General features: G+C 41.0%; 6 protein-coding genes across 6 annotated transcripts; 2 read left to right on the top strand and 4 right to left on the bottom strand.

Annotated features, from left to right (window-relative positions):
• The first annotated feature begins 2,676 nt into the window (after positions 1-2,676).
• Positions 2,677-9,391, top strand: LOC134077515 (zinc finger protein 850-like). Its single transcript, XM_062533175.1, has 3 exons — positions 2,677-3,994; positions 7,948-8,115; positions 8,364-9,391. The coding sequence occupies exons 1-3, from the start codon at positions 2,677-2,679 to the stop codon at positions 9,347-9,349; spliced, it is 2,472 nt and encodes an 823-aa protein (XP_062389159.1). The 3' UTR covers positions 9,350-9,391.
• Positions 9,392-23,092: 13,701 nt separating this feature from the next.
• On the top strand, positions 23,093-24,812 carry LOC134086664 (zinc finger protein 239-like). Its single transcript, XM_062540046.1, has one exon. It carries the CDS (start codon positions 23,163-23,165, stop codon positions 24,039-24,041), a length of 879 nt encoding a protein of 292 aa, XP_062396030.1. The 5' UTR covers positions 23,093-23,162; the 3' UTR covers positions 24,042-24,812.
• Positions 24,813-28,448: 3,636 nt separating this feature from the next.
• On the bottom strand, positions 28,449-29,540 carry LOC134070946 (stonustoxin subunit beta-like; the record flags this gene model as incomplete). Its single annotated transcript, XM_062527524.1, has 1 exon — positions 28,449-29,540. A coding segment is annotated over one exon (594 nt), but the record flags the coding sequence as incomplete, so codon positions are not given.
• Positions 29,541-32,663: 3,123 nt separating this feature from the next.
• LOC134077521 (ribonuclease inhibitor-like) lies at positions 32,664-44,831 on the bottom strand. The gene is made up of 8 exons (XM_062533188.1): positions 44,780-44,831; positions 43,008-43,178; positions 39,957-40,127; positions 39,415-39,588; positions 35,071-35,244; positions 33,597-33,764; positions 32,851-33,021; positions 32,664-32,754 (listed from the first exon to the last, which is right to left on the bottom strand). The coding sequence occupies exons 2-8, from the start codon at positions 43,121-43,123 to the stop codon at positions 32,664-32,666; spliced, it is 1,065 nt and encodes a 354-aa protein (XP_062389172.1). The 5' UTR covers positions 43,124-43,178; positions 44,780-44,831.
• Positions 44,832-48,624: 3,793 nt separating this feature from the next.
• LOC134077532 (ribonuclease inhibitor-like) lies at positions 48,625-50,004 on the bottom strand. Its single transcript, XM_062533199.1, has 3 exons — positions 49,871-50,004; positions 48,905-49,075; positions 48,625-48,670 (listed from the first exon to the last, which is right to left on the bottom strand). The coding sequence occupies exons 1-3, from the start codon at positions 50,002-50,004 to the stop codon at positions 48,625-48,627; spliced, it is 351 nt and encodes a 116-aa protein (XP_062389183.1).
• A 2,234-nt stretch (positions 50,005-52,238) lies between these two features.
• On the bottom strand, positions 52,239-60,741 carry LOC134077541 (NACHT, LRR and PYD domains-containing protein 12-like). The gene is made up of 5 exons (XM_062533212.1): positions 60,486-60,741; positions 54,520-56,116; positions 53,566-53,742; positions 52,478-52,651; positions 52,239-52,272 (listed from the first exon to the last, which is right to left on the bottom strand). The coding sequence occupies exons 1-5, from the start codon at positions 60,739-60,741 to the stop codon at positions 52,239-52,241; spliced, it is 2,238 nt and encodes a 745-aa protein (XP_062389196.1).
• Between the last annotated feature and the right edge of the window lie 10,981 nt (positions 60,742-71,722).

Consider the following 71,722-nt stretch of genomic DNA (forward strand, 5'->3'; position numbering starts at 1 on the left):
TTGTCTGACATTCTTTTTGACCTTTAATTTGGACATTGAAATATTCAGGTAAAATAAAATATACAGTGGAAAGCATACGCAGCAATAGCACCTACTTTCTCACTACAAATTAGTATTAACCCTCATGTGCCTGACCGCCTTAGCTGCCTCTCTAAACAAAAAAAGTAACTAAGTAACTTTTGCTTAAATTACATTTTTAATTAACTACTTTTTACTTTTACTTGAGTATATTTTCAGATGGGTGTTTTAACTTGTACTTGAGTAATATTTCAGCAAAGTATTGGTACTTTTACTTGAGTACAATATTTTAGTACTTTTTCCACCTCTGCTGACTTGACTACAGGAGTCCCTCAAGGATCAGTATTAGGGCCCCTCCTTTTCTCTATTTACACCACTTCTTTAGGTGGGATTATTCGCTCTCATGGATTTGAATATCATTTCTATGCGGACGACACTCAACTTTTCCTATCCTTCCCACCTGAAGACTCTAGTGTTTCCCATCGGATCTCTGCATGCCTAAAGGGTATTTCAATCTGGATGAAGAATCAGCACCTTCTGCTTAATCTCTCAAAAACTGAGCTCTTGGTGTTTCCAGCAAAAACAGCTATTCCCCAACAGATCAACATCCAGCTTGACTCATCCTCACTGACTCCAACTAGATCGGCACGTAACTTGGGTGTCATAATTGATGACCAACTTAATTTCTCTTAGCATGTTGCCTCAATTGCAAAGTCATGTTGGTATACCCTGTACAACATTAGGAAGATCAGACCTTATCGGACACAAGATTCCACACAACTTCTTGTACAGGCAATGGTTATCTCCAAGCTGGACTACTGCAATTTCCTGTTAGCTGGCCTACCTGCTTGTATATTAAGACCACTACAGTTGATTCAGAATGCTGCGGCGCGACTTCAATCAGCCAAAGAGGACACATGTAACCCCTCTAGTTACTCTCCACTGGCTCCCTATAGTAGGCAGAATTAAATTTAAATCTCTCACTCTGGCCTACAGGACACTGACTGGATCTGCTCCCAGCTACTTCAGCTCTTTGATCAAGATGTACATTCCCAACCGCCCATTGCGATCTTCTGAGGAGCGTCTGTTATGTCGACCAACCATACATGCTAGGTCAAATTGTAGATCCTATTCTTCAGTGGTTCCGTGTTGGTAGAATGAGTTGTGTAACCTGCGTTGTGTGGAACCACCGCGGTCCAGCCCTGCACACGCCTGGACTCGAACCCGCGAGACAGCAGCACCTCGGATCGGGAGTCGAGCGCGCTAACAATCCAGCTAAAAGCCCAGGCTACTAGCTTTCATGCCAGCAGCGCTCTTGAAGCGTCGGGGAGTGAGGTTTACTAACGTTCTACAGCATAGCTAACCAGCTAGCACCCGTTACAGTTGCCCAGTGCTCTCCGCTCCAGCAACAGTTTTGGATCTTTTAAGAGTGGTCTTAAGGCATATTTGTTTAATATGCACTTAGTCTTTTGAGCGTTTGTTATATGTTATGGTTTATATAATAGTATTGTTTTGTTATAATTTGTCCATTGATAGATGCCATAGTTATTGTTATTATATGATTAATTGAGTGACGTATTTTGATAGCTATTCTCATTTTCATTGTTTCTCTCTCATTAGGTTAGTGCTTAAAATGATTGTTTTATACAGTTTTATTGATAATATTGCTATTCTCCCTATTTTGTAATTGTTCACTGTTAATTTAATTTGTATTGTTATTTATGTCGCTTTGGACAAAGGCGTCTGCTAAGTAAGGGATAATCAACGACGCGCCGTGCGTTTCTAAGAAAATAATGCACGAAGTGGTAATAAGGACCCGACGCCGCAGGGGGAGGGGACTTTACACTTCGATAAGTGCATTATTTTCCTAGAAACGCACGGCGCGGAGTTGATTATCCCGCTTATACCACTGCTATCATTTTCGTTTATATTGCCACTGTCTTAGATACAACATTGCTGTTTTTATCGTTACATTCACATTGGCGAATTAATATTCAAGTGTAATAAGCCCAAAAGAAGGGAACTACTTCATAGCCGTGCGGTAAGAAAAATAATGCACGTTCCAAATAGCGCATCACAATAGGAAATTTGACCAAGCAGTGGTATAAATAACCATAACCATGACTTTGTGAACAAATGCTTAAGTGATGATAAATTATGCATGAACAATTAATTACTAATGATGAACAAACCATTAACTAATAGTTAACAAATGCTTAATAGATGATGAATTGTGTGTAGTTATTATAAAGTGTTACCACTAAGAAAATTGGTGACCTTAAGGGTTAGATAGAATGAAGGCATTAAGATCAATTTCCAAAAGATGATTTTATATTCCTCTTTTTAGTCAACTTCTCCCCCCTCTGTACATGCAGAGAAAGGGCAGCGGGTCTTTTGAGAGACAGAGCATGGAGGAGCAAGGAATGTCTGCGAGCATGAAAAGTGTAGCTCAATGAAAATATATTTATCAAAATTAAAATAGAAATAGAGTGATGATTGTGTAATGGTCAATGATGATATTGTGGCGTAACGCCACAGATTAGTCAATGTACAGTATGGGGGAACCCTGGAAGGCATTAACAATGGACTGAACTGTTTCTCACATGCTTTTGTCTTTTTTTCCTTTTGATTGTTTTGTTAGCAGCCAATACTTCAGCGATGAAGGCCAATATCGAGTGTGCTTCATCACACAAGGGAGAACAAGATAGAGAAGAGAACTGCAAACATTCAGGCAGAACAACTTTGGCTGACTCTGAATCCCCTAAAAAACACCGGGATGTGGACAAGAAAAGAGTGCATGAGTGCTCGCAGTGTGGGAAAAGTTTCAACTATCCATCATTACTCGCTAGCCGTGAGAAAATAGATATTGGAGAGCGACCTGACCAGTGCTCAGATTGTAGGAATGCACCTGATGAAGGGAGTAAAATGAAAAAACACACTGGAGAGAAACCATACCACTGCTCAGACTGTGGAAAAGCCTTTGCTTGTTTGAGTAAATTGATATTGCACCAGAGAATCCACTCTGGAGAGAAACCATACCACTGCTCTGACTGTGGAAAAGCATTTGCTGCATTGGGTAAATTGATATCGCACCAGATAATCCACACTGGAGAGAAACCTCATCACTGCTCAGACTGTGGTAAAAGTTTCAACTTTCTGGACAATCTCAGGGTACATCAGAGAATTCATACTGGAGAGAAACCATATCCATGCACTGTCTGTGGGAAGAGATTTGTTAATTCAAGTTCCCTCAAGAGTCATGAAAAAGTGCACAATGGAGACAAGCCTTACAACTGCAAATTCTGTGGAGGTTGGTATGCAAGGCTGTTTGAACTGAAAACCCATGAAAGGCTTCACACCGGCGAGAAGCCGTATGTCTGCACACTGTGCGACAAACGCTTTTCTCAGCATGCTCATCTAAAAGCTCACTTGCGAACACATACTGGAGAGAAGCCGTTCCACTGTTCACATTGTGGGAAAGACTTCTCTCAGAGCAGCCATCTTACGGTGCACCTTAGGACCCATACTGGAGAAAGGCCCTATCGGTGCCCTCAGTGTCCAAAGTCCTTCACTACAGTGAGTCACCTTAAGTGTCACCTGAGAGTCCACACAGGAGAAAAGCCTTACCCCTGCTCTGAATGTGGAAAGTGCTTTTCCCAGTCCAGTGAACTCAAAACACACCAACAGCGAAAGAACTGCAATAAGTCAGGTGATCTTCAAAGTCATCTGGAGCAACATGAGCATCAGCCTTTACGTCGTAAAAAGACCAATTCACAAGGATCACGAAAAAACCTGAGAATCAACAAGCAGAGCAAGCACTCCAGAGCAAGGCCGTGTGGAAAATCCTGTTCCGGTGTGGATGAAATGGAACATCGCCGTAGGAGTCGAGTTCGAGAGAAGTCGTATAACTGTGCCCAGTGTGGAAGCAGCTTTTCAAATGTGAATGAATTGAAGATCCATAAAAGGCTTCACACAGGTGAGTGCACATACTGGCCCTCATTTATCCACCGAGCTTAGAAACCAGCATCGATCTGATCAGCGTATGATTGGGCTCATGTGTAATTCATAAAACGTTCGCATTACTCTAATTTCATCGTAAGAATAAGCGGTCATAATAAATGCTTATATCGCTGAATAAATGTACAAACAACATTTATTTACAATGTAATTATGTCCATGTTGGCTGTTCGACCTTAAAATTTAAATTGAATCGAATCGAGGATTTGGAGAATCACCAGCAAGGGAAATTCAAGATTCAAATTGAAGTTCAGATATTTAAAATTGAGAAACATTGAAATTAGACCTTTGAAGCCATTTGTTTTGAGAATCAACGGCTGGCTGATGAAGTTATTGGCTGGCTAGCTGGCTCAGCCAAATGGTTGCTGCAGCCGCCAAATTTTTCATGGCTGATAATGGCTTGTTGCCACTTCATGTCTACAGATGTCTATGTTGTACTAGATCTCAATACACATGTTATTATATTATTTTGAACAAAGCTCTGCACACTTCAATGTAGACTGAAGCATGCGTTGTGAACTAGTGCAGCAATCTCTAGAAACGGTGGAATGCTGCAGTCGCAGTAATATCGTGTTCAATGCTGTAAATCCGTCCATTCCAGAATATGTTTCATATCGTCAATCTTTGGTTTTTGGTGTTTGTGCAACCGGGCCCTGAAGATTTAACAAAAGTCTGAGTAGAACTACGTAGGAATTAGGAAAGTATATGAAAAGCGAGATCAAAATTAGGCTACCTTGTTTGCTTCTTTCTCCCATTTCATCTCAGCGTGAGAAAAAAACATTGCTGAGAACGTGCACTGGGAGTCACTGTGAGTCCTGTGTATCGTAGCAACGAGCACAAGACTGATGTGGTGAATCCAGTGGGGAAAATCTTGTGTATCGTTTATTTTTTCGTGTGTGTATGTCTCTATGTGATAGAATTATTTTTAGATACAATAACTGGCTCAGCCAAAGTTGATCAGATGGCGGCTCAATTTGTCTCAATTTTGTCTGTTGGCTGGCGACGGCTGAAATTCTAAATGGTGCAAATGGTGGCGTGTTGGGGCGGCTTCGGGGTCTAGTTAAAGGGAACATATTATGCAAAACTCACTTTTTGCGGGCCTTTGTGTTCATATTTAGGCCTCCACTGTTCTTATAAACACTCAAAGCGCGAAAAAAAACCCATCCATCCGTTTTCTGTAGATCAGTAGAAAGACTTTGGTGTCAAGAATAGTATGCTGCTGTGAGCCATTTGGATTGCTCCCTTATTCTGATGTCATACTAAGGGAATTTGCATAGACCTACCCTAGCATCAGGGTCTAACATATGTGGTTGGATGCCGGCTCTGTTTGTTGTCATTTTCACCTGTGAAACGAGCAGCGTAATCAATACATGCAGCCGGAGGCGTGGCCAGCCCAGAAACGGCTCAATTTGGGAGAGACCAATTCTAACTTGTTTTAAAAGAGGTATATGTCCCCATTAAAAAATAGGTAAAAGTATAAGTTCTGATTCAAGTGAAAGTTACCTTTTGGAACTGCACCCTCATTGTTCACACCCTCCAGGACTTTTGATAGACAAATACAAATGTGTTGCCCAGTACACATACTGTCATTCTGCCATTCGCTCTCTTCTTTTATTTTTCTTATTAACTCTTTGAGTGCCAGCAATGCAATATTGTGTTTTTAGCTCCCATGCGTTTTTTTTAATTACAAAAATAGACACTCTAACTCACCTTATGTGTGATTTTTGGAAGTCTGTTATGAAGAGAACTGAAGTAGAATCTCACGATCCGGACATTTTATGTGGACATTATATCATTATATCACAACGCGACATTTGATTGATATTGCCGCATGAATTGTGTTGAATGAATCAGGTACGTCAGGTCAATACCAGGTCATTTCGTCATTTTGTGGGTTCGCCACAAGGTGGCAGTCTCAACAATGGGATAGTCTATCCATAGTTATAGATCAGTGGGACCGAGGATCGAGGAGAGAGTTTGAGAGCCACCCCGGGAGTAGGCTATGGAAGAGGCTAGCATTACCTGCAGCGTGTTAGTGAGATAGAACTGTTTGACATTGACTTAAGGCGCTTTAAAGCAACACCATGTCATTTTTCAACCTTAATAATACATTTCTAAGACCCTTGTGATGGTACATCGATGTTGGATCACACGTCTGCCATAGCCTGACGGTGTCTGTATCGCTTTTACTGGCACTATGGAACTTTGGGTTTCGGGTGGGAACCCGAAAAGAACTACAAAATTCGACTGCTTTACAGCATACACTTCCCTCACCACTTCCTCAAATTCAATGAGAGCCCAAACTAGCGTGTATTTCGAATAGACAGTAAAAGATGTCGATGCCTGAAGCAGTCAACGAAACCGGAAGTGTTATGATTAAGTGTAAACTTTCTACAGCCTGATGTTGAAGTAGCGATTTATGACAAGCGTCTTTTAGGACAAAAAACAGAGAGGTAGCCTAAGCCTCTTTTAGGACAAAAAAACAGAGAGGTAGCCTAAGCCTATGTCTAAACGGTGTGTGCACGTTTGGTTGGGGCTATAGCCTACATTCTTGAAAGTAAATCACAATAATCACGACAGAAATACAATTTTCGGCTAACTAACCTAATGACTGAGTCATGTTTGTTTATTTACTTCTCTGGTGAAAGTGTCTTGCCACAGGCTATAATGCAAATCGACTTTTCTACTTTGCAGATAGCTTCATATTAGGGATACCGATACCGATGCCTGGGCTCTGCGTATCGGTCGATATCCGATACCGATCCGATACCATTGTTAATTAATAAACTGTATACCTCCCCATGTGGAAAAGACTAAAGGCATCAGGCTTGACTTAAACATTCTTTCCCTAACTAAACATTACTTTTCATAAGAAAAAATCTAACAAAATAACACTTAGATATAAAGGTAATGTATTATTATTATTATTATTATTATTATTATTATTATTATTATTATTATTATTATTATCATCATCATCATTGATTATATTACTAGTATTAAAAATAAACCCCTCTATTTACTCATAGTGGTATGGTCCCTCAGTTTCCCCACGATGCACTAATTAGTTCACACGGAGTTTGAATGGTGGTAAACGGTAGAAGTTGTACGTTTTATCTAATAAATGAGAAGTTTTTAACAGCCAATTTGAACATTTGCATGTCTTGATACCAAGAACAGTTTATACAAATGAGATGAAAATGACAATGTGTTTAGTTTGAGTAGCCTATTTTGTGTTGACTGTTACACATTAAACGTGTTGCCTAAATGCAACAAAACACATGAAGATCATAATTAATCTATGACAAATGGTGGTTAGTATAGATATTCTTTTGATCCTATGACATAAAATTGGAAATGTATCCCATCCATGAATTTAGACACTCAGAGCACACAGTGAGGTGAGGTACACTCTAACCCGCAGCAGTGAGTAATAGACAAAATCACTGTTTCCCAACTGTAGGGGGACCCCGAGAGCAAAACTTCCACAAAGGGCCCTTTAAATACGCGTAACACTTCCCTTGATCATCACTGACAAGTGCAGATTTTTTCCGCCATTGCATTCACATAGCAGCTGTGGCGGCAACATTACGGAAACATGACTAGGTCGGCAGCAGGAAAAGTTCCAGTTGTAGATATAGCTTGGGATGTCTCAGGAATGGAGACACGTAGAAATGAACGGTTTTCACCCACTGAGAGCTCAGTCTCACCTTTCAAATGAGTCATAGTATGTGTCCATAACTATAACATAGAATACGCTGTGGCTCTACAAAAATAGTAAAAAAAAAAGTAGATTGCCGGCACTCTCGGACATGTATAATAACTTCCAAAAACAGTGTGGCATTCAAAGAGTTAATTACACATGGACTATTTTCCGTCTATTTCTCTCCCTTCTTTCTCCCTCTCCAGAAGCCTCCGTCCAACCCCCTGTTCACACTGGGGCCTCTGCAGCTCCTCCTGCTCCTCCCAAGGACCGCTCAACAAGGCATGTTCCACTGAAGACGCTGACAATTCAACTGATGGACTGCAGACATTTACTGGGGCAGAATAACACATTGACGCTACTCGGGGGAGGAGAAGGTTAGTATTCATTCACAGTTAAGATATCTCAATTTGTCTTAGGAGGGGAAACATTGTTCTTTTTTTTTATCATTAATCATGTGTTGGAGGGAGCATAAAAATTGGTGATGTCAAATATATTTTATATTTAATCTTCAACCATGTATTTGTCCTGTTTAAAAATGATGCTCAAAAAGAAGCAAACAAAAAGTGTGACTTGTTATGTTGAAATATTAATTAATCTATTTTTCCCTTCTTATGATGCCAAGAACAAAGGCCCCAACCACCGACCACTGATGACAGTCTTGTAGCATCTAGTACTCATCAGAAGACTCTGCGAGAAGAAACCAAGTCTAAGAAGAGAGCTAAACACCACAGTGTGAGTGAAAAGATTCCGAGTGTCTCAAAAGGAGATATGCTGCACCACAGCACAGAGAGTGAGAAGAGTCTGACTGTCTCAAAGGGCCATCATTACATTGGCATCATAGAGGAGAAGGAGCAGTTCCACTGCACCCCGTGCTTGAAAATCTTCAGCAGTGCAAAGTCCCTGAAAACGCACAAAGCGACCCACAAGAAAATGGCCGCTCACACCTGCTCTTACTGTGGACTGAGTTTTAACCAGTCTGCAACCTTAGTGACTCATGTGAGGATACACACTGGAGAGAAGCCATTTGAATGTTCTGAATGCCAGAAGAGGTTTGTCACATCCTCTCAGCTTCATGTGCACCAGAGAATCCACTCAGGGGAGAAGCCATATGAATGCACACTGTGCGGAAAGAGGTTCACTCAGAGGTCAGGCCTGAACTTCCACCAAAAAATCCACACGGGAGAGAAGCCCTTTCAATGCAATGAATGCAATATGTCTTTTGTAAGGCCAAGCGGTCTAAAACAGCACCAACGAGTCCACACCCAGGAGAAACCATACCACTGCTCCTACTGTGGTAAATCTTTTAACCATCGCGCTCGCCTGACCGAGCACCGACGTCTGCACACAGGCGAGAAGCCTTACCGCTGCTCCGACTGTGGGAAGTGTTTTGCAAAATTCAATGTACTCAAAGGCCATCGGCGAACACACACTGGAGAGAGGCCATACTCTTGCACTGAGTGTGAAATGAGCTTCCGACAGTTGAGTCATATCCGTGTACACATGAGAATGCACACTGGAGAGAGACCTTATGTCTGTGACGTCTGTGGTAAGGGCTTTCCACAGCTAGGGAACCTACAGTTTCATCAGAAAAACTGCACTAAGACCTAAAACTTCTTTGCAGTAGGAAGTTTTCAAGAAGGTTGAAACTAGTTCTGCAAGAAATAAAGAAACTCACGCATAAGAGAGAGAGATAAACTGTGATAAATTGACTTTGTAGACAATCATTACATTTTAATCCCAATATTTCCCTCTGCAATTTTTATTTAATTTATTTTTTAATAAAGCTGGCTGGCTGGCTGGCTGGCTGAAATTATGAGATATCCGACTTAGGGTTGCACAATATATCGAATTTTAATCACGATCACGATATTGGTTTCCCACGATCAAATTTGCGTGATCGAGCGATATTTAAAATGCGTTATTCCGTCCATAGAACGCTGCACCGCGCAGTTTAGTTTCTAGATGTAGACACTAGTCACAGAGGATAAAGTGACGTGGTGAACATACCACAACAGGTAGCAGTCGCAGTGTTTCCCACACATAGACTAATTCGTGGCGCCACAGATTCAACGCCGGTCGCCACATATTGCGTTTCGTTATTAATTTATTTTTTAACGCTATTAAACACGCATCGTATTCGCTGCGTATTTCCCTTTCCTCCTTTCTCTATGTCACTCACGCGTCTCTCTCTCTCTCACACGCACACACACCCTCCGTGCTCACCGCCTCTCCATTTAAACGAGATCATCCCTGGAAACGTGGAAGCTTTTGCCTACTCAGGCACAGGCACCATCTTTTAGAGAGTGCGACTGAAAAAAAAATCTATGTCATAATGGTGCACCTGACGCTGCTCGGGTGAAAGCATAGGCATCATTCGCAAGTTTTCATTGTAGACTATGTGTGCAACTTTACCAAACATTAGGCCTATAAAAGTAAACCCCCTCGTCTTGGCCCGCTTTCTCTCGCTCTCCCTCTCGTGCGCACTCAATGGACACCCGCCCCTCGACATGCACATTAATCCAAATAAAACATTCACAATTGTGAAAGCAATGACGCATAGAAGACTAGCTAAATTATTTTCAAAATCCGTTTAGCATAAATAATAAGCATGCTGCACAGATTTGATTAAAACTCTTACATCTCAATACCAATGTTTTCCAACTCAAAAACTCTCCTCCTGTCCCAAGGAGAACAAGTGTTAGTCTACCTTAAAAATTAAAGACACGTGGGGAAACTGAGCAGTCCAACCAGAAGTAGACTAAGCTAGCCAACTATAGCCTATTTTGTTTACAATATTTTGAGGCTTCAGCCAGACAGCTGAATTAAAGAGGTGGAGTTGTATATGAACAGTATAGGCTATAATCTGCATAAAGTGTGCTGTTATGAAAATCAAAAATTAAGGATTTTCTCTTTTTATATATCTTTTTATATATGGTTATGGTTATGGTTATGGTTATTTAGCAGACGCCTTTGTCCAAAGCGACATACAAATAAATAACAATACAAATTAAATAGCAGTGAACAATTACAAAAATAGGGAGAATAGCAATATTATCAATAAAACAATCATTTAAGCACTAACCTAATGAGAAATTAAAAAAATGAAATGAGAATAGCAATCAAATAAGTCACTCAGTTAATTATATAATAACAATAACTATAGCATGGTATGGCTAAATTTAAGGACAATAGTAGCCTGACGAGCCAGACCCACATCAAGATGTAGGGTCTGGACACTCACCGTAGACAGGGCTCAATCGGAGGGGTGGGATAAACAGTTGTCTTTCAAATTCCCTCCACGCAATAGGATAACGCTAAACGAATCATCTTCTTGTTTTCAAGTAGCAGGATGCGTAACCTTCCCTCTCCACGCAATAGGATAACGCTAAACGAATCATCTTCTTGTTTTCAAATAACAGGATGCGCTACCGTCGCAACTTCTGGTCGCATGTCAGTCACCATTATGTTAAGCCCTGTGATTGGCCCGCTGGTGCTGGGGGTTCTCAGCTCCCTAGCTCTAATGGATTGTTGCTAGACTGCCCCGCCAGCCAAATTACATTTGCTGCCGCTAGGGGCGTCTAGATTTCTAGGCTAGGACAATAGTAGAATAAATGTCAAATTCTGACAATGGACAAATTATAACAAAACAATACTATTATACAAACCATAACACATAACAAACGCTCAAAAGACTAAGTGCATATTAAACAAATATGCCTTAAGACCCCTCTTAAAAGATCCAAAACTGTTGCTGGAACGGAGAGCACTGGGCAACTCATTCCACCAACACGGAACCACTGAAGAATAGGATCTACAGTTTGACCTAGCATGTATGGTTTGTCGACATAACAGACGCTCCTCAGAAGATCGCAATGGGCGGTTATATATCTTATTATATTATAATACTCTGGTGTTCCAAGGTAGGCTATTTAAATGTTATTTAATAAAAAAAAATAAAAAAAAGATCCAAACACCGTTATGATAAGCCTATAAAATAAGGCAATAAAATTTGTTTTGGATGAAATCAACAAATAATCGTGATAATTAATCGTGATATCAATATTGCTCAAAATAATCATGATAATCATTTTGGCCATTATCGTGCAGCCCTAATCCGACTGTATGCTATTAGTACACAAAGAATAGAACAAAGCAACAAAAGGCTAATCAAGTAGTCTGGTTTTCACCATACTAAACTCAATCTTTTAAGATTGAACATTAGTCTGGCGAGGCTGCACTTTGTCTCTACTGCACTTCGCGTCGCTTAAGTTTTCGTGTGCCAGGACTAGAGTATGGCCGTTTCTGTTTGGAGCCAAAGGTTCTGGCAGTGAACAGCGAAAATAGATCTGCTGGATTCCAGCCTGAGCTGCCGGGCGAAATTAAAATTCCCCGGAAGTTCAGGCAGGGTTCACCCAGCCTACTAATCAAGGTGACATTTCTAGTAATGTTATGTCCTGATATTGGCTTGCTTCCACTATGGCTCATTCACATCCAGCTGTCTGTATTTATTAACCCTTAAAAGAATGTTGGAAAATGAACGTTCTAAAGAATATCTGGACACATGAATTCCAGAGCCGTATAGAATTCAACGTACATTTTAGAACCTAGAATTATTGTAGAACGGAATCTTATGTTAAAATGTTCAAAAACCCACACTTTTAACACAGGAGCTACACCAGACGCGTAACTGAAGCGTTTCGTTCGCGACACGTATGTTGCAGCCAGTCGCAGCAGTTAATTAACACTGTAGTCAATGGAAGTAGCTACACCAGACGCAACAGTGGCGTGTACATTCGAAAAAAAAACATCTTCTAAAATGGATTTTATGCGTCGCGAACGGAAAGCTTCAGTTACGCGTCTGGCAGGCCCGGGGTGGGTAATCGGGAGAATCGGGAGATTTCCCGGTGGGCCGCTTCACTTTTGGGCCGGAATTTTTTTTTTTGACATTTGTCAGGTTAGTCCACACCGCAGCCTCTGCATGGGCTGTAGCATACTATGCGAGGGAGTTCTCCCCTCCCAAGATAGAGTTGCTTGGGTCCATAGCACGTCTTTTCCAAAATGATTTCTCAGATAGGCTACCGATAGCAGGGCCGGCCCTACCGCAACTACACGAGCCAGGGTCTCCAGCAAGTGTGAAATACATTTTTTAAGCTGTCTCATCACCAGGCTATTTGCTACAATATTTACCTCTGTTACAATAAGTCATGATTTATGCCCATTAAACTTTTAACTTACCGTCAGCATCCGTGTCACCTGAAGCATGCTGATAGAAATATCTATTGCAAAGCACAGTTGAGCTGTGCATGCACCATCTTTTGATTATTTGATTTAGAAAGCAAGTTCATTATTTTGAGCTGCTATTAGAATGGAAGCTTAATATAATAATTTAACCTGAAGTTAGATTACATGTAGATATTTGCTGCAATTTCAAAACCGGATTACTCGGGATCAGCGTATTGTACAGAGGAATGCTTCATATCCTCGGGTCCGATAAGCTCTGCTGTTTATTTTGATATATGGTTAGCTATATGTTGACTGGAATTTGGGAGATATAGGCTACCACCGAGAGTAATGGGTGTGGAGGTGGAGGTGGATGAAGCTCTGTGTGCACAGTGGAAATAGCCTATGATTAAACTGAATGTAAGCCACGTAAATTTTTGTTAGGTTTCGTTAAGTTCACAGCACCTGCTAATATCGTTTGAAAGCTCAAGTCCAGCTCTTCCACGATATCTGTGAATTATGTGTGATCTGTGAGCAATTAGGCTAAACAGAGAGTGTGAATTTGGATACATTTTACGTCCATCGGTCACATGGATGTCCGCTCCTATAGATGCCGCTGCCATTCACAGTGTAACTTTGTACTGTGATTTGAACTGTAAACATTAGTTCAATATGCCTTTATGCTGAAGAGTGGAATACGTTTAAAATGCTTTATTCATTTATTTCTGCTTTTGTTAATTTATCAACCTTGGGATAGTGGAATATGTTAACGTCTCAGTTTATTATTTAACCTACATTATTTGTTGAACCATGGTATTGAAAAGAAAAAATACAGGACAGTAAGAGCTGAACTGTTGCTTAATTGATCCAATTTCCACTACCATGGAAAAAGTGGGCCGGTATTGGGCCTGAAATTCCCGGGCTGAAAAGAGGCCCCACTCCGGCCCTGGTGTCTGGTGTAGCTCCCCTGTAAGGGTTCATTTATTTAGCGATTGGTTTCACATGTTACTAGAAAGATGCTGTATTGCCATGGCAGGGTTACGGAACATATCAAGTAGGTAATTCATGAAAATGTAATCAATGAACAACCCAGCTGAGATGCATAATGCATCCTGTGGAAAATAGTTCTGTGTCTTCATATGTAGGCCTATGTCTGCTCAAGGTTTATTACGGTAATATGTTTTTCCTTGCCACTGTTGCCATATGACGTGCTTGTAGGGGGTTAAGGGTTGCCAGTGTTCCGGTCATTGTGTTCCATAAAGCAACACTAAAGCACTTTTCCTCTGTCACACGCACATTATTTGTTCATCCAGCAAATAAAGATGTCCACAGATAAGGTGGAGTATGTTGCATGATTTTATGAAAGTATTGTGACATCGAAGCAATTCAAATCTGTAGTTTCTTATGTCTCTTTCCATCGAATCTGCTACCCAATCTGGTAAACTTGCATAGTGCGGTTATAGCCAGTAGAGGGCCACGAAGCGAATGCAGAATTGCCGTTCACCCTGTTACGAGTTGATGAACCACTGAAATGATTTTGGAAGCATTATTTTTAAGGTACAAAAAACTCGCTAGCGTTGCTTTACACGTCTGTATATAAATTCATATAATCTTAACAAATATGTAATGTTTATGTACAAGTACAGTACTTCTGATATTGCTTGGTGTGTTAATATGTTGTTGATCTGATCATAAACGGCCACAGCAACAAACTTGTAGGATATTCTTGGTATTTGTTGGGGCCCACAGTGAGAGCTTGTGATTTGTAGGATTAAGTAAACATTTCTTAACAAAGCCTATAGTACCACAACAACAAGCGTCATTCACACCAAGAATGATAATGATAACTATAGCCCCAAGCAGCTGCACCTCGGTGCTCGGGCCCTAACTATAACCATAATGATAAACAATCTCTCCTTGTGCCAACCGCCAAATACTAAAGAAGAAGAAGAAGAAGAAGAAGATCTCTCCTTGTGTTAATGAATGCGATGGCTGAAATTTGTTTGTGATTGGCTATTAGCTTTTTATCATTCTCAAAATTGTTGTGAAGGTGATCCCCCAACTACTGTATATCGTTCTTAATGATGTTATCGTTATAGTTCATGTGTGAACGTATAGTCATTCATATTAACAATACAAGAACAATTTTGCAGTTTATAGTTATTTTTTTTTATCATTATTGGTGTGAATGACCCTTAAGCCTAGGTGCTGTACAAATAAAGAGTTAGCCTATTATTGTTATAATTGTTATTATTATTATAATTATAATTGTTACTATTATTAGTATGCCTGTAGGCCTAAGGGTAAAATTAATGGGACCTTTAAGGCTAGACTTTCTGTTGTGTCCCGAAGTTTGTAGCTGTCCCTTTATTTCTTTGCAAGACTGTTTTGCCTGTGAAAAAGTTCAGCTGTTTTTAATAATAATAAATATAAATATAATAAATAAAGTAACTCTATAGTAACCAAGAAGGGATATGTAAATAGCAAAGTTATATCGCACTGTATGTAAACTACACACTAAATCTATATTATCTGTGCATTTTCTAAGAAATAACAACCATACGAAAAACAACTGAATTGCTTGTAAGTTGTGATTCTGATCTTTGAAATAAAATTATCTTGTAGGCTAATTGTCTATTTTCAACTCTTCATTATTTGTTCATAATTTCATAATAACTGCAGTAGCCTACAGGTTTTATGTTGTAGGCCAACTGTAGGCTACTGTAGTCTATCAAACTTAAAAAAAATGCAGTGTTCCTGTAGTTTTCCCCATAAAACTGCAGTTAGGCTATTTTTGGCAAGGGTTTAATTTTATTCCAATATCTCGTGATTTAGCCTACTTTCCAGCCCAGTCGGTGGCGACAATGCGCCGTTAAGTTTTGCCAATCACCTTAAAATTCAAAACGAGAAGAAGACGAAGACGCGGGATTTAGGCTAGCCTACTTAGATCTCACCCAAAACGAAACGAAAGCACATTTTTGTCCTTGGTGTCAGCAACTCTACGCCTACCACTGTAGCAGAACCGAAAGGTAGTTCAGCTTAACTTCAGTTTTCTCCAGCTCGACGGTGTTGCTTTTTTGGGTTTCTGGTCCAAGAGGGTAAGTTTATTTTAACTATTTAACTATTGACCTTCAGTGCCGCTCCGCCCGGCACATTTTGTCCTGTGTCAATATTTCGTATGTGGAGTGCTTTGCACTCTGCAAATGCGTTACATAGGCTAGATAAAAGTGACTTGACTTGATGAGAAGTAACTAAGTGGGTATTGTTTGATGCAAACTTAAGAATAAACGGTCACGTCCATAACGGTAACTGAATGGCATGGTGTAGACCGCCGTCACGTCATCCGGCATTAAGCTTCCTTGGACGCCGCTATTAAAAGTATTACGGTTCCCCATTGACTCCCATTGATTCCGATTGACCATTTCGAATGAAAACGTCAATTTTGTGCTGAAACAAACGCCGCTGACATATGACAGTAACCATTTCACTTTGATAATGACCTACATTTTTGTCCGACATAATACAGCAAGAATTTCCAAATTTTATCGACGCAACGTGGAGAAACTTAAGGGAGAACAAAAACATTACATTTGTGACCCATGTTCAATGGAATTCCCCATTGACCCTGGGTCCTGGACCACTCATCCACGAACCTATGTCGTGATGTGAGAAGGCAGAATCGTGACACGCACAGTGTCTCCCGCAGCGCTTTACGCATGCTGCACACCTGCACACATTCGTGCTCAATACAACAGCAAGAGCATATGTGTGGTGGGGGTACTGAACACTCAGTCCAACCAGTAGATGATGAGCTAGCCAACTATGCTATTTTGTTTAGGCTATAGTATTTCGAATATTTGCTTCAACCAGACAGCTGAATTAATAGAAATAATAGGTTTAGGAAGGTGTAATATACCTAGGCCTATCTAATCAGCATATGATGTCTGGATGACAACTACCTCAAATGATGCACCTTTCAGTAAATACTGAATGTTGAACATATTTGAGCAGTTTTACTTTACTTTTTTTGTCCTTTCCCCTACATAAGAAATTAACAGCAAAACAGTAAAATGTAAACCAACAACAGTAAACTATGGCTACAAGGCTACTACCACAAAGCTTTTGTATACAATGAAGTAGTCTGGTCAAATCAGTCCCTGGCGCAAGTGACTTTGTAGTTTTTCAGCTGTCTGTATCAGGTCCATTATGGACATTGTCATCCCAATTACCACTGGCACCTCCATTTATGTTGGGCAGAGGGTCGAAGCATGGTAGTCGCTTAGAAAACACTGTTCACTCAAAAGACGCACCTTCACAGACGCACCGTGATCACTGTCAATTAAGATCAATCATAATCTCCAAAAGGCAGACATACTTCACCAAATGTTTTTTCCCAACATTTGGTGTATTTCTGCTTCAGTTTGTGCAAAACTATAGCCTGCATGCATCGCTTCCGCGTCATTACAAACCGCACGTCTCCTGCGTGCAGTTTGTAATGAGGGGGCTAGTTCGTGAAAACGTTGCTTGAATCGAAACACTTGATGTCTAGCAGGTGGAGTAGGCGACAAATGAGATTTGTCACCGTACCTCCCGTCTGTTTTAACCCGTGTCGTTTATCGCATAAAAAATACCCTCAAGGGGCGACTTACATTATTATTTTGACAGAAAGTTGCGGGCTGGAACATGTTGCAAGTAAACAATTGCTAATTCGTGTTGTTGTCACGAACCTGAGCTATGGTAGCCCAGCCCACGATTGTTACAAAATATAAAATGCCTAGATGCATCTGCGCGGGCCGCACTAACATTAAGCTTCGACTTCAGGCAGGGGGCCGCAAAATATCGTCTCGCGGGCTGCGAGTTTGAGACCCCTGTTATAGATTGTCAAAGTGGTCAGTGGTCTTACTGTGAAGCATGGTGGGGACAACATTATGTTGTGGGGATGTTTCTCTTCAGCGGGGACTGGGCAATTTGTCAGGATAGAAGGGAAAATGGATGCTGCCAAGTACACCCTAATTCTTGAGGAAAATCTGCGTCCCTCTGCTAGACAGCTGAAGATGGGCAGGTCGTTCACCTTCCAACATGACAATAATCCTAAATATACTGCCAAAAGAACAAAGCAGTGGCTTAAGGATAGGAAGGTGAATGTCCTTGAGTGGCCAAGTCAGAGCCCTGACTTAAATCCTATAGCAAATCTGTGGATTGATTTTAAGAGAGCAGTCCATGTGTCCAGTGTTTTCAAAAGTGTTTGTTCCAAGGAGAAGTTTGAACCTTTATTTTGATTAACAGCGTACAAAACATGAATTTGCACTCACATATCTTGCACTATGGGAAACTATTTTCCACTTGAAGTCAAGTGGACTACGCACCAGCAATGTAATGACGTCTTATGGGGCTTTTCTACTGCATGGTATCAGCTCGACTTGACAAGACTCGCTTATTTTGGTTGCCCATTAGCAAAAAACTGGTATCTGGTTCTATTTTTAGTATCACCTCCGTTGAGGTTCCAAGCGAGCTGAGCCGGTACCAAAAGGTGACGTTAATGACATTACAGTTGTTTTATTCAGTGTTGCTATGGCAATCCGCTAGCTTATGTGGGTACTTTGTTGCAGTGGAAAACGGAACGCCCGGTACCAAAGTTGAGTCGAGCTGATACAATGCAGTGGAAAAGCCCCATTAGTGACGGGCGCCCAGTTAGACCTATGCACTACCAAGACAATCTTGAAGTGACAGTAACTGCATGTACTGACTTGCGACCATATCTGGGAGAAACACTGCTCCTTGGGCACAGAGAATGGCCGGGTTTCCCAGATTCGTTAAGAAGCTCTTAAGTGCAAAGAACTTCTTAGGAGCGTTCTTAGAATGTTCTTAGAGCGCTCCTAAGAAGTTCTTAGCACTTAAGAGCTTCTTAACAAATCTGGGAAACCCGACCATTGTCTGTTCTGTAGCGAATGAGAAAAGTATCGATGTGTTGCAGTGGATATCTCTGCATCTAAGTGGCTGTGCTAAATTAACACTTGCATAGGCGATTGCCTCGTCTTAATCTGCATTGCCATTTGTACTCCTGAAGACGGACGTGTCCACAAGAAGTCATTAGGGATTTTTTTGTTTTGTTTTTTTGTTTGCTGGGTCATTCCATGCCAAACGTACAAATGTCCCCACTCGACCGTCACAGATTTGGCTGAAAAAAATCAAGGTTGTTCACACACATTTTTGACATGCTATTGCAAAAAAATGACAGCATCTACCAACATGAAACATTTTTTGGGGAAAGATTAGATGTTTCTCATTAACATATCAAAAAATTGTGATGGTGTTCTGCCCCATTTTCTCAAAATGATTTTGTGAAAATGTGGTATTTTTGGACACGCCCAGCATTCAATGGCCTATGGAAGCATATTCATGTGTCATAGATTTTTTTTGCATTTAAATATGCTTCCATAGCATGTCAAAAATGCCACAAAATGGGTTTTCATCCATTTTCAAGCATCAATATCTTCCACACTGTTCACCACATAAGGACAGTTATTTAACACAATATACAGAGCATACGTTGGAAGGTCTGTATTCAATCTCAAGGTTCTAGCTTAAACATTAAACTTTCAACAGGCTTTCAAAGATGCTGCCACAAAGCATACAGTAAAATGTTCAAGCAAATTCAAGCACCACAAATACTATGATATACCCAAGCCACACCCTTGGAAATCCATATTCCTCAAGTCATGGTAGCGTATTTTAAGCATGGGAAGTTTGAATGAGCTAGCTTAAACACTTTTATAGTTTTAGCAATTTGAAAATGGCTCTTCAGAAAACACTGCTTAAAAATGCAGGGGGGGGGAGTAGTTGCTAAAACATGTTTTGTGACAAAACTATTGGAAGTAGAGAGCTAATATTTGGGACTAAACCTATTAAGAAGTGTGTGAACAACCTTGATTTTTTTCAGCCAAATCTGTGACGGTCGAGTGGGGACATTTGTACGTTTGGCATGGAATGACCCTGCTCACTTTTACTCACAACATACTATCTGGCTACAGAAGATAAGCTAAGATGCTAAGCTAAGCTGGCGGGGGTGCTGCCAGACAATGCATGCACAGACAAAAAAATGTTGCTCACTTATGAGGGGAGATGATGAATAGCACATTTTTTTAAACGGTGGCATGTTTCTTGTTTTTCTCATGTGCTTTTGTCATTTTTCTTTTCAGCGATGAAGGCCAGTATTGAGTGTGAAGATGCTTCATCACACGAGAGGACAAGATGAAGGAGAGAAGTGCAAACGTTCAGGTAGAATAAGTTTGGCTGACTCTGGATCCCCTAAAAAACACCGGGAGGTGGACAAGAAAAGAGTGCATGAGTGCTCGCAGTGTGGGAAAAGTTTCAACTATCCATCGTTACTTGCTAGCCGTGAGAAAATGGATACTGGAGAGGAATCTGACCAGTGCTCAGATTGTAGGAATGCACCTGATGAAGGGAGTAAAATAAAAAAACACACCAGAGAGAAACCATTCCACTGCTCAGACTGTGGAAAAGCCTTTACTGTATTGAGGACATTGATATTTCACCAGAGAGGGCACACAGGCGAGAACCCTCATCACTGCTCAGACTGTGGGAAAAGTTTCCCCTTTCTGAGCACTCTCAGGGCACATCAGAGGTTTCATACTGGAGAGAAACCATATCCATGCTCTGTCTGTGGCAAGACATTTGTTAGTTCAACTTCCCTCAAGAGTCATGAAAAAGTGCACAATGGAGACAAGCCTTACAACTGCAAATTCTGTGGAGGTTGGTATGCAAGACTGGTTGAACTGAAAACCCATGAAAGGCTTCACACCGGCGAGAAGCCGTATGTCTGCACACTGTGCGACAAACGCTTTTCTCAGCATCCTCATCTAAAAACTCACTTGCGAACACATACTGGAGAGAAGCCGTTCCACTGTTCACATTGTGGCAAAGACTTCTCTCAGAGCAGCCATCTTACGGTGCACCTCAGGACCCATACTGGAGAAAGGCCCTATCGGTGCCCTCAGTGTCCAAAGTCCTTCATTACATTGAGTAACCTGAAGTCTCACCTGAGAGTCCACACAGGAGAGAAACCTTACCCCTGCTCTAAATGTGGAAAGTGCTTTTCCCAGCCCACTGAATGCAAAAGGCACCGAAAGAACTGCAATAAGTCAGGTGATCTTCAAAGTCATCTGGAACAACGTGAGCATCAGCCTTTATGTCGTAGAAAGAGCAGCTCACAAGGATCTCAAAAAAACCTGAGAATCAGCAAGCAGAGCAAGCACTCCAGAGCAAGGCCGTACTATTGCACAGAGTGTGGAAAAGCCTGTTGCGGTATGGATGAAATGGAACATCACCGGAGGAGTCACGTTCAAGAGAAGTCGTTTAACTGCTTTTCAAATCTGAATGAATTGAAAATCCATAAAAGGCTTCACACGGGTGAGTGCACACACTGTCTGAAACACCTTTTTCAGAGGAGTTATTTGAGAACCCAAATTCTCTAATTGGTGAGGGACCAAAGTGCCGTAAAAGATCATGTTGGTGAATATTGCTCCTAAATCATTATGGAAATCAGCAGGGATGCCACGACTCTCCAAATCCACAATTCGATTTAATTTTCAATTTTAAAGTCATGATTAAATTTGATTTTCGATCTTTTTGTTTAATATTACCATTTATGCATCCTTGTGTTATTTACTTCCTTGGCCTTTTCCTATTCTGCTTCGCGGGGGCTTTTATTTTGAATGCCCTCTTTATTTTGAAACTGTTCCAACCGCGTGGTTGTAAACAATTATCAAAACAACAAATTAATTATCAATGTGTAAGCTTTTAAGTAATTTTGGACCGTAACTAGATAATCTTCTTACTTGCTTGTTGAGCAGGCTAAATTAGTGTTAACTTACATGAATGGTTCCTCACCTGTGATGTCATAGCACGAGGGGCTTTGCTATTGGTTGGTTGATATGTGTTTTTTAACGGGCCGCAGCCTAGTATTAGAGGAGTGCTGACGCCGCAGTTCAACGTGTGTGTGTGTGTGTTGTGTGTTGTGTGTTGTGTGTTGTGTGTGTGTGTGTGTGTGCGCGCATTTCTTGACATACATCCTGGCTGTGACATTGGCGGTGTGACAACATCGATTCTACCTTTTGAGTTTGAGATGTAATGTCGATCAATTTCGAATAAAAATCTAAGTTGTGACACCCTTTGAATTCTACAGTGGTGTATTGCTGTCACACTAGAAAAAAAAAGTATCAAGTAATTACCGTGATATTTTCAAGTAATAATGTGATAAATATCTTGTAAAAACGTGAACATATATTTTGAAATAACATGATATTTTCATGTTATAACATGGAACTTATCTTGTTAAAACGTGAAAAAGATCTTGTCATAACAAGCAACTTTCACGTAATTACTTAATACTGAGCCTTTTTTTTTTTTTTTTTAGTGTGACACCAATACACCACCATAGAATTCGGTGATCTTTTCAGCAAAATGTTTTTAAAAAGCTATATTTTTAAAGCTGTATCCTAAAATCCTTTTTCTCTTCATACACATACTGTCATGCTACCATTCGCTCACTGAACTATTAATTTATTTTTCTAATTAATTGCACATGGACTATTTTCCGTCTATTTCTCTCCCTTCTTTCTCCCTCTCCAGAAGCCTCTGTCCAACCCCCTGTTCACACTGGGGCCTCCGCAGCTCCTCCTGCTCCTCCCAAGGACCGCTCAACACGGCATGTTCCACTGAAGACGCTGACAATTCAACTGATGGACTGCAGACATTTACTGGGGCAGAATAACACATTGACGCTACTCGGGGGAGGAGAAGGTTAGTATTCATTCACAGTCATATATATTTCACAATTTGTCTTAGGAGAGGACACAACGTTGTTTTAGCATTGTGTGTTGGATGGAGCACAACAGTGTGTAATGTCAAATATGTTTTATGTTTAATCTCCACTTTATTTGTCCTGTTTAAAAATGATGCTCAAAAAGAGGCAAAAATATTCATGAATGAAAATATTCATCCATCTATTTTCCCCTTCTTGTGGTACCAAGAACAAAGGCCCGAGGGTTTCATGGTTGATGGGGAACCGACCACCGATGACAGTCTTGTAGAATCCAGTACTCATCAGAAGACTCTGCGAGAAGAAACCAAGTCTAAGAAGAGAGCTAAACTGCACAAGGGAGATGGGCTACACCACAGTATGAGTGAAAAGATTCAGAGTGTCTCAAAAGGAGATATGCTGCACCACAGCACAGAGAATGAGAAGAGTCTGACTGTCTCAAAGGGCCATCATTACATTGGCGTCATAGAGGAGAAGGAGCAGTTCCACTGCACCCTGTGCTTGAAAATCTTCAGCAGTGCAAAGTCCCTGAAAACGCACAAAGCGACCCACAAGAAAATGGCCGCTCACACCTGCTCTTACTGTGGACTGAGTTTTAACCAGTCTGCAACCTTAGTGACTCATGTGAGGATACACACTGGAGAGAAGCCATTTGAATGTTCCGAATGCCAGAAGAGGTTTGTCACGTCCTCTCAGCTTCATGTGCACCAGAGAATCCACTCAGGGGAGAAGCCATATGAATGCACACTGTGCGGAAAGAGGTTCACTCAGAGTTCAGGCCTGAACTTACACCAAAAAATCCACACGGGAGAGAAGCCCTTTCAATGCGATAAATGCAATATGTCTTTTGTAAGGCCAAGGGATCTAAAACAGCACCAACGAGTCCACACCCAGGAGAAACCATACCACTGCTCCTACTGTGGTAAATCTTTTAACCATCGCGGCAGCCTGACCGAGCACCGACGCCTGCACACAGGCGAGAAGCCTCACCGCTGCTCCGACTGTGGGAAGTGTTTTGCAGGATTCAATGCACTAAAAGCCCATCGGAAAACACACAGCGGAGAGAGGCCATACTCTTGCACTGAGTGTGAAATGAGCTTCCGACAGTTGAGTCATATCCGTACACACATGAGAATGCACACCGGAGAGAGACCTTATGTCTGTGACGTTTGTGGTAAAGGCTTTACAGAGCTAAGGAGCCTGAAGAAGCATCAGACAAAAAAACTACACCTGCTCTAGGACTAAAACTTCTTTGCAATAGGAAGTTTTCAAGAAGGTCGACACTGGTCCTGCACTGGTCCTTGTCTCGCACGAGAGAAGTCTTATTTTACGTTGTTTAGGCGGGGATCACATTAGCCAGCGGCAGCGGCAACGCAACGCTCAGACCATAATAATAAATCTAAACATTCTATCTCGTTCCTAAGTTCAATCTTTGTTGCTACGTCCTTAGACGAATCTGATTGGTTAAAATACCTAAACATTCCAAAGCTGATTGTGACGAGCCGAGCGTTGCGCTTCAAAGTTGAACCAAGTTCAACTCACAGTTTGCTCAACGCTAGCGTTACGCCAGCGTTGTCACCGTTCCGCTGCCAAACCATAGAGAACAATAGGAAACCTGCCGCTTGCCGCTGGCTAGTGTGATCCCCGCCTTACTGTGCAGAAAACATTTCAGTCAAGCATCAGGTTTAGAGAGGCACCAGAAAGTCCACCTCTTTACATCATTGTATCCATGCTGCGCTGCCTATGCATTCTCCTCTACAATGGTCAGCGAAGGCCAGTATGTCATCACGGATGTAAACACAGGAAATGTTGTCGCTGAATTGTACCTGCAGTAGAGGTGTGAATAGTCACTGATCTCCCGATTCGATTCGATGATCTTGTCTTCGATTCGATGCATCACGATTTTTCTATTAAAGCCATTTGACGGAAATTTGACATGGAACATCCATTTTCATATCATCAAACAAAGTAAACAGAAATGTTGTTGGGCCTACATCTTTACAATTTTCAAGCAACATCATTGCGTTACTTAAAAAAAAAAGGAGGAAGGAACACTTCTCTGGTGCACTTCAAAAAAGGGCCTAAGATACCTTTATGAAAAAGCAAAAGAATTGAGGCACTCCTGATTATTAAAAAGCCTTTAATCAAAAAATGGCTACATGCCAACGTGCTTCAACACTGAGGTTTTCATCAGGGCATTCATCATTGCGTTATTATCGGTTATGGTCGGCCACTAGCCTGGTAGTAAACCAGACCCTGGAATCTTTCAGATTAAGGCTCTGGCCATGAATAATGAAAATGACTCAACTCGAGGGGCGGCACCAAGCATGCATTTGAAAATCCCCCTGCATGCAATTGGATAACACAACCAATGTTTACTCTGACTGATTCTGGACTTCGACGCAATTAGATAACACTACGACCAAAAATGAAAGTTGTAGCGCTGTCGTCATCAGTTTAGCTCGTCCCTGGCCCGCCTATATCAGATACACCGATTTGATTGGTGACCGCAGATGGTTGCGGTAAACGTAACGTGCATCATTGCTTTTGACCAGAGTATCTTGCGGACACAATTCAAATTTCCAGGGTAGTTGGCCACTGCATCGATGCAGCTTGTCCGTATCGTGATGCATCGACACCTCTAATATAATCAAAAGATACAGTATGTTTGTATTTAATTATTTTCAGAAAATGGTTTGTTACCTGATGTGTCTTGGCAGAGAGAGAGAGAGATCGTTCTGTTTAGCGGAGTTCACTAACCTCTTATTGTAGCCATCAACTATTTGAAAAATTGGCAATTTTAGCCTCTCATTGGTTACATTTTACTCCCAATATGTCCCACTGCAGCGTTTTTATTATGGCACTGAAGAGTGTAGCACTGTAACTGCCTGGCTGTTGACTGTAGCAACATAAGCTAGGTAGAACTGATTGTTGTCACCGACCTTGAGAAACAGATCTATGTGAAAAGACTTGCTCTTATGACTTTCTGTTATGCTCTGTTTTGCCCTTTGAACATTGAATAGCTTATCTCTTAAGATATCTCTAAAAGTTGTGATCTTTTAAATAAAATAATCTTCAATTTTTAATTTGAGATACTCTTCATTATTTTAAGTATTTAAGTACATTCATTATTATCTTCTTTTGTCAAAAAGCTAATATTGACAAATGAAGTTCCACACATGAATTGTCACGCATATTGACCTATCAAAGCAGACTTGTTTGTTTTCCAGTCATGTTTAGCAGCATCCAACATGCCCTTTCAGCTCACTGTTGTGGAGGACTGGCATTACTCATCACCAGGGTATAAAATTAACTTTTTGACTTACCTGCCAATGGCAGGCAAGGTGTGAATACTTACCGGCCAAAATATATTTTTACCGGCCACTAATTTTTTATAATTGTAAAATGGTATGACATTCTGTTAATTGTCCATCAATTAATTAATTGTAAACAGGGTTCTATATTAATGTATGACAACCCAGCAATTGGGTTTGATGGAACTATTCATTTGTTTCTGATTGGCCGAGAGACTGTTCCATGAGTTGAAATACCCCAGCACATCTCAACTCAGACTTTGCATAATAATAAATCACTCTGCAATACAATGTGAAGTTGTGAAGTTTTAAACGAACTGTCACGTTGCATCCAAGCTGAAATACAGACGCTCAAAACATAGTATATGACGGAGGTGGATGTTAGCTAGTTGGATGGCATGTAGGCTAAGTAAAATAGTGATGTTTCAAAGCTAAAAGCATGTCCTAAAGCGGAGCGGATAGTAGGCCTAATGAAGGATCTTTGATAGAACTAACGACTGGCCTTTGGCTAACAACCATCCACTTAGAACTAGTAACGGCAGTTTGTCCTGCACGTAGGCTAGACTAATAGAAATTTGTGGCGGAAAGAAGTAGTTCTACAAACAAGACGGTTTTAGCAATTTAAACGTTTACATTATAATGGCAAATTAAGCTGGCCAATGGCGAGTAAGCCTATTTTTTTATCCGCCAAAACATATTCTTTCCCGTATTTGGCCAGTGGCGGGTGCTAATTTTAAACCCATCACACTTTACTCATTCACTAGCCCGACTAGCGCCTACCACTTCTCAAATGAGACGTGGTCTGGCAACCAAACGTTAATTTTCTCGTATTTGAAAAAAAATGCCCAGATCCGTTCACACTGGTTTTCACCATACTAAACTCAATCTTTTAAGATTGAACATTAGTCTGGCAAGGCTGCGCTTTGTTTCTACTGCACTTTGCGTTGCTCAAGTTTTGTTTTCGGCGCGTCACCGGCCAATAGCGTGCCAGGACTAGAGTATGGCCGTTTCTGATAAGAATTGAGTATGACGACGTCAGGCTAAAAGATTCTGCCACTAAACAGCGGAAATATATCTGCTGGTATCCAGCCTGCATGAGCTGCCGGGCGAAATTCTAATTCCCTGGAAGTTCAGGCAGGGTTCACCCAGCCTACAGTCCTGCACATTCTCTCTGCAAAAGAAATACACCACGCTTATCAATTTGTATCCATCTCTTACTCCATCCCCTACGTTCCCAACTCATGTGTAGCCTACTGTCTGTATGTGAACGAGTACAATTTTTGTTTGTTTTTATGTCATTTTCGTAATTTTATGTTTTGTTCTGTTCGTTTTTGTAGTTATTTGTCTAGTTAAATGTTTTCACTCTTAGTTAACGTTATTTTCGATAGTCTTGTGCTTTTTGTTAAAAACGGTGTATGTGAACTAGTAAAATAGTAGAAACTGCTTAATTAGGTACCAACTGTGTAACTTGCAATGACAACAAAATTATGCACATAATTCATATGGATGCTAATAATCGTTTTCTATAGCCATGTTTACATGGAGAGAATGTGTTCACACACACAGACACAGACACACACACACACACGGAGCAGTGGGAAGCTGGATCCAGCTCACCACCCCCGTAGATGTCTAAGATCACTACTCAACCCCTCCACCCCCACCTGGATGCCCACAGGTTTAGGTCAAGGTCAAGTGGGTCAAGTATCTGCTCACTGAGAATGCGAATGTGCCATACCAGTGAACATGATGCTACACACACACACACACACACTTTTACTTCATTGCTTTATTTGTATTTCGTTTTCCTATGAATTACATTCTGTTCCATCTTATCATATACACATATCAAAACATTTGATCCAACTTTCTTCAAAATGTCCATAACCATTCCCTGGTTAAAACCCTGTATACTGTACAAACAAACTCTTAATACAAAAGAAAAAAAAAAGAATATATTATATTCTTCAAATGGTACATGAGACAATTTCATTTTTAAAACACAAACCTGAAATCGTTTTTTCTTTTTTTTTTTTAAATACATAATACAAACATGAATTCAGAACTAATAATTGAATACTCTGTCAACACATATTAACACTGTAATGTCTTGGTAATGTCCACACGGTCTCTGGAGGCAGTGCTTGTGCCGGTTCGGTGTTGATTCTACATGCCCACTTTCACTAGATATGGCCATCGGCTAACAAAATGAGCAGAGCATCCTGACAACGTTCAGTTTATCCTAAAATTTAGGCGTGAGTTCGCTAGCGAGCGGTTGGCAAATGTAAGAATAATATGCGTGGTGCATACACATAAACTTAAGTTAGCCTACACAATGTTATACCTCGCAAATAAAATGTGAGGTAGTGTTAGGTTGTTCAGGGGTTACTCAAGCTGAGTAACATTAATGAGGCATTTGTATCCCAAAACAACCAGCAGAAATGGAGACATACTGTAGTGGTGAGAAACTTATTGCGATCAACTTTGAGCACAAAAAGACCAAAAACGTTGAGAGTGTTGAACTGCATCACTGTATCCATTTGTGGAGTAAAGAAACTGGACGAGTCCTAATTGTTTTGGTCAGCATATTGCAGTCGCTAGAAGAAACTAGGATGTCAATCAACATTAACTCTTGATTAGAACCCGTTGTTATAATGACTACGAAACCAGAACTGCCTTAGTGGAAAAGGGGTATGACACAATTGCAATTACTAAAGTGTGTTAGCACTCCCAGCCCTTAGAAAACCCATCCACACTCACAGCATTTTCATTTTCAGATACTGTAACATACAATACCATACAACATTCTCTCTCCTGCAGAATTAGGAGGTCATGTGATCTGGCACAGGGACACTGAGGAGTTCAGATAAAGATAAAACCCTGGGTAGAGGGGCTCAGTGAATGTGCAGTGGAACGTGTGCACGTGGGTGAGTGTGTCAGAGGAGACGGTGTAGTAGGACAGAGTGCCTGCCGGCCAGTCCAGGTACACTCCTACTCTGTTGGAGTGGGGGGAAGGGGCAGGTATGTCGGTCCCTTTATTATTGTGCCAGGCAGCGTACTTGTTACTATAGCACCTCAGACTCCAGGACTTGTCATTGTGTCCAACCCCGGTGCTGTCTCCGCTCTCCTGTGTCCTTGGGATGCTTTTGTAGGCCACTGCTACCTCATCCCTATCACCACTGCACTCAACCTCCCAGTAATAGCGTCCAGTCTGACCCTCGCTGACTAGATGCTGACCCAGACTGTCACATCTATCTGAGTGGCGTCCAGACAGACCCTCTCTGCACAGCACCTGGGGGTAGGAGTAGGAAAATCTCTCTGGGTGGTCAGGATACGGCAGCTGCTCACCCCCACATGTCACTTTTCTGTTCCCCTCAGAGAGAGAGAGAAGTTTGTGTGCTGTGTTTGGGTCCAGTGTGAGCTCACAGGCATCTGCACACAAGAGGAGAGGAGAGAGGAGAGAACATCCTCATCAGAACATAGGGTAGGAAAGGACATGTTTACAACACACACACACACACACACACACACACACACACACACACACACACACACACACACACACACACACACACACACACACACACACACACCAACTTAATGTTTCCATGTGCAAAATCATGTGTATGTGGTAACACTTTACTTGAAGGTATCCACATAATAGTGACATGACACTGTCATGACACATGAACCCTAAACCCTAACTTTAACCCTGGTCCTAATCCTAACCCTAACTTGTCATGACTAAAAAAATGAATGACACTTAGTGACAGAAGCGTTACGTCACGTTTATGACTTGTTTATAATGTTCATGACAGTGTCTTGTCAATCGTATATCAAGTAAAGTGTAACTGTATGGGTTTTTAAAAAAAAAAAAAAATTTAAAGTAAAATAACTCACATTTTCTTGGTCCTGTTTTAGTCCTGTACTCTCCTCCATGGTCATACCTTAAGAAAGATGAGAGAAGAACACAGTTTTGACACACAACAACGTTTAGTAGTGTTGCGCGGGTGGGCTTTATTTAAAACCCGCCCCAACCCGATTTTTCAGGAGATCCAAACCGCCCCGCCCAATCCGCAAAAATATGTTCGAAACGTGACCCAAATCCGACCCAACCCGAGGAAAGAAAAAAAACCGCACCTAACGTCTTTCATAGCCTAATTAGCCTACAGTACGTGAAGACAGCAGTGGTTAAAATGATCGGTCATTTTGACAATCTGCGCTCTTCCACATTCATAATTGGAATCTGCAGCCTACACATAGCCAGTGTTAAATCTCATCTTCAACGATTTTCCATTAATATTTCCCTTTGCAACTTCATAGGCTACTTTTGCGTGAAACACTGCCAAGCATAAACAAATTTTGCATGAGCACAGCTGTTTATTTGTGTATATGACAGAAGCAAGGTGTTCTGGCATTGTGCACAACCTTCCATATCCCAGATCATTAGGCTACATGTCCATAAAAGGTCATAGCATGTTGCATGCGATTTAGAAAGTCTGTAATGCAAAATGTTAGCCTAATTCGTTGCACCTAATATCCATAAGTTCCCAAGTGAGAAATGTGCATTTTTACTTTTTTGACCCAACCCACCCGCTGCTCCTGCAGCAGATTATTACGCCGGAATTAGGGTATAGTTCCATGTCAAATCAGCCTGGAAAATCACCACGTGTCATGTTCCATTAGTCTTATTACACTTTCTAACTTGATGAGACACCAATTTTAAATGGGAAAATTACCGGAAATCTTTTAAGCATGATGCTAGCAGGCAAGATGCTAATGGTCTAATCCGATCCTATGATCTATGCTAGGCTGGAGCTAAAAGTGGTATCGCCAGACTCAGAGAACGGCTGGATGGGCTGGACAAAGGTAAAAATCAATTGTTTAACTCATGGTGGAAAACGAGTGTAATTTCCCAAATGGTGGAATATCCCTTTAAATGTGTTTTATTGCTCTCTGTGTTGAGGATGTTATTCAAGTATTCAAGTTATTTATGTGGGCCTATTTCATTTTTTACCTACAAATTGTTCAAAGAAATGTACAGAACTACTTCACCCTTCAATGAGTCATTGTGCAAGCTGTCTTAATGATCTGTTGCCTGGGTAGATGGTGTGTTGTTATTCATTTTAGAACTGAAGAGGTGTAAACTGTTCAGCAGCCTCATGTCTGGGGGACTTTTACCTGCAGTCCATAAATGGCCATGACATGCCCCGTTTAATATGTGGGAGGAGACCATGTGGAGATATGAGAATATCAGAACGGTCTCCAACAAAGGATACAAATGGATGACCAGCTCCACCAGAACCTCATCAAACTCAGATAGACACCCAGCACTCACCTGAAAGTCTCTAGTTTACAGTTGGAATCATCGACTCTCTCCATGAGCTCCCTGACACCTGAGTCTCCTGGGTGATTGTAGCTCAGATCCAGCTGTTTCAGGTAGGAGGGGTTTGATTTGAGGGCAGAGGACAAGCAAGAACAGCCCTCGTGTGTGATGAGACAAAGAGACAATCTGGAACAAAAGATCATCTTTCCTCATTATTAGAGAAGGTTTGCAAAATGCATTGTATCACCTACCATGCCTACTCATAACTACACCGCCTGGTCAACTTATGCTCACAGAATGAAATCATAGCTCAGAATCATTTTAATTTTAAGTCTCATGCTCATTGGGAAATGATCATAAGAATTATGATTTATTCGATCACAATTATTACAATGATTTGCGATCACATTATACTGTGCATAAATCATTATAATGATTTTCATAAAGTGTTATATGCCTAAACACTTTCACTTACACTACAGATTTTCCAATCTTTAATTTTATAAACTTCACATGCTCTTATACAAAGCAGCCCACATCTTTACTTAAACACAACTTGTGCTGTGTTCTCTGTTTTTCCTGTTTTTGTTCCGTCTGTGTTTTATGCTGTTATTCAATTTCACTGTCAATGTCTATATCAGCTATTAAGTCTATCATATCATACAGTATATGGCTCGTAACTGACCTCAGTATCTCCAGCTTGCACTGTGGATCTCTTAGTCCCACACAGAGCAGCTCCACTCCTTCATCCTGCAGGTCATTGTCATTCATGTCCAGTTCTCTCAGATGGGAAGGTGGCCTTTGTAGCATTGATGCTAACAGTTTACCGCTTGCTTTAGTGAGTTGACACTGATTCAGCCTATTTAAAAACAAGTTTACATACATTACATTACATTTAGCAGACACTTTTGTCATCCAAAGTGACTTATACAGTATATGTTAACTACACAGAAACAGATGATGAACTAATGACAATCAGTAAGAGTGCAGTAGAGCGCAGCAGCATTTGCTCTTGGACATCTTTTAGAGAGGTAACAGCAATTCAACCTGTTAAAAAAACCCACACATAAAGATAGCTAACGCAGGTGGCCCTTTCAGTGCAGATGCCATTATTTTACAACTTTCTTCAGAGAGACGACGCTGATTTAGCCTGTTTAAAAATGAAGGTTGATTCTGTCCACCTATCTTACTGGTATACAGTACAATTACTTTCATTTATGTTCATACACACTGTTCTGCCTGGGTGTTTGCTGACTGCAGAGAACAGGCCGAAATCTTACAGCATTTATCACTGAGTTTACAACCAGCTACTCTGTAAAACAACAATAATGGACAAAAAAATACAGATATCGTAATTGTCATACAGCATAGAACAAAGGGTTATTCTATGTCACATCATAATACCAACCTTAATGTCTGCAGTATACAGTGAGGACTAGACAGTCCTTTAGAGAGAAACTGAACTCCAGGATCTCTCAGGTTATTGTCACTCAGGTCCAGTTCTGTCAGGGAGTTTGCTGACTGCAGAACACAGGCCAACATCTCACAGGATGTATCACCGAGTTTCCAACCAGCTAGTCTATTAGACAAACATAATGGTTCATTAAAAATAAATGGTGACATTTTTTATGAATGAATGGTGACATCTTATAGTTTTTATAACTATTGTCTACTGCCAAAACAACCATCCTTTCTACAGTCTCCGAAGTTCCCCCTCCCTGTTTTGATCTTCATGATGTGAGATGGTTTTCTTATTTTTTCTTGAGTAAAGGGCCGTTCACACCAAGAACGATAACGATAACTATAAATAAATATCGCTCTCGTTAATATGAATGACAACGTTCACACATAAACTATAACGATAACAACATGAAGAACGATATCGTTGTTGATCACTTTCAGAGCGATTTTGAGAACGATAAAAAGCTAACAGCCAATCAGAACCCATAATATTCTAGCCATCACATTCATTAACATGAGGAGAGACTTTTCTTATCGTTGGCCAGTGTGGACGCTTTTATCGTTATGGTTATAGTTATCGTTATCGTTCTTGGTGTGAACGGCCCTTAACTCTACTTTCTAGGTTGGTGTGGCCAGGCTAGCAACTAAACCCAGGAATCCAAAAGGAGGTTTTGGTTTATTTTTAGTACATACCGAAGCTCTTTAATCTCACGGTGAGGATCCTTTATAGCAGATAACAGCTCCTGTGCTGATTCCCCAGGTTGATTGTGGCTCACATCCAGGTCTTTCACACAGGGGTTTAACAACAGAATGACAGCCAGACAAAAGAATCCTTTATCTGAGACACCAGCATTAGAGAGTCTGAAAAACACATGCACAGAAAAAGTGGTGAGAATTCACGGCATCCTTAAGATCAGGCCTGCAACATAGGGGGTTTCCAGGCTTGATCATTTAACAATTCATTGATTCATGACAGATGGGGCAGTGTTGGCATAGTGCCCTGAATAGCACACAACGACAACTTCGGGGTCTAAATTCTCCCTGACGAACAGAATTTTGAATCTTGAATTTCCCCTTGGGGATCAATAAAGTATCTATCTATCTATCTCAAAGTTATCATTTTTCGGGGGTGGGAGGCTATTTATGCCTTTCATAGACAAGACAGTACAGAGAGTGACAACAAGTAATCGAGATAGAGAGAGATGGGGCAGGACAGGGAAATGACCTGGGTCAGATTAGAACCCCAGTGTAGATGCAGGCCCAAAATATCCCCATGGGGATATCGTTTGCCGACCCTGCTTCCACTTGTGTCAAATTGGTCAAATATGCCAACAAGGACGAGGCGTGTCCTGGGGAGTTTCTTGTTTGTATACTTGCAATATGGATGATATCAGGTGCATAAAATACAATTTTGGATATTTTGTGTAGCCTAGCCTACTTTTGGAAACGATAGGCTACGACCAAATAGGAGGATCTTTGACAGGAAGTTCCCAACCTAGTGGGTGAGAATTTTCAGATGGAGTTGGCGCCCTATATGGCTCTGGCGGTAGTAACACTCAAATTTCCCTTAATTTGACGTCTCAATAAGGGAGATTTCTGACCAGCTCACACAAGTACATCATTTCTGACAGCACTCTGGATGCAATTATGCTTTTAAATGAAAGTTTGACTCGCACACACATTCACAAAAACTTTTCATTCACAAAAAATGTTGAAAAACAATGCATAGTTAACCTTACAGTAAAGTTATCAATCGCTCGGCTTCGTGTTGTCTCTGCATTTTCGATTGTCCTAATCTCGTCGCTGGACTTTCAGCTTGCTTTGGGATTTATTTCACTTTTGGATTTTTTTTATTGTAGTGCTAAATGCCAACGTTCCTAACCCTGCTCACAAGTACCACCTGATGGTTATTTGGGTCATTGCCGCGTCACCAAATAAAATACGCGTGATTCACATGTGAGGTCCCGTGAGAATCACACGTGCAACCGGACAGTTACAAGTGAGACCCACTGTTCTCTTATACAAAGCAGCACACATCTGTATATAAACACAACTAATGCAGTGTTCTCAGTGCCTCTTTCCTGTGTTTGTTCATCTCTGTTTTATACTGCCATTGAATTTAATCTTTTATCATCTTCTATCGTATACAGTATGGCTCATAACTGACCTCAGCATCTCCAACTTGCACTGTGGATCTCTTAGTCCTTCACAGAGCAGCTCCACTCCTTCATCCTGCAGGTCATTGCCACTCATGTCCAGCTCTCTCAGATGGGAAGGTGTCCTTTGTAGCACCGATGCCATGTTTTTACAGCTTGTTTTAGAGAGGTGGCACTGATTCAGCCTATTTAAAACAGTTGACATACACATTTGATAGTCTTCAGCAGTTCCATTTACACATGTATACACTTTTTCACATAATTCTTCTGTCTCCTCTTGTTTGAACCAGTATGATCATCATGATGTCAGGACTTACATGTACAATCATTCATTCAGCAAAAACTTTTATCCAAAGTGACTTACTAAATTAATTTAAAGGCCTTAGACACAACAGTGGAGGCCGGGAATTGAACCCCAAACTTTTCAGGCTACTGCATGCTAGCCCAGCTCCTTATCCACTCTGCCCTCCATGCAGCTAAAAGCACCTACATTCATGCAAGAGTGTCTGTTTTCTTCTACTACACACTGTTACGCATTTATTAAACATTTGTAAACTAATTTTAAATGTTGAGTTCTTTGTTTGTAAAGCATTATTCTTATGTTAATTCTCATCTGTAAATCATGTGTACAGTACACACAGTTCTGAATGGTTTGCAGTAAACACGTGTATCTATATTATATTACTAAATTGATTGTTGTAATAGCATAGGCAGAGGTAGTGGTTAAGGAGCAGGGCTACCATGCTATAACCCAAAACGATAGGGTTCAATCCCTGTGTTAAGGGTAGATGTGTTGAGACGGGTTTGAGCAAAAGGTGGAATACTCTCAGGAGGACTCAGGAGGATTTGGATGAAGATTGGGTTGTTTTATTTTCCCAAAATAAGGCCCGTGGGCTATAAAATAGTCAATAATAATAACAAAATCAATGATGATAAAGGTAAATAAAAGAAAAGAAAAACTGTTTCAATAAAGAAAATAAATAGACATAATAGTCAAAAAATGTAAGTGCAAATTTGTCTAGACAATAATCTGAAATGACTTCTCACTAGTCAATACAACCGTCATGAGAGCTGCAAGACACACGTCTCTCCATAGACTGCTCTCACGAACCTCTAAACAGGTTGGCTTAAATCAGGCACAAGTGTCCCCCTACAATTGGGTCAAACCATTGTTCACAATAACACAGGGGGTACTCAGGTGTGATAACAATAAGTAAGCTAAAACAGCTAAGAAAACACACTACAACCAGCAGAATACAAGCACAACAATATTTTAACAACGCTACCTTAAGAAGGCATAGCCAACATACACATTCAGCCTATAAATATTAACTTCACAAAACCCGGGTTCATTTCCGGTGAACCCGGAAGTCGCAACACTGAAAAGACGGAATTCAAACCAGGAAATCCCTTTCACAAACAATCTGACGACGAGACGCTGAACGCCGGTGAGACAAACGTTATGCTCTTTCACTTACCCAACTACACGTTTTTGAACTTAAATAAACAACATTGATGTGACAAAACATGTTTGATGAGTGCTTATTGTAACGGAAAAGACAATGAACATAAGTGAGTGATAACGTGATGTTAATGTATTGATGGTGAACGTGATTCTAAACGGTAAAGAGTTGAAATGGTTAATAGTAGGTTAAGCCCGGCCAATTCACCGTTGTGTTTAGACTAGTCAACAAAACAGCAACGGGAATTACAGAGATTGTGTGATGAATGACATGGTAATTAAATAGCAGTAAACAGAGTGACAAACATACAACAAACATAAACGGACGTTAGCGCTCAGTCTTTACGAGTAAGCAGCATTGCTGCGGTGACGGTAGCTATGCGCCCCGTCACACACCCCCCCCCTTAAGAGGGAGCGTCCATATCATGACGCGAGAGAAAGAGCTATGGATAATCACAACATTAATGTAGGCCCCGGCGTAGTCCTCTCCGCCCTTCAGGACCTCATCCAGAAGTCGCTGACAGAATGCTGCGGCGTCATGGAGTCCAAATGGCATAACCTGGAACTGGTAAAGGCCTAGGCGCTCCACCATATCGTCCGTGCGGGGCATGGGATAGGAGTCAACTGCCGAGATGCCGTTCAATCTCGAAAAGACAACACAGAAGTGGAGCCCTCCATCCTTCTTCCGAACAAGGATGACCGGACTGCACCCCTCACTGTGCGAAGGCTCTATTACCCCCATCACCAACAAGGCCTGCACCTCTTGCTTCAGTGTGTTGATCAGGCGCACTGGAGCTCTGGTACTGGTATGTTGGATGGGGCCTGGAGACGTGAGCTGGACGACAAGGGTGATGTTTGCGCGCCCCGGCTGGTCTCGAAACAGGCCTCTGGGGATGACGCTCAGTAGATCCTCCTGCTGTAGACAGGTCAGGTGGGAGACAGACGGGCAGAGGGACTCACCGCCAGCAGTAGGAAGATACTGCTCAGCCAGTTCCTCCTCCTGTTCCACCGTCTGTGCCCACAACTGGTTCTGGACGGAAGGTGGATGGTCCATCCACTGTTTCAGCAGAATAACATGAAAGAGCTGTTTTGGGCGTCGCCTGGCTGGCATGGCAATTTCATAAGTCACTTCACTGGCCTTGTGAAGCACCTCATAAGGGCCTTGCCATTTTGCCATTGTCCTTACGATGCGCACAACGCGATCCATGCGGTCTTCCACTATTGGAGTAGGTAGTCTGGAGCCTGCAGAACCTGCCCTTGCTCCTAGGTCTTTCGACGGGCCTCCTCCAGAAGGCGCTGAATCTCCTCTCCTATCCATACTCACTGAGAGCTGCTCGTGGCCACTGGTTTCCCTTTTTCGCTGCCACCAAATGTTAAGGGTAGATGTGTTGAGACGGGTTTGAGCAAAAGGTGGAATACTCTCAGGAGGACTCAGGAGGATTTGGATGAAGATTGGGTTGTTTTATTTTCCCAAAATAAGGCCCGTGGGCTATAAAATAGTCAATAATAATAACAAAATCAATGATGATAAAGGTAAATAAAAGAAAAGAAAAACTGTTTCAATAAAGAAAATAAATAGACATAATAGTCAAAAAATGTAAGTGCAAATTTGTCTAGACAATAATCTGAAATGACTTCTCACTAGTCAATACAACCGTCATGAGAGCTGCAAGACACACGTCTCTCCATAGACTGCTCTCACGAACCTCTAAACAGGTTGGCTTAAATCAGGCACAAGTGTCCCCCTACAATTGGGTCAAACCATTGTTCACAATAACACAGGGGGTACTCAGGTGTGATAACAATAAGTAAGCTAAAACAGCTAAGAAAACACACTACAACCAGCAGAATACAAGCACAACAATATTTTAACAACGCTACCTTAAGAAGGCATAGCCAACATACACATTCAGCCTATAAATATTAACTTCACAAAACCCGGGTTCATTTCCGGTGAACCCGGAAGTCGCAACACTGAAAAGACGGAATTCAAACCAGGAAATCCCTTTCACAAACAATCTGACGACGAGACGCTGAACGCCGGTGAGACAAACGTTATGCTCTTTCACTTACCCAACTACACGTTTTTGAACTTAAATAAACAACATTGATGTGACAAAACATGTTTGATGAGTGCTTATTGTAACGGAAAAGACAATGAACATAAGTGAGTGATAACGTGATGTTAATGTATTGATGGTGAACGTGATTCTAAACGGTAAAGAGTTGAAATGGTTAATAGTAGGTTAAGCCCGGCCAATTCACCGTTGTGTTTAGACTAGTCAACAAAACAGCAACGGGAATTACAGAGATTGTGTGATGAATGACATGGTAATTAAATAGCAGTAAACAGAGTGACAAACATACAACAAACATAAACGGACGTTAGCGCTCAGTCTTTACGAGTAAGCAGCATTGCTGCGGTGACGGTAGCTATGCGCCCCGTCACACCCTGGCTTCCACTATTGTGCCCTTGTACTTTAAGTCCTTTTACATGTGTAAATCCTTTTGGATGAAAGTGTCTGCTAAATGAATAAATACAAATATAACCTTTATAATTCATTTGTAAACACGTTGCAAGGCATAACGTCACACAAAATATCATTAACTAACCACTTGCAACTCCTGAGTTAATCATGATAATCATAATGATCATAAATCATTATAACTATGACTTTCATAAGGTGTTACCTAAACACTTTCACTTACGCAAGAGAACTTAACATGCTCTTGTACAAATGAGCCCACATCTTTACACCAACACAACTTGTTGTGCTGTGTTCTCTGTTTCTCTTTCCGGTTTTGTTCCATCTGTGTTTTATAGCGCTATTGAATTTCACCTATTACGTATCAGTTATTGTGTCTATTATATCATATCTGGCTCGTAACTGACCTCAGTATCTCCAGCTTGCACTGTGGATCTCTTAGTCCCACACAGAGCAGCTCCACTCCTTCATCCTGCAGGTCATTGCCACTCATGTCCAGCTCTCTCAGATGGGAAGGTTTCCTTTGTAGCACTGATGCCATGTGTTTACAGCTCGTTTTAGAGAGGTGACACTGATTCAGCCTATTCAAAACAAACAGTTGACATACGCATTTGATAGTATTCAGCAGTTCCATTTAAACATTTACAGTAGAGACCTTTTCACATAATTATTGTCTCCTGTCGGTTGAACCTGTTTGATCATCATGCTGCGCTTGAATCTAAAGTGTTGTTAACACAGGTTACAAAAATACCTACGATCTATCACCTCAACCTTTTCACAAAAACAGATGATGAACTGACCGAAATAGGCCGAAATCTTACAGCATTTATCATTGAGTGTACAACCAGCTAGTATGTAAAACAACAATAATGGACAGAGAAATACAGATAACTTAATTGTCATACAGCATAAAGCAAAGGGTAATTCCATATCACATCATCATACCAACCTTAATGTCTGCAGTATACAGTGAGGACTAGACAATCCTTTAGAGAGAAACTGAACTCCAGAATCTCTCAGGTTATTGTCACTCAGGTCCAGTTCTGTCAGGGAGTTTGCTGACTGCAGAACACAGGCCAACATCTCACAGGACTTGTCACCAAGTTTCCAACCAGCTAGTCTATAAGACAAACATAATGGTTTATTCAAAATGAATCACCCTTTCATTATGAGTCTTTCATTTTAAGAAATATGAGATTGAATTCTTGACCTGATATTGAATATTTTTTTATAACTGTCAATTGTCCACTGCCAAAACAACTATCCTTCCTATAGTCTCTGCAGTTCCTCCTCCCTGTCTTGATTTTCATACAACTGGGCACATGTGAGATGGTTTCTTACTTTCTGTTGAGTAACTCTTTCTCTCATTTTGGGAATGTTAACATTTTGGGAAAGTTAAACCACTTGAGATACAAATATAAAAACAATCCATGGCTGAACTTTAAATCAGATTTTAATAGAGTGGAGTAGAAGTGTTAATTCCAATCAAGTTGTATGTGGAAATTTAAACCAAGACTAAATGGTTGTTTTTTAATAAGGTAAATAAGGTTTTATTATTATATTATATTATCATTCAGACATATCCCACCATCAGACTGCAAGGCTGTAAAGGGACACATTCATTAGCTTTAGAGGCCCAGGCGATTTGGGAGAGTTGTAGCCCTTATGCTTCCCCCTTTGTCATTGTATGGAAAACAATAAGGTAAGGTAAGGTAGGTAAGGTACTTTTATTTATATAGCGCATTTAACGTGCAGTGAGTGCAACCCAAAGCGCTTTACAGAACACAGAGACAGTGCCGAAACGGAGTGGCGTAGTCGCCAGCGTACCCATGACAACACAACAAACAAAACAAATTCACAAAATAACAAGACAAGATGCCGGATGGAGTGGCGTAATCGCCAGCGTACCCGTGACACCAAGACATACTCATACAAGACATATAAACAAATGTTAAATAAATAATAAAACAAACAAAAAAAAACAGAAAAGTCCACATCAACCTAGTCCAACCGACTGCACTCAAGTCAGACGGCTGAGAGAAGTCCCAGGGCGATGAAGACGCACAGCCTATAAGATAATAAGATGACAGTCTCTGCGTTATGATCACCAACGGAGCCAGTTGGTTCTCAACACTTGATCTGGCAAGCAGTTGCAACCAGGTGCCTGTGGCTGAAAAGAATAGGATGAAGACTGCCTTTTGTACTCCTTTTTGGCCTTTTTGAATTCAATCGAAAGCCATTTGGTCTGTGCAATGCGCCTAGTACGTTTCAGCGTCTGATGGAGTGCCTTTCCCAATAGGCTAAATGATTAGCCTAATAACATTTCCCAGTCTCCCTCTGGGTGGCGTAGTTGAGTTCCTTTATGTAACCTCAGGTTGTTATGGGCCCTGGTGACACTAAAATATGAAAAATGTTTTTAACATTTTTGCATTTTTGTTTGTCTATGTGAGGCGCTTTGAGCCATTATTGTTTGTTACCTGTCTAAATATCTGTGTACAGGTAGCTTACACTGGTGAATCACGCCATATTGTTTTTATTTATTGTGAATTATTTGTTAAATTAAAATAAAAAACAAGAATATAACATGTAAACAAATTATTTACATGTTATAAGGGGTTATTTGCAATAAGATACCCCTGCCTTGCCTACAGACTACAGGTAAAACTTGACAGTGTTGTTTTGTTTAGCCTATAAGATAAGATTGATAAGATTTACATTTTTCTACCCTCAGTAAATGTCATGTTTAGGATATACTATAACAGCTGTGGTCTTTAAATTATTCAAAGTTTATGATGACTCAGAACTTGAATATTCCATAATCCAAAAGAAAATGTTGATGGCAGGTTTCACAGCATCTAAGAAAGTTGTTTTACAGTTATGGATCAACCCTTGTATACCATTTAAACGTTTTTGGATAAGCTATTTTGATAACATTGTAAATTTAGAATATCATACTGCCCGGTTGAACAAGGCCCAGGTGTCCACCCTGCAAAAATGGGAGGCATTAATATGCAGGGTCCAAGATCTCATGCCCCTTGTGCAAAGAGTTGCCTTTACAGTATGTGTGAAATACATATTGCTGTTGAGTGCTTTTTTCTCTGTAAAAATGTAATGATCTTGTATTTTCTATTTTCTACTTATTTTTATTTCCACTCTTTTACCATGTGTATGGTTTACTATCTAGCTTTCATGTAACCATCTTGCCCCCCCCCCCCCCCCCCATTCATTCTCCTTTCTTTAGTTTGTTTGTCTTTCACCCTCCCTAACCTACTAGTGCTAGTCCATCCAGTAGGCTATTGGCCAAGCCTAGGTAGCAATATTAGCCTATGCAGGGCAGGCAGTCTCCTCCTGTTCAAAGTCATCTGAGTGCTACAGTGTGAGAGTGTGTGCTCTATAATGACTTACTTGATTAATCTCTTGAACGCAAGGTTGCAGTGTATTAGTATTTTGAATTCATATTGTGTGCTGCCCTAAGGGTCTTGCTCTCCATAGAGACTGGCCTGTTAGTGGGGCCCTTTCAGTGACCCGGCTGGCAGTACACCAGGGTGTGGTAATTGCCCCTTCTGCCCCCTGTGTTAATTATTTAACCTGTGCAACACTTTTAAAGGAAAAACAGAAAACTCTGTTTCCCTTGCTCCAAGGTGTTAGCACTCGAGGGCGCTACATAAACAAATGTTCACATTCTTCCGACAGGTTGCAATTTTTGATGTTTGCAGGCGTTACTACTACCGTTTACCACAGCCACTTTCACTTTCTAAACTACAGCTTCATCCCCTCTCATCACTGATGGGCAAGTAACGATGTCTGAGGAAGGGCAGTGTGTCCCGAAATGTCCATCTGTATATGAAAAATATTGGAGCTTTAGTGTGCGGACTTTCTTGTCCTTTTTACAAGTAACGATACTAAACTATGGTGTTCCAGATTAGCATCTTTCCAAATCTAGGTTGCCAACCAACCTCAGGAATCCAAAAAGAGGTTTTGGTGCATTTTCAGTACATACCGAAGCTCTGTAATCTCACGGTGGCGATCCTTTAGTGTAGCAGATAACAGCTCCTGTGCTGATTCCCCAGGTTGGTTGCGGCTTACATCCAGGTCTTTCACACGGGCGTTTAACATCAGAATGACAGCCAGACAAAAGAATCCTTTATCTGAGACATTAGCATTAGAGAGTCTGAAAGACACATGCACAGAGAAAGTGGTGAAAATTCATGGCATTCCTTGAGATCAAGCCTGCAACATAGGGGGTTTCCAGGCTTTAGCAATATCTTTCCAATATATTTCCAGCATTTAACATATATATAATACCCTCAGTAAACTACAATGCTAGGTCTTGGGGTATCGTCTAAATGTGACTTTTTTGCCTCTTAACATATTCAAAATGTTTACAGTTTTTCTCGATTGTTAACACACATTTTCTGAAAACATGCCTCATATTCTCAGAACTCTACACACAAATCCAAAACAACATACACAATGGGCAAAACTCCACAATTCTCCTGCAAAATGACATTTTACCTTCAAAACAATGTAATTTCTCCTCAAAATGCTCTTTTGTTCTCAAGAGACACACACAAACCATCATATCAAGACATTTATAAGGACCAGTTGAACACTGATGTGCTCAGTGTAAAACACTGGGATGAATTGAAAACACTTCTTCTCCATTCATTATAATGACTTGGGCCTTTTTTTGTTCAGTGTTACACTACAAACAGTACTACAAACAGTAGATAAGCTGATACAGTAAGTTTATATGCTTACCCTATCAATATTTTGAAATATCTCATTGTTTTCTATTCTTATTCTTTGTATTTGCCGTAATGTTATGCCGTTTTTTCTAGGACAATGCTCATGATTTCAGTTTCCTGTTCAGGAGACAGAAAACCTTGTGTTGGTAATCTTTCGGCTGCCAAACAAATAGTAAAATACTGTAAACTGTGTAGGAATAGAAAGTAGGATTACTTTACCCAAATACTTGAAACATACTTTATTTTTACAGTCCTACAGAACAGCCCACAGGCAATACTGTACTACTGTGCTCATTGAGCTGTATTGTACTGTCCGGTACTGTACTGTATTGATACGCAGCACTGCAATGTTCTAGTGGCTCGGATCTCATCAGAGATTACGGTCCTTGGCCTCCCCATCCTCCTACTCTCTCACTCCTCTGGCTCTGCCTCTGCCTGTACTACTATACTGTAATACTAAAGCTCTGATTGCTAATTGTAAGACTGTGTGACAGGAGTTTGCCCATGTGATGAGTCAGTGTGCATGGTAGGGCAGTTAGCTTTAGGATTTGAATGGCAGTGTGTTCCTTGAGAGAACAAGACATTTTCTTCATGAAAATTGTGTCAAATGCAGAGAATTGTGTGTAGTGTTTTGAAAACAGTGTGTTTTAGAACGGCAATTTGAGTGTAAAGCAGAAATTGTGCTTATAGTTCAACAGAATCGATTCAGGAGGTTGGTGCATGAGCTACATATTATTGGAATTGTGTCTCAAGTACCAGAAATTGTGTGTAAACAATTGAGAAAAACTGTAACATGAACAGGACATGACAGAACGATGCACTTTTCAACTCAAACTTCACTTATACAAAGCAGCGCACACATCTGTACATAAACACAACTAATGCAGTGTTCTCTGTGCCTCTTAGTCTTTCCTGGTTTTGTTATGTCTGTGTTTTTTTTCACTGCTATTGAATTTCACCTATAACATCTATCAGCTCTTACTGCAAGTCTATCATATTGTATACAGTATGCTTCATAACTGACCTCAGTATCTCCAGCTTGCACTGTGGATCTCTTAGTCCCACACAGAGCAGCTCCACTCCTTCATCCTGCAGGTCATTGTCACTCATGTCCAGCTCTCTCAGATGGGAAGGTGTCATTTGTAGCACTGATGCCATGTTTTTACAACTTTGTTTAGAGAGGTGGCACTGATTTAGCCTATTTAAAACAAACAGTTGACATATAAATGTGATAGTATTCAGTAGTTCCATTTAGGCTACACATTTATTTCACATAATTCTTCTCTATTTTGAACCTGTATGATCATCTTGCTGTGCTTGTATCTGAAGTGTTAACACAAGTTACAAAAACACTCAGGATCTATCACCTTGACTTCACAAAAACAGATGATGAACTGCAATGGAATGAGACTTTTTGTACAATCACATGAGCCAAACCATACAGTGAAGACACACAACAGAGATTAAAACTACACAAAATCTGAAAGGAGAGCGCATGATATGCTCTAGCCAGCATCAACCATGTTTGTGAACTGTATGGCTTTTGTCCACACATTCTCAAGCAATCAGTATGGGTGCACACACATTCTCAAGCGTGGACAATCAGTATGGGTGCTGTAGGCCGCAAGAGTGTTTTAAATACCATGACAGACGGGTAACAACACCAATTGCTATGTTTTCAGAACTTCAGAGACGTAACAACAATTCAACCTATTAAGAAACATACATAAATATAGCTAATGCAGGTTACAGGTTTCAGTGCAGATGCCATTATTTTACAGCTCTCTTCAGAGAGATGACACTGATTTAGCCTGTTTAAAAATGAAGGTTGATTCTGTCCACCTATCTTACAGGTATACAGTACGATTACTTTAATTCATGTTCATACACACTATTGTATGTGGGTGTTTGCTGACTGCAGAGAACAGGCCGAAATCTTACAGGATTTATCATTGAGTTTACTAGTCTGTAAAACAACAATAATGGACTGAAAAATACAAATAACGTAATTGTCATACAGCATAAAGAAAAGGATGATTCCATGTCATATCATCATACCAACCTTAATGTCTGCAGTATACAGTGAGGATTAGACAGTCCTTTAGAGAGAAACTGAACTCCAGAGTCTCTCAGGTTATTGTCACTCAGGTCCAGTTCTGTCAGGGAGTTTGCTGACTGCAGAACACAGGCCAACATCTCACAGGATGTATCACCGAGTTTCCAACCAGCTAGTCTATAAGACAAACATAATGGTTTATTAAAAAGTAACCTTGAGTTGCACTCTTTGCACTTTTGAGTCTTTTATTTAAGGAAGCTCGAATGTTGACCTCCAATTGAATGAATGGTGACATTTTTTATTTTATTTTACAACTGTCAATTGTCCATTGCCAAAAACAACCATCCTTCCTACAGTCTCTGCAGTTTCCCATCCCCGTCTTGATCTACATGAAACCTGGCATATGTGAGATGGCTCCTCATTTTCTTTTCTTTTTCTAGGGTGCAGGGTCGGTGATGCTTTGATGCCGCCTAGCATTTGTTCATGGTTGTTGACGGTTTGAATAAATGTGAGCAACCCTACCCAAGAACAAAAACCTCTCCACCAACATGCCTACAGAAGCTGTTAAACAACAAGTTGACAAGAGTAAGCTCATTAATGACATCCCATTCTTAACCCAAGCAGACATCGGGTGAAGTGAAACCTCTGGGTCACAACGCAACTCTCCTCGGTAACCCCCAGCGTTCATGGTTCAATCCAACCCCAAGCGCAAAAATACAAAGTTAGAATATAGAGTCATTGTTTGACTTTCGAACTTCTGAGGAGAAAATCCCAAGCGTACTCAATGCAAAAAATAGAACACAGAACAGTCAATCAATTTACCGAGTAGTCTGAAAGATTGATAATTGACATTTTAAGCCAATTTTTCATTATTTTAATGTGAAATCTGCAAATAGAACAAAGCACTGCAAAGCGTTACACGGACCGAAACCGTATGTCAGACTCTCTGTTTAGTCTCCCTAGTGTTTTGTCTATTAGTCTCCCCCTACAGGAGCTGTAGGGTACTGCTGTCAGTATAAGTCTCCGCCCTTCCCTTGTCGGCCCCTGGTTCTCACCTGCCTCCACCTGTGTCTGATCTGCCTACCTATCAACATCAGTCCACATCCACCGGCTTAAAAGCCTGTTGCCAGTCTGCCTCACTGGCAGAACGTTTCCGTCTCCTCTCGAGTGCGACGGACCAAGTTGTGAGTTCTTGCCTGTTTTTGCCTGCCTGTTTTTGCCTGCTTGTTTTATTTTCACCTCACCCTGCTTCTCCTGTGTCTGTCCCTGTCTGAAGATTTGGTACCTCTGCTTAGATTGCTGTTTTGCCTGCCTGTGTTTTTGCCGCCAGTGAAAGAAGGCTGGCCTGCTGTCCTGAGGGAGGATTGGATCCTGCGTTTCTCCTGCAACCTCTGGCAAGTCCAGTTGCCTTCGTTCAGTTTTTCTCCTGTGTTTTTTTGTTCTATTTCCGAAGCCCCAGACATGTGCATCGATAGTCCGACGTTATAATTTATTTGTTTCGGGTTTTCTGTGGAGTGGATTAAGACTGTTTTCAGTGGCAGGCTGGATGTTACCGTTGACTTGCGTTATCTCGGCACCAGATTAGCATCAGATGAAAGCTGCAACTTCTCCACCGACCTATATCACCCCGACTAAGTTGGAAATGAGGTCCTATGTCCAAAATTCCGAACTATTTCTTTAAGCCTTACTTGAATAATCTCTTGAACGCAAGGTTGCAGTGTATTAGTATTTTGAATTCATATTGTGTGCTGCCCTAAGGGTCTTGCTCTCCTTTCACATGCGTAGAGACTGGCCTGTTAGGCTTAGTTCACACTGGCAGTCGAAATCCGATTTTTTGCCTATCTGGATTGTATCTAGCTTGAATTTTGGGTAGTCTGAACGGCACAAAACCGCATGAAATGCTGATTCGCACCACATACGGAGGTGGTTTCAATATCACTTACTATCGGATATGACTCAATCTGAACAGTCGAACCACTTGAATAGGATTTCAAAGTGCCCCTTTCGTCATTTGCACTGCGACAAACAATTGCAACGTAATTCTGAGTGACGGAAGTGATTGATTGATTGATTCAGCGCGTGCGCCAGGGCTACCAACAAAACAAAATAATTTCATGGTGAAACATGGAAAACTGTAACGTTAAGGGTGACGAGGTATTTGCGCCGCAGCTACGCATAATAAGTTGGAAAATATAAAAAATAAATCCACTTTCATCCATGACGACTTGGTTGTGTACAACTCTACCTAATTAATCCAGGTGTGTGTAATTTATATAGGATCTGAGCATTGCACGCCAAGATCGGATGTGATCGGATGTGATCACTTGCAATATGCAATGAGAACAGTCAGTCAGAAAGATCAGGTTCTGATCGGATATGCAAGACATCCGATTTCGACTGCCAATGTGAACTAAGCCTTAGTGGGGCCCTTTCGGTGACCCGGCTGGCGGTACACCAGGGTGTGGTCATTTATTCTCCCCCATGTATTTATTTATTATTGAACTCATGCAACACTTTGCAAGGGGGAAAAAAAACTTTCATAAAGATTCTATATTTGCATTTTTATAAACACCTGTAGAGTATGTGTGGGTTCTTGGGACAAAGTTTCCATTGATCGGAGGTGTTAAGTCAAGGGGTGGCGTAGTGAAGTGTTCACATTCTTCCGACTGCAATTTGTAATGTTTGCAGGCGTTACTACTTCCGTTTACCACAGCCACTTTCACTTTCTAAACTACAGCTTCATCCCATCTCATCACTGATGGACAAGTAATTTGCTGACGGATGGAAACGTTAGTACCATAATTTTCCAAATATCAGCCGTGGCTTATAATATTGATCTTGCTAAATTTCTTCAGCTTGCTATATGAGGTTAATACACAGGGGCAGCTAATATGGTATTAACATGGTTTTGTTTCTTTTAACTTGCATAAAACACTGTCTTGCGGCTTAAACACAATGTGGCTAATACACAAGAAATTACTGTAAACTATGGCATTTCAGACTAGCATCTCCTTGAAAGGAAATTGGTGGTGTGGCCAGGCTACCAACTAACCCCAGGAATCCAAGAGGTTTTGGTTTATTTTCAGTACATACCGAAGCTCTGAAATCTCGCGTTGGCGATCCTTTAGTGTAGCAGATAACAGCTCCTGTGCTGATTCCCCAGGTTGATTGCGGCTTACATCCAGGTCTTTCATACAGGGGTTTAACATCAGAATGACAGCCAGACAAAATAATCCTTTATCTGAGACACCAGCATTAGAGAGTCTGAAAGACACATGCACAGAGAGAGTGGTGAAAATTCACAGCATTCCTTAAGATCAGTCCTGTAGGATAGGATAGGATAGGATGGGATGGGATGGGATAGGATTAACTTTAATAATTCCCTAAAGGGGAAACTCAGTGCCACCATCAACAATACAAGACAACAACATAAAGCAAAGCACAACATGAGACAAGACAACAACATGAAGCAAAACACAGCAACAGGCAGGGAGCAGCAGCATCAACACACAAGCAGCAAGGCAAGGTACAGGACTGTACAGGACAAAAGCAACATAAGACAGTAGGACACAAGCAGACAGCAAAGCAGACCATGGCAGTGGACTACCAACATGTGCAACATACATAGCTGTAACATGTAGGGGGTTTCCAGACCTAATCATTTAACAAGAGCTGCTGATTCATGACAGATGGGGTGGTGTTGGCTGAATAGTACACAACAACGGCAACTTGTGGGTTCTCCCTGACGAACAGGAGTGACTCTTTTTTGGGGATTAGGGGTGGGGGACTATTTATGCCTTTTATCAGACAAGACAGTAGAGAGAGACAAGAACATGAACAGGGCTTTTACATGACAAAAATGTTCAACTCATTAATTGTGAAGAAACCATTTGAATTCAACATTTGTACTCTCGTGTAAACTTCACTTATACAAAGCAGCATACATCTGTACATAAACACAACTAATGCAGCATTCTCTGTGCCTCTTTTCTGTTTTTGTTCCGTCTGTGTTTTACACTGCTATTAAATCTATCATATCGTATATGGCTCATAACTGACCTCAGTGTCTCCAGCTTGCACTGTGGATCTCTTAGTCCCACACAGAGCAGCTCCACTCCTTCATCCTGCAGGTCATTGTCACTCATGTCCAGCTCTCTCAGATGGGAATGTTTCCTTTGTAGCACCGATGCCATGTTTTTACAGCTTGTTTTAGAGAGGTGGCACTGATTCAGCCTATTTAAAACAAACAGTTGACATGTGATAGTATTCAGTAGTTCCATTTAGGCTACACATTTATACACTTTTTCACATAATTCTTCTCTCTTTTGAACCTGATCATCATGCTGTGCTTGTATCTGAAGTGTTAACACAGGTTACAAAAACACTCAGGATCTACAGTGTCACCTTGACTTGTTCACAAAAACAGATGATGAACTGTAATGGAATGAGACCTGTTGTATAATCTGATGATAAAACATATAGTGAATTCACACAACAGAGATTAAAACAGTCTGAAAGGAGAGTGATATGCTCTAGCCAGCATTAGTCATGCTTGTGAGAATGCAGGCCAGCTGTATGGCTTGATCCACACACTGTAAAAAATAGAACTTGCCTTTTGATTAGCTACTAAGGAATGCAAGTAAATATAACAACAACAGCAACAACAACAAAAAACAGAAAGACATGGTCTAGAAAGACATACTAGAAAAAAACACCTGTCAATCCAACTTTTTTTTGCAAAATTTCATTTTGCAAATTTGTAAAATTAAGTTGACCTGACTCAACTTTAATTATTTAATTATCTGTATCAGTGTAAGAATCCCAAAGTCTTTCCTTAAGTTATTTCAATTAATTAGAATAAGTAGGCCTAAATGTACTGTATGTCTACTTAGTTTCATGAGTTAACACAGCATATAAAATTGTCTGATTTTACTTGGGAGAGAATGTCTATTTCACTCGTTTTTTTTTAGTAATTTCAATTTGTCAAAAAAACAATAATCTGAATTTACTTACAAAAAGAAGACAACCAATTTCATTGTTTTTTCAAGTTGTTTCTTTTCACTTGGTTTCCAAGTTGGTTGAAATTAAAGTCAACCAATTTCAGTAACTTTTCAAGTTGACAGTGAAGAACTCAAATATTCAAGTTAACTGGGCTAAACTTAAAATGGTAAATTATGGTCCGAATAGTTGAAGGCATCAAGTTAATATTTTACATTTTGAAGAACTAATTATTAAGATGCTTAACACATTTTTCAAGTTCTGCCAACAAAGTTTTATTTTTTATTTCAAGTTACTGGAATTTTCAAGCCTGTAAAATGTACTATTTTGAGTTCAGATTACCATTCCCTGTATAGGGATTATGGGTAAATGTTATTTTCTTGTTTATAATTTTTTTTTCTCATTATTGTTTATTGTGGCTTTTTTGGATGTGTATAACATAGATAAAAAATGACCACTGTTTGTGACAGATTGGTCATGGTTAGGAGAAGAACATTATTAAAATATGAGGACATTTTAGAGAGTAGAATTTTTTTGGGTGCAATGCAAGATGGTGGTGCTGTCACAAAGTTGGACTCTCAATGCTTACTTACAATATGTGTCTGCAGGTACGCTGCTAGAGAATGTACAGTGGAGAGAACATGTATTTTGTATTTATTTATTTACGATACATTATTCAATCACAAAGAAAATTGGTGTCCTTAACAGTTTGATTTTTACTCATTTTTTGAATTAAGGCATTAAGATCAATTGTCAAATGATGATTTTACATTCCTCTTTTTAGGCAACTTTAGCATGGTATCAAATACATGTTCTCCCCACTGTATGCCCTATGACGGACAGACATTCGGGGTCCCTCCAATAATATATAGTATTATTGAGGATGAGGCTCTCTGTCATTGCTGGGCCCTTGGAATCGTCCTAAACACCCACCCACTCATTGGCGCCCCTGTGTCTCTGTGTACTTCCTCCTGGGGTGGATTTGATCTTCTCCTTATAAAGTGAAGCTTCATGGACATTACACATTTACTGTGAATTAATATAAAAGCTGCAACTGGACTATAAGTCGCAAAAAGGAAGTTAATAGTCAAAATGACATCACTGAGGATGTGCATTATCTGTTCCTGCTCCGAGCACATTCAATACTTTAAGCCCTATGCACAGAATTGCTGGTCATCTACTAGATGATTTGTAGCAACAACAAACAACTAGAAATGTGCATCTCCGTGGAGGAGCTGCAAGAGTGGGCTTGCTCACCAGGGGGCAGTGATGTAAACGCCTGAACAGTTCCCCATTATTTTCAATGGGGAAACGCCTCTGGTGGAGCATGGCGGAACTACAAGGGTCTAAAAACAGGAATACCGGAAAAACGACAACTGGCAGCCATCCGACATTAACAAGCAACCTACACCGGATCGGGCCTGATTTTTTAGTGTTTGAACTGCGTCGACAGCTCAAACACTCTAGGAGAAGAGGCATCTTTAAAAAGTGGGCAAAGAGTGCCTTGCAGCAAGCCCACTAATTACTGTACATGACAGCATGACAGAAACAGTATGGCCTTTAGTGTCACTGTCACTTAGTTGAATTTTATTTCAAGATTAAATTTCAGTAGGACTTTATGCGTGATCCCTTTAAGAATATGCTGACTGTAGGGCTGTGGCAACTGACCTCAGTATCTCCAGCTTGCACTGTGGATCTCTTAGTCCCACACAGAGCAGCTCCACTCCTTCATCCTGCAGGTCATTGTCACTCATGTCCAGCTCTCTCAGATGGGAAGGTGTACTTTGCAGCACTGATGCTAACACTATGCCGCTTGCTTTAGAGAGGTGACACTGATTCAGCCTGTTAAAAAAGCAAACAAACAAAAAAAAAATGTAAAGACAGATAATGCAGGGGTCCCTTTATTGTTATTATTATTATTATTATTATTATTATTATTATTATTTTACAGCTTTCTTCAGAGTTGACTCTGTTGGTCCAGCTGTCTCGCTGGTATATTATTGTAATTCTAATAATTTCATTCATATACAGCGGGGAGAATAAGTATTTGAGCCCATGCTAAAGTTGACTAAAAAGAGGAATATAAAATCATCTTTTGACAATTGAGTGTAATGCCTTAATTAAAAAAAATTAGTGAAAATCAAACCGCTAAGGATACCATAAGGTCACCATAGCTAGAGATTGGCATGGTGTTTTTTCCAGTTAGCCTATTAGCCTGTTTGATGCTCATTGCAATACGCAATGCAAATCAAACCAGCTAATAGGCAAACTGGAAAAAACATGAACAGAAGTGTCGTGGCACACTCAGAACTTCAGGAGCACCGAAGCGAGTGTTTGATTCAAACAACAATGGCGGCACGCAGCGAGGAGTCTTGTGCTGACATTGATTCTGCTATTTCAACCGTTTTGTCGAATCTATCGAGTATTCATTCTTTAAAAGATTAACAGAGAATGGTTTTGAAGACATTTGTTGGTGGCAAGGATGTTTTTACTCTTCTTCCGACCGGGTTTGGCAAGAGCTTGAAGAAGCCTAGCACGTCATTCAAGATAACAGGCAAGTGGTTTATCAAATCACATGCAAGGATGTTTTACAAGGACCCGCCTTCATAAATACATCTCCTATCGAGAAGTCCCAGATCCTTGTGTGAAGCAGACAGCGAACTACAGGATCTGGCGAGAGTCAGGTTAAGAAATCTCAGCCAATTGGTCAGATCCTACACCTACATTATCATTGTGGTTAACAAGGCTTTACCCACCAAACTCTCTTTGAAACCTTCACTACAGGAAGCATTCTGTGGAGCCCTTCCTCTGATTTCAGATATTTCTTCAGATCAAACTCTTCCATGTCTGTAGTTGACATCAGCAGCATATAAGCCAGAGCTGAACACTGGGCTGGAGTCAGATTCGTATTCTCATCTGCTGAATTTATGTACCTGGGTAGAATTTAAGACAACATGCCAATTATACATAGGTAAACAACATTCGTAATCTTCTTAATACTTATTGCTAGCTTACGACAGCATTGCATAGTAATACTATGCTGTATAGTAATACAGCATATTATTTTACTGCTCCTTTAGTCATGTTGATTTGTTGATTTGCTTTGTATTTTCCTGTTCACATTGTATTGTATGTTGTGTGTGGTGTCTTAAGCTGCTGGGACCTTGAATTTCCCCTTGGGGATCAATAAAGTATCTATCTATCTATCATCTATCTTTACTTCCTTAACAAAAGTATTAAAGCAATACAAATAACATTAATCAGCAGTAGGTTTTTTTCTTTCTGTAACATCAATACAAGCAAATGTACTATTCAGTACTGAAACATATTCTGAGAAATTAAGTTGGTACCATAGACTTCCTAAATCAGTCATTCATAGTCATAGGATACTGAATAGATCATCGGAAAAATATTGCTGTACATTGTACAAGGAACCATCTACAGTACCAAGATACGTTATTGAAACGTATTACAATATGTACTTATGTACTTACTATTGACATTTCCACTGACTTTTAAAAACTCATCCATACTACGGGTTTCCGTTTTATTCAACTGAGCACTTCCAGCTCTATGCATTAATCCTAGTAGCCTGAAGTAGCCTGAAGTAGCCTGAAGCATTTACATCGCAGAGCATAATCATTCACACCTGATGTAGCCAGTTCCACTAATTTCCCTTCAACACCATGAAAAGGGGCCATATTCATTACCTGTGGATCTCCTCAACCAGTGAGTTGTCCCCAAGCTCATTCAAACAGTGTAAGAGGTTGATGGTCCGTTCTGGTGGGTAGTCTCTCTTGATCACTTCTTTGATGTATTGAACTGTGTTCTTGATGCTTGTTTCTCTGATTGCTAACTGTGGCAGCAGCTTATTCAGGGGGAACCTGATCTGAGGCTCTAACATTGGTGCAAGGCCAAGGAGGAAGCGCACAAAAAGATCCAAATGTCCATTCTGGCTCTGCAGGGCCTTGTCCACAGCAAACTGGTAAATGTCAAACCTTGAGGGTGAATGTCCCCACTGGTGTGTCTTCCTCCATGCCTCAGGGATGCGATTTCTCAAATAGCAAGTAGAATTTTTGTGAAGAACATAAAGAGCTGCCAAGAATTCCTGTACACTTAGGTGCACAAAGCTGAATATTTTCTCTTCAGCTACAGCATACTCCTCTTTGAAAATCTCTGTGCAAACTCCAGCCTGTAATGATCCAGACTTGACATCAATACCACAATCTTGAAAGTCTTTCTGATAGAATATCAGATTGCCTTTCTCCAGATTGTTGAATGCCAGTTTCCCAAGCTTAACAAGGAGCATCCCTTTTTTCTTTTCACTCATCGCCTTTTTCTTGTCCAAGTGCTTTGCATTCATTCGTTTCATCTGAGACACACAATACTGTGTGTATGTTTCTGTCAAAGTTGTGGCTTGTTCTTCTTTGCTCTGATCCCCCAGTATGGCATCTACCACACTGGCTATTATCCGGCAGAATACTGGTATGTGACACATGATGTGGAGGCTTCTATTCTTCTTGACATGAGTAATGAGTTCATCAGCTTTCTCAGGATTGTTTATGTTCTTCTGAAAGAATTGATCTTTCTGGTCATCATTGAATCCTCGCACCTCTGTCACCAAGTTGAAGCACTCATCTGGGATCAGACTGGCCGCTGCTGGTCTGGTTGTAACCCAGATGTGTGCAGAGTTCAGTAGCTTGCCCTTAATGAGACTTGTCATAAGAACGTCCACAGAAGACTTTTCATCAAGTTCACTAATGCACTTTTCAAATGTTAGTGTGAGCCTGCTTTCGTCCAGACCATCAAGGACCAAAATGATGTTGCATTCAGTGAATTGAGGTAAATCTCTCAAATCTTTGAGTTCAGTGTAGAATTCAAGGAGGAGTTCAAGAAATGTGTAGGGTTTTTTCAATAAGTTCAGCTCTCGAAACAAAAGAACAAAAACAAAGTCAATGTCTCTATTTGTTTTTCCTTCAGTCCAATCCATGACAAACTTCTGCACTGCAACTGTTTTTCCCACACCAGCAATTCCCAAAGTCAAGACTTTTGTGATCTGCCTGTCAGTGAACATGTTTTCCCACTGAACATGCTTGTCAAAGCTTGATCCTCTCCCAATTTGTTTCATGTTAATTGTCGACACTTCGTGTGTACTGTTGACCCCACCTGTGCAGCCCTCAACAATGTAAAGGTCAGTATAGATATCGTCGAGATTTTTAACTTCATGGTCTTGATGTACAGCTGAAAACTTTGTTCTTAAGTGGATTTTGAGCTTCTGCTTCAGTATGGATTTTGCTGCACCATAACCTAAAGACAACAAAAACAACATATCCTGTAATGTTATAAGTGCAGTAGCAAATGCAGTTTGGTTCTGGTTACAAATGCAGCAGTTTCTTAGTAATGTTTTGATTACTGATATGAATTTAAAAAGTGCATGATATTGCCGTTCGTTTAAGTTATATTCTGAGCCCTCAGCAGCTGGATGTGCTACTACAGCCCTCCACTTTCACTCCTCGTGGCCCCTCCCACAGCCCTGGAAATAACTATGATGACCTGACATGCAGGTATGATGTACCTATGAGAGGGGTATAGACCTCTGAAGTTCGCCTACAAAAAAGCCTCCATCTTTGCCCAAATAAGGAGATCCGGTATCTTGAGATTTTTTCTATGGGAAAATAACATGGTGATTTTCAATTATCGCACCTGTTAAACTCTCACAGGGATGATAACATTGGAAATGCAGACGTTTTTCACTACACAGTTTTGTCCACTGCCGTCTAGTGGACACTGTGATCTTCGGTAGGTGAAGACGGCACACTTTGATCTTTGCTACCCCAGAGCTAACTTACCATGCAACTTGCCATAGGCAGTTAGCTTCAATTAACTCCCGGATCTCCTTATATGGGCAAAGATGGCAGCTTTGGATCCTTTTTGTAGGCGAACTTCAGAGGTCTATATGCCCTTTACTCGCACTATTGGGTTTTGGCCCGCAAATTAGTCAAGGCCCTTTGCTTCCCAGTTGCACAAGTACAACTACAGGAACAGCTTCAGGTTTCATGTAGGGCTGTCACAATAACTGATTCATTTTGATTCATTAATTTGAGAAAAAAACAACTGATTAAAAAAATAAAAATAAATAACGATTCCGTATGACCTTTGACCTGGAGCCATTCTAGTCAGTAACCATTCGACTGTAAAATGAAGGAGAGAGAAGAGGATGTGCTGCCTAGATGATTGATTGGATCATTTACTGTAAAAAAAGCCTAATGGTGTTGATAAAAAATAAAGTGTAAAATAAAATAAAGTCCTCTGCAATGTCTGCAGCAAGGCAACTCTAAAGTACCACATCAATGCAAAGAAATAGACATTGATTGTTCATTTATTACCTCCGCCAATGAGGTTATATTTTTATCGGGGTATGTCTGTCTATCTGTTTGTGCTGCTGTTATCGTATTCTGCTGCAGGATAAAATTACAGTGGCCGACAGACAGGTGCTTTGTTTTTTCCAGTTAGCCTGTTTGATTTGCATTGAGCTCAATGAGCATCAGATGAGCATCAAACAGGCTAATAGGCCTACTGGAAAAAGCACCATGCCAATCTCTAGCTATGGTGAAGGATATGTGATGATGTGGAGCTATTTTAATTCCAACGGCCAAGGGAACTTTATCAGGATGTATAATATCCTGGATCCATGAAATAGCTGGCCTTTAAAAATAAAAATTTGTCTGCCCCTATGTTAACCCTACTGTATGTGTTAAAGAAAATTGGTGTCCTTATCGGTGTGATTTTTACTCAATTTTTGAATTAAGGCAGTAAGATCAGTGCTTGAAGTGGGCCGGAACGCAGCGGAACGCAGTTCCGGAACTTCTGTATTTTCGTCTTTTGGGTTCCGCCACTTTTTTCAGCGTTCCGGTACTTACTGAAACTGATCCGACGCAGTGACAGTCACAGTGGCCCGAAAATAAACAATATCACAAGACCGATGAAAGACTACATTACCCACGAGCCACAACAGTGCCCTATCACAGTGTTTCTCAATCTACCCGGCCGCGAGAAGATTACCATCGGGCCGCCGGCAGACCCTCTCTGCCCTCTTCAAGACGCACCATGCAGCCGCGGCCGCACCCATTCTTCTCGGTCATATTGCTGCGCGAGAAAGTCGCACTGAAATAACTTGCATATCATATGAAACTGCAGAACCTGACCTTTCCAATGGTACTAGCCGCTAGTTTCTATGATGAACGGTTCGCGAGATAATTAGCGATGAAAATTACAGTTACCTACAAAAATGAATGGCACATTCAGTTCTGCGTCATACCCATTCTTCTCTGTGAAATATCTGACGATTTCGTTACTGCCCTATGGCAAACTACATATCAAAATAAACAGGAGATCCTACTGATTCCAACGGCGTATATAATGCCTCTGTGTAATTAGCTATAATCACGAGAAATCCTTTTTGGAAATCACATCAAATTTCTGCATTTTTTCATACCTCTCCATATCCCCCACTTCAAAATAATTTCTTTTTCATATCAGAAGTTGTATTCAGACCCCTGTTTGTTACATAGCCATGGCAGATGCTTGAAATTCCATTTCAGGACCCAAAATAGCAATAGAAAGAACACTTACAGTCACACTTACCCTGTTCTGACTTTTTACCTAATCTCTGTTCTTGGCCTGTTATTGTTAATTAAATCAATGTAACAAGTAGGCCTACAGCCTATTTCACAGTTTTCTTCATCTGGGCCTTTAGCCCAAAGGTTTCTGGTTCTAAGGGCCCTTAGCCCAGTCTATTGTTAGACCTACAAGTGGCTATACTGCACTGGTCTGGTTTGTGTTGTTTTAATGGTTTTCCATATCCATTTGTTAAGAAAAAAGTAACCTATGCCTATAGGTTAGTGCTTGAAAAAATTATTAAATAAAACAAGTTTTTCAACCAACACATCCTAAAGACTTGATTTTTTTTTTCACCGCACAAATGTCAAATGTCGGAAAATTAGAGTTCCTGCACTTATTTTTTCCCACTTCAAGCACTGAGTAAGATCAATCGTCAAATGATGATTTTATATTCCTCATTTTAGGCAACTTTAGCATGGTATCAAATACATGTTCTCCCCACTGTATATGAATTACCCACCTACACAGATCAAGCTACTAGTAGCTAGGATTACGTTGTCTCTAGAGCAACTTGGGGTTCAGTGCCTTGCTCAAGGACACAACGGTGGAAGTCGGGAATTAAACCAACAACTTTCAGGCAACTGCACGCAAGCCCAGTTTCTTATCCACTACGTAACCAACCGCTTGTTGTATCATGCATTCACCAAAGTGTGTGTGTGTGTGTGTGTGTGACCTTGCTGTGACACAGGTGATCCAGACATGTTCATGTTGATCCCTCCAACCGCATGTTGCATCATGTTTCCACCCCCTACAGAACACTGCTGGTCTCCAGCTGAGGAGAGAGAGAGAAGGCAGGAGGGTATATGGTGAAAAATGTGAAAGTGGGAGGGAAAAAGACAGCAGAAAAAAATGAATGAATTTTATTCTTCCCATAAGCAACAGGTGCATTATCAGAGACTTGCTTAATATATCACTGGTGAAATGAAAGTGGTTCTTTACCTTGCTGTGGTGCAGGTGCTCCAGGCAGGTTCATCCTTCCACCCCCTCCAGCCAGACTTGTGGAACACTGCTGGCCTCCACCTGAGAGAGAGAGAGAGAGAGAGAGAGAGAGAGAGATGAAGCAGGAGGGTAAAAAACAGAGAGCGGGAAAATGACCGATAAGACAGAAGACCGAGAGAAGAGATGATTTTCTTTTGACAGTTTAGAATGACAAGAAGTGAGAGAGAGGATCCGGAAAGGACCACTAATAGCCCTTTTCCACCGACAGAGAACCGGCTCCCGTTCGCGAACCAACATTTGAACCGTTCGTTAAGTTTCCACCAAACAAAAGAAGGTTCGGAACGGGGCACCTTGGTTCGGAAGTTGAACCAAAAAATAGTTGTTTTTTCCTGCGAACCGGAGTGGGCGTGTCATTGCGTCTTTCAGAGGGAAGAAGGCTAAACGCATGAGTTTTCTGTCCATATCAACTGTTGCCTTGAGTAAACAAAACGATTCAACTAGCATTACACTGCAGACGTTGACTAGCATTTTAAACAGCTAGTTTCTGCCGTTTTTATGGGACAACTGAACTGGTGGAAATGCGGGATCCGTTCGAATGAGTAAACGCACACCTTGTGAGGTGCTCACAGCGGTACAGGTTAACTATAAACAAAAGTGTCGTGGCACACTCGGAACTTAAAGATTTTTTATTGTTCCGACGTTTCGGCTTACGCCTTCATCAGGGTCATGCGGGATCACCACGGTTCTAAGACTTTCGAACAGCACCAGTTCAACACCAAGTTCGCTTTTGGTGGAAAGCGGACTCGAGTGGGTATTGAACCGGGGTCGCTGGTGTAGGCTACGTTGCAGGTGCCCCAGCCAGTTGCGCCACAGCTGGGGCCAAGGTTCTCGAGAGAAGAGATGATTGAGAGAATAAATAGGAATAGGACAAAATGTAATAGAAAGAGTCCGACAGGAAGTAAGTAGAGATAACTCATTCATTATTTTCATCATAATTCATTCTTTTTCATTTTTTCCACATGCATTTCCATCATTAGAGACTTAACTCCACACTCACATTTTGCCAGATCCCTCTCCAAGTCCATGGCCAGCTGGTTGTGGTTCATCTTCTGCAAGATGGTCAACATGACGCCCCCAGCCTCCATGCTGTACACCTGCACCATCAAGTCCATGACATCATCTGTGTCGGCCTTCTCCAGCTTTCCCCATGGCATTCGGTACTCATCTCGAAGGTGGCGCTTAAACCTCTTAAAATCGCCCCCCGAGAGGTTGTCCAGAGTCTGCCTCAGCACTTCGTTCAGCGCAGCAGTCATTGTGGGGTCCAGATTATGGGCCTGCTACAAACTGGATACTTGGTCAGGCCATCCTAGCCCTGCAAGATGTTGGGGGGGAAATGAATGTCATGAATGTCCATATTGACAAAATGATCCAGTATGGAAATATGCATTGTGTCATGAACTGTTTAGGATATTAGTGTGTGTGTGTGTGTGTGTGTGTGTGTGTGTGTTTTAGGGTGGTCTTTTTTATATACATATACATACAGTATGAGTGAGTTTTTCGCGGGGGTGGTATTTTTAAGTGTAGCTAGACGAAGTAGACTTGTGACCTTGCTTTACTAATCTCTACTCGTGGTTTTTCTGGAGCTGCGTCTGCACTACGTACACAGTTACAAGTTGATCCTAAGTAGTGGGTGGGTAGTCGATATTGTTTGCATTACGGCCGTCTGTTTAATTGCGCTGAGACTGGCCTTGGTCTTGTGAGTTTTTCGAGGGGGTGGTCTTCAGCTAGTTCAACTAGGACTATTTAAAGTAGCTTCTGTGCTGGAGCGTCAGCGGAAACGTCAGCTCTCGTGTGAATCCGTCCTCGTGTGAAGACGAATCGAGTCTACCTGCGACGAGTCCACCGAGCAAGGACACAAGCAAGGCACCTCTCAGATAAGTTGGCACCTCTCAGATAGGTTCACTTGTCTCACCTCGTCTTGTTATCTGCCATCCTACTGGTAATAATGTGCATTCAACATAAACAAGTTTGTATGCGCTCTAATGCCGAAAGGCAACAAGCTTCATATCCTACTTTTTCTATGGGGCTGTGGAATTGCCAATCTGCAGTGAACAAAGCTAATTTCATTCCTGCTCTGGCCTCACAGCTATCACTTCAGTTGGTTGCGCTTACAGAGACATGGATTAGGCCAGAAAATACTGTTACACCTGCAGCGTTGTCGACCAATTATGCTTTTTCGCATACCTGTCGCTCCTCTGGTAGAGGAGGCGGGGCAGGCTTTCTGATCTCTGATGACTGGAGGTTTACTCAGTTGCTGCCGACTCAAAACCACTGCTCGTTTGAATATCATGCCATCATGATAACTGAACCATACAAATTGTACTTGGTGGTTATCTATCGCCCTCCTGGACAGCTTGGCAACTTTGTGAATGAGTTGGACATTCTACTGTCTGCTATTCCAATGGATACGTGCCCTCTGTTGATCCTTGGAGATTTTAATATTCACTTGGACAATTCCTCTTCAGTTGACTTCCTGTCCTTACTCTCCTCATTTAGTATCACACGTGTTCACAGTCCTCCTACTCACAAGGCTGGTAAGGATCTTGATATGATTCTGCTACGTAACTGTACTGCAGACAACGTTTGGGTTAATCCTCTACATGTATCAGATCATTACTTCATTAGATTCTCTGTGCGTCTCCTTGATAACCCTACAGTTCCTGCTCCGACGATGTCATTCCGACGGAACCTCAGAAGCCTCTCAAGTGAACATTTTGCAACATTAGTAACTTCTGCTCTACCTATTCCGAGTTCATTCTCATCACTTGAGGTTAATGACGCTACAGAGACTCTTTGCTCTACACTGGCATCCTGTCTGAATGTAGCATGTCCTCTTTCTTCAAGACCCACTCGTTCTAAACCTCGCCATCCATGGCTGACAAACAGTATACGCTCAGTTCGCAAGGAACTTAGAGCTGCTGAAAGGAAATGGCATAAATCTGGAGATAGAAATGATCTTAGTAAATACCAGTCTATGCTTTCATCTTTTTCATCCACTGTCACACTTGCAAAAAGATCATACTATCAGAGTAAGATTGAGAACGCCACTGACAGCAGAAAACTTTTTTCTACGTTCAAGTCTCTTCTCAATCCTCCACCACCGCCATCAGCTACTTCACTGTCAGCAGATGACTTTGCAACATTTTTCACTGAGAAAGTTGCTAAGATAAGTGCTCAGTTTGATGACCCTGTAAGAAGGACTCTGCCTGGTGTTAACATGATGCCATCATTGGACTTTTTCTCTCCTCTTGATGAGGAAGCGGTCTCTCAACTGCTTCAGCGTAGCCGTCCAACAACATGCCCTTTGGATCCTGTCCCGTCTACTCTCCTGCAGTCTATAGCACCCGCTATTATACCGGCAGTCACACATGTATTTAATACTTCACTCAGTTCTGGAATAGTTCCTTCTTCTTTTAAACAGGCAAGAATTACACCTTTGCTGAAGAAAAGTACACTTAATTCAACTGATGTGAAGAACTACAGACCTGTCTCCCTTCTTCCTTTCTTGTCAAAGGTTTTGGAGAAAGTGGTCTTCAAGCAAATGTGTGACTTCCTCTATCAGAATAACCTACTAGACCCTATGCAGTCTGGTTTCAAGAGTGGTCATTCTACTGAAACTGCTCTTCTATCTGTGACTGAAGCATTGAGAGTAGCTAAGTCCTCTGCTCAGTCATCAGTGTTAATTCTGTTAGATTTATCTGCAGCCTTTGATACGGTTAACCATGACATTCTCCTTTCTACACTATATGAACTGGGAATTTCTGGGAAAGCTCTTGACTGGTTCAAATCTTACCTTAAAGGGCGTTCTTTCAGCGTGTCTTGGCAGGGACAGATATCAAAGTCTCATGACCTCACTACAGGAGTCCCTCAAGGATCAGTATTAGGGCCCCTCCTTTTCTCTATTTACACCACTTCTTTAGGTGGGATTATTCGCTCTCATGGATTTGAATATCATTGCTATGCGGACGACACTCAACTTTTCCTATCCTTCCCACCTGAGGACTCTAGTGTTTCCCATCGGATCTCTGCATGCCTGAAGGATATTTCAATCTGGATGAAGGATCAGCACCTTCAGCTTAATCTTTCAAAAACTGAGCTCTTGGTGTTTCCAGCAAAAACAGCCATTCCCCAACAGATGAACATCCAGCTTGATTCATCCTCATTGACTCCAACTAGATCGGCACGTAACTTGGGTGTCATAATTGATGACCAACTTACTTTCTCTGAGCATGTTGCCTCAATTGCAAAGTCATGTCGGTATACCCTGTACAACATTAGGAAGATCAGACCTTATCTGACACAAGATTCCACTCAGCTTCTTGCAGGGGCGTTGTTAGACCTGGGCATTCGGGGCTATAGCCCCGGATGTATTGGGGATAGCCCCGGATCTCCGTGCCTTACAAAATGATGAAAATCGCCACAGAGGTTTTTTTTATAAGGTTCGAATTGAATGCCACGGTCAGCAGCCCCTAGCCTGACGTGATTGCCGCTAGTGGCGTCTAGATTTCTAGGCTAAGCAGTCACAACTTTGCCTGAGAGCCAGAAACACAGGCACAACTGCAATATTGTTACTCTTGTTCGCTGATGTTCCATATGGAGTCGGAATAAATTGTTGCAAATGCGACATCAGTGTTCCATGCTTCCCCCCTCTGTCGGGCTGACTGCCAGCCTCTGTAACTCGCTAACTTTAAAACCGTTCATTTGGATAACAAAGAGATAACTTACTCACGTACGTTACCTAACGGCTCTATTGGATAGATTATCGAAACGTTCTGTACAAGCATTCGTTTTCCATGAACTTGTTCCAATAAGTTTACTAGTACAGCAGTCAACAGTAGTAAACACGTAGTATAGCCTACAACAACAGTAGTAAACACTGCTAGTTACCACAAAACGAGTGGAAGAGCCAGGCTGGCCGCACGTAGATCTCCTAGGCAAATATACCAATGATTTCCATGCAAACTGAAAATTGGACGAGGAGTTGTGTTGGATTAATCCATTTACCGCGATTAGAGTGGCACCTGGAAATTATGCATTCATTCATCATGTCACGGGCAGAAAAAAATGTTTGGGTGTGAGGTCTCTGTTAGAACCAGTAGCCTAGGCTAGCCATAGGTCTTGTGAGGGAAAGCTTTATTTGTTATTAAAATGTGATGAGGAGGACCCCAACGAATTTCCTTCCTTTCCTTCTCAAACTACGTTGAAACGGCATCTTTAACGGCCCAATTTTCAAAATTTCCCGGGGGAAAAACCCCCGGACCCCCGTAAGGAGAGAGAGAGGAAAAAAAAAAAAAAAAAAAAGCCAGGCTACAGCCCCGGATCTTTGGTACACCTAGTGACGCCCCTGGCTTCTTGTACAGGCAATGGTTATCTCCAAGCTGGACTACTGCAATTCCCTGTTAGCTGGCCTACCTGCTTGCGTATTAAGACCATTACAGTTGATTCAGAATGCTGCAGCACGACTGGTCTTCAATCAGCCAAAGAGGACACATGTAACCCCTCTCCTGGTTGCTCTCCACTGGCTCCCTATAGTAGCCAGAATTAAATTTAAATCTCTCACTCTGGCCTATAGGACACTGACTGGATCTGCTCCTAGCTACTTCAGTTCTTTGATCAAGATGTACATTCCCAACCGCCCATTACGATCTTCTGAGGAGCGTCTGTTATGTCGACAAACCATTCATACTAGGTCAAACTGTAGATCCTATTCTTCAATGGTTCCGTGTTGGTGGAATGAGTTGCCCAGTGCTCTCCGCTCCAGCAACAGTTTTGGATCTTTCAAGAGGGGTCTTAAGGCATATTTGTTTAATATGCACTTAGTCTTTTGAGCGTTTGTTATGTGTTATGGTTTGTATAATAGTATTGTTTTATTATAATTTGTCCATTGTTAGAATTTGACATTTATTCTGCTATTGTCCTTAAATTTAGCCATACCATGCTATATATAATTAACTGAGTGACTTATTTGATTGCTATTCTCATTTCATTGTTTTATTTCTCATTAGGTTAGTGCTTAATTGATTGTTTTATTGATAATATTGCTATTCTCCCTTTTTTTGTAATTGTTCACTGTTATTTAATTTGTATTGTTATTTATTTGTATGTCGCTTTGGACAAAGGCGTCTGCTAAATAACCATAACCATAACCATAACCATAACCATATATATATATATATACAGTGCATCCGGAAAGTATTTACAGCGTTTCACTTTTTCCACATTTATTACGTTACTGCCTTATTCCAAATTGCATTGAATTAATCTCTGTCCTCAAAATTCTACACATAATGCCCCATTATGACCACGTGAAAAAAGTTTTCTTGAGAGTTTTGAAAATGTATTAAAATTAAAAAAACAAAAAAAAAAATCACATTTACGTAAGTAGGATATTAGTGTGTGTGTGTGTGTGTGTGTGTGTGTGTGTGTGTGTGTGTGTGTATGTGTGTTAGGGTGGGCCTTATATAGACCCCTTCACAACGGATAAACATTCGGAGTGGCGTGACGTCAGTGGCGGCAGAAAAGTTAGACGGCCATTGAAAAGCACTAGTAATGCGGCTAAAATTAGTCCGTAATTAACCTTTGATGAAATGACTAACGATATAAAACAGTATGTACATACACTCAGTGTACGGGATTGGGAGGATTATTTGAAAAAAACTTTGAAAAAACGTACGTTATCAGGTGGGATCATTCTGACAGATCCCCATTCTAAGTGAATGGAAAGAAGACGTAGCAAGATTGCCCTCCGTTGAATGGCCAGATATTTATAATTACGTTATTGAAAAACCGAGCGTATACAGTAAGGAGAAGTGGCGGGTGTATAGATCATTGGATATATAACTATGTCCCAAATGGTCATGTCTAAGATTTACAATACAATGACATATCGGATGAGTTTAGCGTTGTCGCTGATGGCAGTTGATGGTTGTTTTGCCGCCAGCGAACGTAGTGACGTAGGCTCAGCAGGGGTCTATTGGGTCATTTTTTTTTTTTTTTACATGTTCAACTCTCACCCCCTACATGTGTTAGGATTAGGATGTAAATAAAAACACACTGTCCACATTTTTGAATGGTTCATACAATATCTAGAGGTTGCTCAAGGCCTTTGAATATTTCAATCAGAAAGCTTTGTTCTGTCCATCGTAGTTTGCCCTTTCGGTTACAAGCCCGGAACCCTAACCAGTAGGCCACAGCTGCTGCAGTTGTTCTACTTACAATACTCAGTGCTCTACTGTACAGTACATGATGTACTCATGCAGGTCAGAGGTTTGTGGTCATCTGGGATACAGTACCTTTTAGTCTCCACTGGGCTGCTCTGGTCCAGGACTGACTGACTCACCAACCCCCTTACTCCTATTTACTGAACCCTACTGTCATTTTGGAAACCTAGTATGTGACTGTAATTTTACTTGGCTTGTTAGCTATAAAAACATTTATTACTGGAAAAAACTGCAAACGGATAACTGCAAAGGTTCTAGTTTCTGGATTTTCTTCACTGATGTAGCCTACATGCATTTTCTTGCAGGCATAGATATGGCACAAACAGATGGCTACTCCATGAAAATCAATATTATTTTACTTTATCATTATTATTTTTTTCTTGCTAAAGAGAGATGAGCTCAAATTGATGAGTAATGACATGGCAGTATTGAAATTCATACACATAATTTAAGGGTAGTGTTTAACAATGAAGTCTCACAAAATATGTCAGATATGATGCAACAAACACACACATTATAATTGAAAATGGTAATCAACTACATTTTCAAAGTAACCTTCCCATAACTGAATGTATGTGAGATTCAACACATTCTTCCTCTGTTATGTGACTGGAATCATTTTAATTCTTAAAAAAAAAAAAAAAAAAAATGGGGGCAGCCGTGGTGTACTGGTTGGGGCTTCGGGCTTGTAACCGGAGGGTTGCCGGTTCGATCCCCAACCAGACCACCATGGCTGAAGTGCCCTTGAGCAAGGCACCTAACCCCTCACTGCTCCCAGAGCGCCGCTGGTTGGGCAGGCAGCTCACTGCTCTGGGTTGTGTGATTCACCTCACTGTGTGTTCACTGTTCACTGTGTGCTGTGTGTTCACTAATTCGGTTAAATTGGGTTAAATGCAGAGAACTGAATTTCCCTCACGGGATCAAAAAAGTATATATTCTATTCTATTCTATTCTATCACGTGATGTCAGACGAAGCTGCTGGGTGTCCTCCGACATGTCCAGCCGCCAAATACTACAGAAGAAGAAGAATCCACAGGTGTATACAATCAAGCACCATGCAGTCTGCATTGATAATCAAGGTGCTTGAGTGTATACACCTGTGGATTCTTCTTCTTCTGTAGTATTTGGCGGCTGGACATGCCGGAGGACACCCAGCAACGCTTCGTCTGACATCACCGTGAAAAGGGCTAATTGTTTTGAATTGCCATTGGATTCCACTTCCTGTCATTCCAATTCAAATTCAACTTCCTGTGGGGTGGGGCAAATTCAATTCAAATTCCAATTCATGAATTGAACGGAGGCCAATTCTAAAATTCGGAATTGTGCACAAGCCTGGTAGTTGAGTCTTTCCACCACAATGGACTACAGGCTCGAGGTGATATGCTGATCTTTACAGTTTCCCTCTGTGCGCAGATGCTCTTAACAGAAATTCCGAAGGCTAGCACAAGCCCTCAGGAGTTGGGCTACACTAGAAAATCCAGTTTCTTCACTTAGGTAGCCTGCATGCATTTTCTGGTTCTCACCTTTCCTTAGGCAGAGTTGTCACCCTGCACCTGACCCCCTTGTCTTTTCAGCTGTTTTTTTTTTTTACAAGTTTCTGTAGTCTGACCTGGTTTCCGGAATTAACCATGAGTTGGTTGAACTCGGTGGCACCCGGGAACCTGTCTTCAGGCTCGGGGAAAACATTTGGGCCTTCTGACGAGAAAAGATCATAGCACAGATTTCATCCAAGTATTCATTCACTCATGCATTCATTCATTCAGATGATGGCCTGAGTAACCTAGATGTGGAGTAAGGTGTCAGCAGATCAGTAATATAAGATGCTGCAAACCCAGGTAGGGCTTTAAAAACAAAAAAACTAAAATGTTAAAATCTATTCTGAATATTTAACGGGTAGCCAATGAAAATGAGCAAGGATAGGGGGTGATGTGTTCTCTTTTCTTGGTACCTGTTAAAAGTCTTGCTGCCACACTTTGCACCAGCTGTAGTCCTGGAAACTCACTCACAACACTCTGGACCTGTTTGTTTAAATTTAGAGAGCTGTCCAGCCAAACCCCCAGGGTTTTTTTTTACAACTGAATGCAGGTTTTCAGCCCAGAGGTCCGAAAGCTTTGCCTATTTCAGAAACAACACTTGGTACTCCAAAAAGTATCACTTCTCAAGATAACAAAAGATGTTATATCAACGTTGTGTTTTGGTGTTGGTAAAGTGTTTGATTCACTACTGATTGAAAATTGATGGTGGATCAACCACTGAAAGAATGGAAATTTGAAAAAAATAACCTGCGTAGCTGCTCAGCTTTTCTCTTCGCTTGTGGTGAATTTTAACTGCATTATGGCAAAAAGAAATGTAGGGGATGATGAGGGAATGTCCCAAAGACTTATGCTGTGCTTGCCGCTGGGCTCAGCACAAAATACCTATGATTTACAGTGTGCCGCGGTCAAACTTCAACATGATAGAACTATGAGTGTGGCACACGAAAGAGCGGCAAAATGCTGCTAGCGCTGGGGTTCGCTCAATGCAGTGGCAGACGAGTTATTGTGCGTGCAAGCCATTGGAAATAATGGGTTTCATAGCAGGTTTGCCCTCCTATTAGCTGGTTTCATGCTCATTGAGTTCAATGCCAATCAAACCAGCTAAAAGGCTAACTGAAAAACACCATACCAATCTTTAGAAGTGAAGGGTATGTGATGATGTGGGGCTACTTTAATTCCATATTTTTATATGCATACTCTGCAAAAAATTAAATCTAACCAAGTGTAATTATCTTATATTAAGGTAAATTATCTATTTGGTATTGTTTTAAGTATGAAAATACTTACCTAGCGCTCTCTCGAAAGATAATTTTAGAGTCTTATCAAGATAAATTGACTTACTGCACTGGCAGATAAATTTGCTTGTTTTACGACAAATTCACTTACTGCACTGGCAGATAATTTTGCTTGTTTTCAGGAGGAATTTAGTTAAAATAAGACAAACTTTTCTTAAATGAAGTCAAATTATATCAAAAGAAAGCACTAGGAATGTGTCTTTGTACTGAAAACAATACAACTAGTTTTTTTGTCTTGATATAAGATTAAAACACTTGGTTAGATTGTATTAGACAAGCAGTTTTTTGCAGTGTAGTATCCCGGATCCATGAAGCAAGTGGCCTTTAAAAAATAAAAATCTGCCTGCCTTGAGTCTTCACAAGTTTTGTGGATCACCCCCTCCCTCCACTGCTGTCTACAGAATTCCACGGATTCCACAATGTCTTGCCCCGAGCTGTACGGACAGGATGAGGAATGTAGTCTCTAGACGAGCTGACTATTAGAATTGATATATTTAAATAAGATTGACAACTAGCAAAAGTAATCTTAAAATAGGCATTTTATTTTTATCAGGTTTCTAGGCCAAGTGTACTTGCGTATACAAGGAATTTGGTCTCTCTGCATTTACCCCATCCATCAATTAGTGCTTATAGGGAGCAGTGAGGGGTTTGGTGTCTTGCTCAAGGGCACTTCAGCCGTGGCATGGATGAGCAGTGCTCAACCACTTGCCCCACCCAGATTTATACAGGGTGGGGATGGAACCGGCAACCCTTCGGCTACAAGCCTGACGCTCTAACCAGTAGACCACGACCATCTTCTTTTTTTTACATTTCTTAAGATTATTAAATTGAGAAGTTGTGCAAGTGGTCTCTTAAATCTTAAAATAATGAACTTAATCTTGTTCCTTTGCTGGGATAATTTACAGAATATGTCCACACCTTGTTACTAGTTAAATCAAGCTTGATATTAGCAGGTAAATCCTATTAAGAAACAGTTGTTTTTTAAGACTGAAAATAAGACTAATTTTCTAGAAATAAGGTTTCTTTTTAAAACTTACTTTTACATGCACTTTTAAAAATGCTGCAGATGCTGCAGTGTTCACAGTCTCAAAACAGCAAAATTATAAGTATGTGATCATGGCTATGTGGTGCCATTTGGTGTATTACTCAGTATTATTTTGCCTTCTATAGTCTGCATATTATCTCCATTAGTTATTTTCTCCTCCTTGTTGGGTTAGTGAGGTTTGTGGAGGTGTTTCATGACCATTCTCCCAGGCAGGTAAACTGTGACCCACACCTCCCTTATGGCACAGTGAAAATGTAACATTCTGCCACTGTCCACTGTGTGTGTGTGTGTGTGTGTGTGTGTGGACTTGGACTATAATCTCTGCTCATATACAAACACATACACCCACCCACACACACTGGTTCTATCACTCACATGCACCATTTCATATGTCTCTCTCTCCCTCTCACACACACACACAAATGCATGTAACACTTGTAAATGCATAATGCACAATGCATGTAACACTTACCTGTGTAAAAGTGCACAGCGGAATCTTCAAGAAGTCAAGTGTCTGTCCCTTTCCTCTTCTTTGGTTTTCAGTCTCTCTCTCTCTCTCTCTCTGTCCTTCTTGTTTTCTCTCTCTCTCTCTCTCTCTCTCTCTCTCTCTCTCTTGAGGAGCTGGTCATCAGCCAATCAGATCACAGGAATGTTGTTGTGTGGGGTGAAGGGTCAGTACACTGTCAGAACAAACTCCTGCAGGTTGTCATTACACTGCTGAGAGATTGAGCTATTGCACTTTTTTGCCCAGAATTTCCACTGAAGGCCCAGATTTTTCCATGGTGGCATAGGACAGAGCTGCTGTGTGAGAGAGAGTGAGAGAGAGTGTGTGTGTGTGAGAGAGAATATATATGTGTGTGTGAGAGAGAGCAAGAGAGAGAGAGTGAGTGTGTGTGCGTGCGTGTGTGAGAGAGAATATATATGTGTGTGAGAGAGAGCAAGTGAGAGAGAGTGAGTGAGTGTGTGTGTGTGTGTGAGAGAGAGACAATATGTGTGTGAGAGAGAGCAAGTGAGAGAGAGTGAGTGTGTGTGCGTGCGTGTGTGAGAGAGAATATATATGTGTGTGAGAGAGAGCAAGTGAGAGAGAGTGAGTGTGTGTGTGCGTGCGTGTGTGAGAGAGAATATATGTGTTTGAGAGA

The sequence above is a fragment of the Sardina pilchardus genome, chromosome 1 (genome assembly GCF_963854185.1).
Source record: "Sardina pilchardus chromosome 1, fSarPil1.1, whole genome shotgun sequence".
Classification (NCBI taxonomy): domain Eukaryota; kingdom Metazoa; phylum Chordata; class Actinopteri; order Clupeiformes; family Clupeidae; genus Sardina; species Sardina pilchardus.

Excerpts from the sequence above, each read along its gene's own strand:
- LOC134086664 (XM_062540046.1), top strand. The coding sequence starts at position 23,163 with ATGAGTGAAAAGATTCAGAGTGTCTCAAAAGGAGATATGCTGCACCAC.
- LOC134077541 (XM_062533212.1), bottom strand. The coding sequence starts at position 60,741 with ATGACTGCTGCGCTGAACGAAGTGCTGAGGCAGACTCTGGACAACCTC. Across the intron at positions 56,117-60,485 it reads GGAGAGGGATCTGGCAAAAT|GTTATGGTGCAGCAAAATCC; the intron begins GTGAGTGTGGAG and ends TGTTGTCTTTAG. Across the intron at positions 52,652-53,565 it reads AAGGTTTCAAAGAGAGTTTG|GCTGAATCAGTGTCACCTCT; the intron begins GTGGGTAAAGCC and ends CTTTTTTAACAG.
- LOC134077532 (XM_062533199.1), bottom strand. The coding sequence starts at position 50,004 with ATGGCATCGGTGCTACAAAGGAAACATTCCCATCTGAGAGAGCTGGAC. Across the intron at positions 49,076-49,870 it reads TGCAAGCTGGAGACACTGAG|ACTCTCTAATGCTGGTGTCT; the intron begins GTCAGTTATGAG and ends TGTGTCTTTCAG. Across the intron at positions 48,671-48,904 it reads CGCGAGATTTCAGAGCTTCG|CAAGCTGAAGAAATTTAGCA; the intron begins GTATGTACTGAA and ends AACCTCATATAG.
- LOC134077515 (XM_062533175.1), top strand. The coding sequence starts at position 2,677 with ATGAAGGCCAATATCGAGTGTGCTTCATCACACAAGGGAGAACAAGAT. Across the intron at positions 3,995-7,947 it reads CCATAAAAGGCTTCACACAG|CCTCCGTCCAACCCCCTGTT; the intron begins GTGAGTGCACAT and ends CCTCTCCAGAAG. Across the intron at positions 8,116-8,363 it reads GCTACTCGGGGGAGGAGAAG|AACAAAGGCCCCAACCACCG; the intron begins GTTAGTATTCAT and ends TATGATGCCAAG.
- LOC134077521 (XM_062533188.1), bottom strand. The coding sequence starts at position 43,123 with ATGTTAAACGCCCGTGTGAAAGACCTGGATGTAAGCCGCAACCAACCT. Across the intron at positions 40,128-43,007 it reads CGTGAGATTACAGAGCTTCG|ACTAGCTGGTTGGAAACTTG; the intron begins GTATGTACTGAA and ends TTTGTCTTATAG. Across the intron at positions 39,589-39,956 it reads TGTATACTGCAGACATTAAG|GCTGAATCAGTGTCACCTCT; the intron begins GTTGGTATGATG and ends TGTTTTGAATAG.